The sequence below is a fragment of the Oncorhynchus kisutch genome, linkage group LG21, assembly GCF_002021735.2.
Source record: "Oncorhynchus kisutch isolate 150728-3 linkage group LG21, Okis_V2, whole genome shotgun sequence".
Lineage (NCBI taxonomy): Eukaryota > Metazoa > Chordata > Actinopteri > Salmoniformes > Salmonidae > Oncorhynchus > Oncorhynchus kisutch.
In genome coordinates, this window is record NC_034194.2 from 22,952,319 (window position 1) to 23,006,294 (window position 53,976).

A 53,976-nucleotide genomic window follows, 5' to 3' on the forward strand; every position below is an offset into this window, starting at 1 on the left:
ATCTGGAGACTTGCTAGGCCACTCCAGGACCTTAATGTTTCTTACGAAGCCACTCCTTCTTTGCCCGGGCGGTGTGTTTGGGATCATTGTCATGCTGAAAGACCCAGCCACGTTTCATCTTCAATGCCCTTGCTGATGGAAGGAGGTTTTCACTCAAAATCTCACGATACATGGCCCCATTCATTCTTTCCTTTACACGGATCAGTTGTCCTGGTCCCTTTGCAGAAAAACAGCCCCAAATGCATGATGTTTCCACCCCCATGCTTCACAGTAGGTATGGTGTTCTTTGGATGCAACTCAGCATTCTTTGTCCTCCAAACATGACGAGTTGAGTTTTTACCAAAAAGTTATATTTTGGTTTCATCTGACCATATGACATTCTCCCAATCTTCTTCTGGATCATCCAAATGCTCTCTAGCAAACTTCAGATGGGCGTGGACATGTACTGGCTTAAGCAGGGGGACACGTCTGGCACTGCAGGATTTGAGTCCCTGGTGGCGTAGTGTGTTACTGATGGTAGGCTTTGTTACTTTGGTCCCAGCTCTCTGCAGGTCATTCACTAGGTCCCCCCGTGTGGTTCTGGGATTTTTGCTCACCGTTCTTGTGATCATTTTGACCCCACGGGGTGAGATCTCGCGTGGAGCCCCAGATCGAGGGAGATTATCAGTGGTCTTGTATGTCTTCCATTTCCTAATAATTGCTCCCACAGTTGATTTCTTCAAACCAAGCTGCTTACCTATTGCAGATTCAGTCTTCCCAGCCTGGTGCAGGTCTACAATTTTGTTTCTGGTGTCCTTTGACAGCTCTTTGGTCTTGGCCATAGTTGAGTTTGGAGTGTGACTGTTTGATGTTGTGGACAGGTGTCTTTTATACTGATAACAAGTTCAAACAGGTGCCATTAATACAGGTAACGAGTGGAGGACAGAGGAGCCTCTTAAAGAAGAAGTTACAGGTCTGTGAGAGCCAGAAATCTTGCTTGTTTGTAGGTGACCAAATACTTATTATCCACCATAATTTGCAAATAAATTCATTAAAAATCCTACAATGTGATTTTCTGGATTTTTTCCCTCATTTTGTCTGTCATAGTTGAAGTGTACCTATGATGAAAATTACAGGCCTCTCATCTTTTTAAGTGGGAGAACTTGCACAATTGGTGACTGACTAAATACTTTTTTGCCCCACTGTATGTATGCATGCATGTATGTATACCTTGTGTCGATCGGGGGCGTGCCCGTTGATGACAGCCAGTGCGTCATCAACGGGAGGGTCAGGCCAGTCGTCTCACCGTCCCCCAGAGCCAACACATCCCACAGGGTCAGAGCTGTGGGCTTCTCCCCTTTCTCTGACCGGATGTCATAGCATTTGAGCTGCATGAAGGGGAGCAGGAAGGGTCAAATCAGATGTACAGTAGATCACAACATCTACAATATAAATGGATTGGTCTTGTATAAAAGGTAGATTTTCCTTATCAATAAAAGCTTGAAATGGTTTGTAGGCTACTCAAGCTGTCATTAGGTGGAAAATAGGTCGTCATAACATGATAACAAAACTAGATGAAGAAATGGGACTTGGATGACAGATATACTAATAGGCCTACCCTCTTGGTAAAGCACTCGGCAGAAATGCCAATATTGGGCAGCAGAACAGTTTGCCAATACATCACAGATCTGATAGAGCTAATAATGTTGGATTTTCCTGACCCAGCAACAGAACCCTGACCCACTTCAGAGACTGGCAGGCTGGTTTGAAGGAGACCAGATTCTCCTTCAGAGCATCCCTGCCCCTAGTGATATGAGTTTGAGAGAAGTGATAAATATCATGAAATATTATTTAGTCATCAGATGCGTTTACCTTGTTATAGCAGGAAGGCTACAACCAATTTCTTGATTTTGGTGGGGTAAATATTTGGTCATTGAAAATGTGACCTTGCTAATAAGTTGACTGTATAAATGACCATATCAACCTTGTTCTCTAAAATATTAGAAATAATGATATGCATAGCCTACTTCTCAGTCCACGCCAGGATCCTCCAAGGGCCGGTAAGCAGCACACTCCCAGCATCTTAGGACAGTGAACAGTAGGCTACATCTTAGTCCATGTATGGTACAGTAGTTACTGGCTATAATTAAGCCATCGGTTACCTTCAAAATTCCCTTTATAAACTCATTAAATTAAAAACAGTAGGGTAGGGGGATTGAAGTAGTGTTGGCTGAAAACAAAATAACAGTGATCACCGATGTACCTAGCCCTTGATCATGACTTAGTTCCATTACATTACACATATGGGTAATTGGAGGATGGCATCTTCAGTAGGGGGTGGTTTTTAAGATCCCCGACGCTCAATCTGAACACGGAACTCAAACCGGCTGCGCGCGTGCGCCATCGTGCATATATTTATTTTGTCCCCCTTCCCCAAACGCGATCACCACACGCAGGTTAAAATATCAAAACAAACTCTGAACCAATTACATTAATTTGGGCACAGGTCGAAAATCATTAAATATGTATGGCAATTTAGCTAGTTAGCTTGCACTTGCTAGCTAATTTGTCCTATTTAGCTAGCTTATTGTTGCCTGCAAATTTGTCCTGAGATATAAACATTAGGTTGTTATTTTACATGAAATGCACAAGGACCTCTACTCCGACAATTAATCCACACATAAAACGACCAACCGAATCGTTTCTAGTCATCTCTCCTCCTTCCAGGCTTTTTCATCGTTTAATTTGTATTCTGGCTTCACAAATGTTGCCTTTATGGCTCAAAGTAGACTGGAGCGCAAGGTAGTTGTGGAAAATGTATGTCCCACAGCACTGACTATGAAACGAAACTTCTTCTTCTTTGATGAGGTTTAACGGCAGTTGGCATCCAATAAATGTTGCATTACCGCCACCTACTAGACTGGAGTATACTTATTCTTTGCATTAAAAAAATATTTTAAAAAATACAACAAATATACCATACTCACACACAAAAAAAATCTACATAAATACCATACTCCAATATTTAAATATATTTAGTCCTACTTCAGGCCAACAGCCTGAAAGGATGGGACACAACCACTTAACACACGTTGTAACTCTTCTGATGTAGTCTCACACACACAAATACCTCTCTGCAGCTGCCCCCACAACCTGTATTTTCTGCGACTTAAGATTCGTCCCTACAGTACCGTTGATAAGAATTTCTATAAATAAAATCTTGCTTAAACATATATCACTTGTTGCCCTATCCCTCTGTACTGGCACAGATCTTCTATTCACACCACTCTTCTCAGGAACCCCCCCCCCCCCTTGACCCATCTTACTCTATTTTCTTCACTGCCTCAGCACATGACAACTTCTGCACTACTCTAACTCTGAAAACCTAAACCTGCCTTTCTTGCACGGGACATTTCGGATTCCCAGCCCCATGGGCACCCCTACAATTAACAAATACCACTACTTTCCCCAATGCTACACATTCCTTTGTCTCATGCCCTTCTGCACACTTCTCACATCTAGGAACTTCCCTCCTACACACTGGTGCCACACGCCCATAAGCTTGACACATGTAATAAAAGCTTGTACAGGATAACTTATATATCCTAACATCAATTTGTTGGGCAAAGACTCAACATCAAAACTCATAAGAACAGACAATGACTCTTCTGTTTCTCCACTCACGCCACCCTGCCTGCGTCACACCAAACGACGAGCATCAAACACCGGGAATCTTCTCCTTCAGTTTGTCAGCTTTCACATTTACCTCTACCCCAGCAATCACTCCTTTCAATGGTGCCCTTCACATCTCTTACCCCATTTGTTTAACATGGAGCGCCTGCTCCCTCTGACCAGCAGAAACACAAACAATTATCACAAGACCACTTCTGGTTCCCCTCACTGATTCCACAGCACCCAACTCTGTTTTCACTCACCCTGAAACATCAAATGGATCAGCCAAAATGCAAGGGCCCACTTTTTCCCAAAACTTCACTCCTACTGTCACAGATTCATCTTTATCCTGACCCTCGGTGCAAGCCTCGGGCTCCGAGAACTTCACCACACCTACACTTCCAATACGTTTCCCTCATTCACTTCCATTTCTCTTCCTGTCTTCAACTCACTCTTCTTACATTTTTCTTTAACAATCTCCCCTTTTCCCTCCATTTTTAACAGACTCAAGCTCAACCTGTTCCTCCCTCTCTCTCTTAGACCTCCTCTGCCTCTCTTTTCCCCCCCATTCCTCCTCCATTTTCCAGGTATAACTCTCCGTACTTCTCCTTACATACATCTTGTTCTTGCCTTGTCAAGGGACGCCATTTAACCGGCTGTCACAATCTCCGTACAATCAGCACAAACCCCTCGGGATGTAGCGCTCATCAGTGCATCCCACTTGTTCACCTGGGAAACTAAACGTATTTATTTCACTGATTATAAGGGTGGACTTAAATGTGGTCAGGGCCAAAGGTTAGTATCGCCAGTGAGATTTGGTCAATTAGCCTATAACCTGCTTTAGAGAAATGTAATCATCAAATATTGTAAGAGCTTTCATTGTCTGATTAGATGCCCCATTTATTTATCCTACGGTTCTAACTTGGTGTACAGGGAGAACACTATAAGATTGGCCCATGTTCTGAATTCTGTCGCTGTACATTTCAAAAGTGCTAAACAAATGGTTATATTGACTAACGTTACGTCCGTCCTAGGTCATTCATTGTCTTAATCTATATTACGGATTGCCTCTTATCCACTTGTCGTCCCTTTATGTCGTAGTTAGTACATCTCAATTGTCATTAGAAACCACATTTGTTTAATCAAGTCATCCATATCAGCTATGTTTTGTTATAAAGCAGTAAATGAGACTGAATTAACTGTTTCGCTGCCAGACAAGGCTCCGCTGATAGCCAGGTGTAGCAGTGGTAATAAGTTAGGGCCCACAAAAAGCTGTCCTAACAGTTTGTGGGCACCGTTTGTCACCTTTATAGTGCAAGGAATGTATTGTTTAGTGTTGTGGCTTTGCTGGCATGTATTCCACTTGTTTATTTTTTGCCCCACCAAGATTTACATGCTAAAATCACCACTGTTAAGGGCTAATAGTACACACCACTGTTAAGGGCTAATAGTACACACCACTGTTAAGGGCTAATAGTACACACCACTGTTAAGGGCTAATGGTACACACCACTGTTAAGGGCTAATAGTACACACCACTGTTAAGGGCTAATAGTACACACCACTGTGGTCCATCATTGGAAACCTAAATGTCAAAGTGGCCACTTATTGAAGGGTCATACTGTTAAATGGTATTGCTCCATTTATAGTACCAACAACTGTGTTACTACGCAGCCTACAAGGAAACATTGTATGTCCTGTAAAAAAAACTTGTCAACCCACTTGCTCTTACTGAACTGTGTTCTCTTTTGAAGGTTTCTTCAAGATCCTGCAGGGAAAGGACGAGTGTGGCATCGAATCAGAGATAGTGGCTGGGATCCCACGACTTAAGAGGAGTCCAGGCTTATCCCCAGGACTGGGGTCGACTCAGAACGGTGGTCCATTTAAAATAAAACTGTCTTCAGTTTATGAAGTGGAAATAATAAAACACTCAGTATGTTTTACTCTTGTGTGTAAAACCTAGGAATATCTTTGGAACAAGTAGACATTTTATTGAAATACATATTTCTTTACTTTTTCATATTTCCAATGATCAGAAGCATGTTGATGGCTAGCTGTTAAGTACAAAACAATAGTTTGTTCTACATTTTTATATTGCAATGACTATTATGTTGACTGTACTCCAATGGCGAGTTGTTTAAAATAACCTAAGAGGCATTAGGAGGTTTCAACAAAAACTGAGTTAATGACATTTGAAACAGAGCAGAAAAAAATAACAATGGTGAAAGACAGTATCTTGAAAAATAACCAACCTATGAACCCCATTTAAATCCATGAGAAAGCTCACAGTACCATTTAAAGACATACATAGACATTACAAACATCTTGTTGTGCAACAACATCCATTTCATTGGATGACATAAATAGTCAATTCCAATTCCGACTCTCTTAAAATGATCTCCCTGTTCCAAATGATCCATCTTCATGAAATGATTCAGCAAATAGCATGGTCTGCTCGTAGTTCTGTATGTATGTCTATTACCTATGCATATAGACTATAAATTACCATTGCGCATTGTTTAGACAGACTTTCAATTTTATGATCAGTGCGCTGGAATATAGCTGCAGTTTGTGGATTATCAATTTGTACAATTAGTTTTATATCAAGCCAAAGGAGGACACATGGAATGATTGATTTAGATGGTTGAATTTACAGAAAAGTAGGGCGATATTTTCTTGATTTTAAAATGGATGAAAACAACAATGCTTAGCCTACATCTCACCAGTGGAGGCTGCGGAGGGGAGGACTCTTCCTTATAATGGCTGGAACCGAACGAATGAAATGGCATGAAATGCATGGAACCATGTGTTTGATGTATTTGATGCCATTGCACTTACTCCGCTCCAGCCATTACCACAAGCCCGTCCTCCCCAATTAAGGTGCCAACAACCTCCTGTGCATCTCACAGTGCATAAAAAGGTTGTCTTGTGTGAGAGGCTACCTATACTTTGGTATAAATCTTCAATGCAAACATAAATACATCAGTGAATAGATCAGACTACACCACTTAGGAAATAGTTGTGACAAAGATGTTCCTGATTGGGTTGAAGGAGAAAAAAAAAGAATTAGATTAACTTATCTTTTGTAGAGTGTGCGTGGCTTACCTCCCTCCCTCTGAGGCTCAGAAAGTTTTATTTTTGAGATTTATTTTCATAAAAGCAACACAAAGTAATATAACAAGTACATTCATGTAATATTACTTTTTCAAGTAACTACTCCCAACACTGCTAATGACACATGCTTTGCAGCACAACACCTTTCTACCCAGTTACTTATCAAACATTAAACCGTCTCTGGACTGGCATCTGCAGGGGTTGAAGGGCAGTAATCCTCAAATGTGTCGTCCACAGCTTGGAGAATGTGATGAACTGCACTCAGCAGCAGGATGTCAGTGTTGCAGCTCACAGACAACTCACTGGAATAGTTCTTCACTGGAAGCACATAGGACACTGGCAAACCCACAACCTCTGCTGCCTTCTGCATCTGTGGCACAGCAAAACATAAGATCGAAGATGGATTGCAGATATAATGGTTTTACAACACATTATGCTACACCTAATCTTCAACTTTTGAAGTAGGCCTACCTTCTCCTGTAGGATCCGGCTGGAGTAGACAAACTTCACATCCTCTTGGACGGCATGACACACCTGGTCCACATGGGTCAACAGAACCACCTGGGGGATGTCTGGAGAGGACGGTGTCATGTGTGCGTATCGATGGTTTGAGCTGAGTAATAGGATAGTCCTACTTCAATTCACTTTGGAAGAGGACAGCTGCACGTTTTTCTGTTCTGATGTGTTTTTTCTTAACCCATCATTTATATAGTTTGCTCAAAAGGGGCGGTTCTGGCAAGCTGGCACGCTCCCTGACCTCACTCCGGGCGGTAACTACTCAGTATGTAAATATTATGGAAAACAATGATCTTATAGCTTGTCAAAATTACATCCCTCTCTTAACAAAAACACTTTCATCATTTTTCATATTACATGCACAACGCATAGTATGGAAACTTTGTATATGTAGTTAGTATACTTTCCAAGTTACAGTATTTCCTTTATAACATTTTTAATATGACATTTTAAGGCAGAAAAATGGGAAGACTGCAAGTGGTGTAGACTCACTAGCATCTTTAAGATACTGTAGATAGTGCCTTGACTGAGATAGAAACCCAATGAGTATAATTTGTAGCAGCCAGAGACATGCTTGATGTTTGGGAACATCTGGACTTCCATATCAATGTGTTCATGAGTGTGAGGACTCGCCCTGTGGTTGGGAGGAATGAGGAAATGTGTGTTAGGTATGTCTGTCTCTTTAGCAGTCGTCGGAGTTTGTCTAAAAAAACGTGCTCTCAAAACACTGTCCGCTCTCCTTATCTACCCAGAGAGAGGGGGGAAGCCCACAGCTCTGACCCTTTGTGATGTGTTGGCTCTGGGGAACGGCGAGAGGACTGGCCTGACTCTCACAGACGCACTGGCTGTTATCAAGGGATATGCCCCCGAGAGACATGATGTATGGTATTACCTATCTAAATGTAACAATACAATCAAGATTTTAAAAACCCTTAGTCTTACTGAGGATAAATATCAGAAAAGATGGGCCTATATTGCTTGCTATGGTTTGTCCACATTTGACACATGTAAACTTGGAAGGCCTACTTTTTAAATGTTTTATTGTTGATGCTGTTATAACCAACTTCGATAAATATACTAAATGTACAGTATCTGTTTTGTTTGCTTCTCATCAATAAAAATATTCTCCCACACAATAGTTTCAAGGTGAAGCGCCCATCAAAGCTGAGACTCCAGGTTACAGACCTGTTCCATCGATAAATGACCAAATCCATTATGCGGTGTTCGTTCTGAATGCCTGTCCAAATCATGTACACAAGTGAAGACCTTACAGAGACACTGAGGACACTTCAAGCTGAGATTGCAGATCTGGGTGAGCTCATCCCAAAACTTCAGAGGGCAATTTTGATATCAGTTGATGTTATGTTTAACTGCATATCATAGCTATAACTGATTCCTCTCTCTCACTCTCTCCCTCACACACATGACACCGTCCTCTCCAGACATCCCCCAGGTGGTTCTGTTGACCCATGTGGACCAGGTGTGTCATGCCGTCCAAGAGGATGTGAAGTTTGTCTACTCCAGCCGCATCCTACAGGAGACGGTAGTTTAAGTAATTCGTTTAAAAAAAAAACGTTTTAATCCATTTAGATTCACTCAATAATATGATGGAACAGTATTTTTTAAGTTGTATTTGCAATCTATCATATGTTTTGCTGTGCCACAGATGCAGAAGGCAGCATAGGTGGTGGGTTTGCCAGTGTCCTATGTGCTTCCAGTTAAGAACTACTCCAGTGAGTTGTCTGTGAGCTGCAACACTGACATCCTGCTGCTGAGTGCAGTTCATCACATTCTCCAAGCTGTGGACGACACATATGAGGAAAACCACCCTCCCACCGCTGCAGACGCATCTGCAGAACCTCCATCTGCAGAATTTCACAACAAGCCCAGTAACCTTTTAATATTTGACTAGTAACCATTGGTGAGAAATCATGTGCAGTTGTTTATTGTGATTGGATAATGTTTTCTTTGTTTTCTTTTGGGTGTAATTTTTTTCTCTCTAGATGTTGGAACCTACCTATGTTTATTAGGTTTAAAAATAACAAGTTAATTCAAGTGAGACAAAGTATGTTGTTGTACAATAAACCAATGAGAAGATGACAATGTCTGTTAGATTTTATGTTGGCCTATTGTATACTTTGAAACAGTGTTGTGGATGCCAGTGGATGGATGCCAGTGGTTCCCTACAAAATGTACAAATAACATACACTATTTTTTTCCTTCAATTTGCAAGAGTCTGCGTCTATCTCACTGGAGAAAGCATCCGAGCGAGTTAAACAGCGCCCCTCTGTCTCTGTAGGCCATCTAGCTGATGCTGTCTGGTCAAAAAGATTGATATTGTTGCCACCCGTAGCATTGAATGCAAGGGAATCCAGTGAGAATTTGGCCTCCCTTGATATTTTTTGTTGTTGACAATAACAGCCAAGTGTTGAGCTAAACTGAGTGATCTCAACTGTGAATGGTTCTGGCACACCAAAGAAAAGTGTCAAGGGAAGCCAGTTTGGATTTGGCTTCACACCCATCACATCAAGCCAAATGTCATTGACAGAATTGAATTGTTGCAACTTGTGTTGTCCTCCGGTCAGATACAATTGGCCCTTTCCTAAATTAGCCATGGACAGAGATAAGAATTTGGACTTGTGGTTTTACTTAATTCTAAGTACTGGCCAATGATTATAACAGTGATTCTGATCCAAACATAAATTCATACATTGTGCCTCTGGCCTGAGAGGATATAAGTTCAATATGTAGGTAGATTTAGTAGGCTAAAGTTAGGAAAAGGATTAGGGTGAGTACATTATTTTTTATTTTTTTGCTAAGTACATTTTACAAAAGCTGTATGTGTGGACCGTGATAATTCCTTATTGATGTGGATAGCGAGGAATTTGAAGCTCTCGGGCTGCTTTGGAGCGCAGAGGGGCCTGAGCCCCTGATCCTGCCAGGATACAGATGGATGATGTAGATAGCCCACATAGGGGATTCACATTTGGTGTTTCAATAGAGCTTCAGTTGAGTAACATTACTCAAAATGTCAGTTGTAATTGCACCTGCATGAAAAATCTTCATAATTGTTTTCTTAGTGCTGCCTGAGTTAGAATATCCCACGATAAGCTGCAGACCATACTATTTACCAAGAGAGATTTCATCTATATTTTTCGTAGCTGTCTATTTTACGCTACAAACCGATGCTGGCACTGACTGCACTCGAACTGTGTTGGGCCATAAGCAAACAAGAAAATGCACATCCATAGTCAGCGCTCCTAGTGGTCAGTGATTTTAATGCAGGGAAACTGAACTCCTTACCTCATTTTTACGAGCATGTCACCTGTGGATCTAGAGGCGAAGAAAAACTCAAAATCACCCTTATTACAGACACAGAAATACAAAGCCATGTATTTGCCAAATCTGACCATAACTCTATCCTCCGGACTCCTGCTAACAAGCAAAAACTGAAACAGGAAGTATCAGTGACTCTCTCCCTACATTTAAAGTGCATGCTGCCACCTACAGTGATGGAATGTATGATCAATCATGATCTTCTCAATTCTGTACTACCATGAAAATAAAATTCTAAACCAAATTAATTGCTAATTTCACCCAGAAGCACCAGCCCCGACAGTAGGTCTACTTACTACAGGTACATCCATGTAAGCTCCATCAGTCCACACTGTATTTCTAACAATCTGTTTTACGGCATCTGCATATGATACATCATGACTGATCCTATATCGCTGAACCTCTAGCCTCTCTCTGTACCTGGCATCCACCAAATGCTGCAGTGTTCTCCCCCACAATTCAGCATTTAACCTTCACATTGCTCCCACATTCACTGTAATCATGCGCTCCTTCACACATCTTTTCTTTCCTTTACACTGAGCAGCTACATGTCCCATTCTTTGGCATTTAAAACACTGCAGTGCATATGGGACAAATTATATAACATTGCAACTAAGGAATCCTATCTGACTTTCTCAGACCTCAGCATCACTAATAAGCTTTCAATTATTTTACCCTCTTTCCTACTGATCAATCTTTTGGCCTCAATCACTCTGCCTCCCTTCACATTTTCTTCAATATCATCTGTGGACATAGATATTGAGACCCCAGTGATGATTCTGCTCAATCTAGCATATGCACCAGGGACATGGCTTTTAATCACCTGCCCATTTTCCATTTTCAGAATCTTCTCTTGCTGAGCCTGGCTACCACACAATATTAACACTACCATTTCCAATGAACCAAGCTAATTTCACTTCACCCACTTTTCTCTACAACATTAGTTAGTCAGATAGGGTGTAAGTGAGGCCCTGTTGTCTCATCAAACACTATCACCACTTTCCACCAACACATCATTACTCTTGCTTCCTACCTTGACCCTTATGCTTTCTTTACTAGACCGCCAATGCTTTCTGTATCATGATCTCTCTTCTTCCTGTTTTTCAACTACCGACCATTCACGTCCTTGAACCTCATCCTACCGCTCCATACCATCAACACTGACACCCATATTGTTCTCAATCCAGCACAGCTGTTGCTTCACCAACTTTTCCTCCATTCCGTCCTCACTACTCGCTGCCATTTCCAACCTCTCGTCCCAATCGCATCCTCTCTTCAATTATCTTGGACCCTTTTCAAAAGGAGGCGAGAGAGGACTGAGGAGAGAAAGCGCAGAAGTTGAGTAGTCTAATTGAGAAAAGGTCTGTCTCTCAATCCCCTTCCCACCCCAGCCCAACAGTTGGAGATATTGCATTATCTAGCTAACTGCTGAGCTGCAACATAATTCCAAAGAAGAAGAACGGATGAGTCGACAAGGGCAGAGAAATACAATAACGGTGCCGACCCGGAACTGAGTTCTTGCTTTTTATTCGATTGATTCAATTTCAATTAAAACGAATTCGTTGCAGAATTACCAAGTTTGACACGAATAGAGGAGAAGATAACACCCGAAAGGCGCATCTTTAGATGTTTCTTGTCAAGGCAGGTTTACGGACAGCTGTATTACTTGGAGGGTGCCCTAGTGACATTAGCTAGCTAGGCTATGTAACTGTTTCTGCGACGCCGACTGACTTATATGTTATTGTTATCGTTTAATGTTTTTTTGTGTGTATTCGTCCACGATTTGCGTTTACTTGGAGTAGTGAGCGAGTTTCTCTGGATGTAGGCTATACCGACGAGGTTTTCTCCCAGGATCATCTTGCCAAAGCAGGCCAGAGTTGCTACTTTGTTTCAACATTTTTTTGCCGTCAGTAGGCTATCAGTGTTTGAGAATCTCCACCTAACTTCCCCACTTTTGATTGACGCTTGAAACATTGTTGACCTTCTGTCACAAGCTGCTAAAACGCGGACCCGGTTACGTTGTAACCTGAAGGGCATCTCATTGATAAGAAACAGTACGTATCTGTTCTGTAACTGCTGTGACAACGTTTCGCTTTGATATATATTTTTTTTTACTAGGCTTAACTCTTTATTAATAGGCACTCTGTAGCTAGTAAGAGTCTAAACGCCCTCGGACCTCTGTACGTTGACATTCTGCCTCCGCAAATACCCCCTGACGAGTGTGTTTGCATTCGTGTGTCATCACAGCACTGTCATGCTGCTGTCTCACTCCGACCTATGGAAAGTGTGTTTGGAGAACATCTACAGACCCTACACGGTGGTCCTCGCCACCATCACCGCTGCCCTGTACTACCTCTGGGGCCGTGAGGGCCAGGTCAGTCGCTCGGCCAGAGACTAGCTGCCTTCGGGGTACTGTCTTCTGGCTTTGAGAGCATGTGCATTTGAGCTCCGTCTCATTTAACCTCTAGTATTTTACTCTTGAGTGCTTCATACCTCTATCTGCAGGCACTTGCATTATGTCCATCCCTCACCTTAGTTTTTAGACCAGGTTGTAAGAACCAAATAAGTTAGCACCCAATATTGTATAGATATTGGACTTGATACCCCTATCGGATATAAATTAGGCCTGCACCCTGTAAGATATGCTTTCATCCACTGTTCCTCAGCACCTTTTACTCATATGCAGATGTTGTTCCATTGCCCAACCACTACATCTCGCAGAATATATGTCCCACAGTGTGTGATTGTCTGTTTGGTTGTCTCTGCTTATTCCACACTGTTTTCACCCATTTCCATCTTCTCTTTCATTCTCCCTCTGTCTCTCTCACACTTACTCCTGTACACATCTTTGATTAGTCCCTTTTGCTTAAACATACACATGCTCACATACCCATGTCCTCTCTCTCTCTCTCACCCTCAGACACCAGTCCTGGTGTGTAGCGATGCATTCCGTGTGTTCCTACAGAGGCACTGTCCCGTGGTGGCTGAGCCCTTCAGCCCTACTCCCTGGTGCTGGGGAGGCCGGCTGCAGACACTGGTCAGAGTGCTCATCAAGTCCAGCCCCCAGGTCGACTACAGGAAGTAAAACAACCCAGAACCCACAACTTCCTTCCTTCCTCTCTACCCATAACCTCTCTAGTCATCTGCATATTGGGCCAACCTACTGTATACCATTTGAAACGGTATTCAGTTAAAAGACTAACCCCCCTGTCTCCTCCACTATCCTCAGTGAGTTGATCAGGACGGCTGACGGAGGTCAGATCTCTCTGGACTGGGTAGATAACGGGGACAGCGCTGCCTACCCAGAATGCTACTCTCGTCCCACAGTGCTCATCCTGCCGGGCCTCACAGGGAACAGTCGTCAGACCTACGTCCTCCACGCCGTCAGCCAAGCCACCCGCCGCGGATACAGGTCAGCCTGAGAGGCCATGACCTTTCACTTTACCTGTCATGCTATATGGAATCCTTGGTTTAATCTCGAATACGTTCTTGTTGGTTCTGGATTGGACTAGATTGGTTTTACAGTGCAGTATGGTAGCTTGACTGTCATCTGGAGTTGAGAAACACCGACATGGGGCTCTTTGTCACTGTGCTGAGGTTTGGAATCTGAGATTAGATCTTTGTCTCTCTGTTTCCCCAGATGTGTGGTCTTCAACAATAGAGGGTTTGGAGGAGAAGAACTACTGGTAAATTTAGGGAATGCCTTTTTAAGTGCACTATCATGCATATTCCACCAGGGTCTGCCACAATGCAATTTTGCAAGCAGTTTGATAAGACATTATACTTCTGTTCAAAGGTTACATTGCACACATCAATAATGTAACATAAGGTCTGTGCAGCGCTTCAGACTCGTAGTCTCATCCACATGTCAGCCCATGTCTTCTCTCCCAGTAGACTGATGATCCCAGTCCTGCCCCAGTAACCTACCCCCCCTCTCCCCCAGACCCCAATGACCTTCTGTGCGGCGGACACCTCGGACCTGGAGCGGGTGGTCCTCCATGTCAAGGAACTCTTCCCACAAGCCCCTCTGCTGGGCACCGGCGTGTCTCTGGGAGGGTAAGTGCTTAGAAAGGAAGAAAATGCATAGAGGTTATAACTGCTTAAGTCTGTTCATATAGTTTTTTTCTCCCTCTCTACACACTCTTCTGTCCCCCATCTTCTATCCTTCTCTTGTATTTCTCTACCGCTTCTCCTGTCTTCTCCCTCACCCCTCCTATCCCTGACTGTGTCACAGCATGCTCTTGTTAAACTACCTGGCTCGTAAGGGTAGTGAGGCAGGGCTTGTTGCCGGCCTCACAATGTCTGTCAGCTGGGACACCCTGGAGTCCTGTGCCTCGCTGGAACAACCAATCAACCGCCTGATCTTCAACCGACACCTCGCCAGCAACCTGTGCCAAGCCATTAACAGGTAAGACTGACTTGTCGTCTAGTTGTTGTATCCATGTACGTGTTGCTGTGAATGTTGTTGCCATGGTTATTGGCCTTTCAAAATGGAACAAGACCTGTCATTACTAGCCTTGGTGTGATTACAACCCAAATATCTGTCTGTCTCTCGCTTTCTCTCAGACACAGGAAGATGTTGGAGACTGTGGTGGATGTGGACCATGTACTAAAGGTAAGAACCAGTTTCATATGGTTTATCTATGAGGTTCCATATCATTGTGTGTAGAATGAGTGTATTAGTTGTGCGCCGGTGCCCTAACACTCCCTACGCTCCTGTGTGTTTACCCTCTCAGGCACGTACTATCCGGGAGTTTGACGAGCGCTACACGTCAGTCTTGTTTGGCTATAAGTCCTGTCTGGACTACTACCAGGAGGCCAGCCCAAACTACAAGCTTCCCAGGACGACAGTGCCCATTCTCTGCCTCAATGCGGCCGACGACCCCTTCTCCCCCAAACATGGTGGGTACTGCCTGGGTCAGAGGGAGACAGGATTGGGCCTGGGGTATAGATGGTTCTTAATTAGATTTTGGAAGCAGCCCTCAAAGTTTATCATATATACAAAAGTATGTGGACACCCCTTCAAATGAGTGGATTTGGCTATTTCAGCCACACCCGTTACTGACAGGTGTATAAAATCGAGAACACAACCGTGCAATCTCCATAGACAAACATTGGCAGTAGAATGGCCTTACTGAAGAGCTCAGTGACTTTCAACGTGGTACCGCCATAGGATGCCACCTTTCCAATAAGTCCGTTTGTAAAATTTCTGCCCTGCTAGAGCTGCCCCGGTCAACTGTAAGTGCTGTTATTGTGTAGTGGAAACGACTAGGAGCAACAACGGCTCAGCCGCGAAGTGGTAGGCCACACAAGCTCACAGAACGGGACCGCCAAGTGCTGAAGCGCGTAGTGTGTAAAAAATCATCTGTCCTCGGTTACAACACTCACTGCCTCTGGAAGCAATGTCAGCATGAGCTGTTTGTTAGGAGCTTCATGAAATGAGTTTTCCCGTGCACAAAGCGAGTTCCATACAGAAATTATTTGTCAAGATCAGTGTGAAAGAACTTGACTGGCCTGCACAGAGCCCTGACCTCAACCCCATCGAACACCTTTGGGATGAATTGGAATTCCGACTGCGAGCCAGGCCTAATCACCCAACATCAGTGCCCGACCTCACTAATGCTTTTGTGACTGAATGAGCAAGTGTCCGCATACTTTTGGTCATGTAGTGTATATACTCAACAAATATATAATCACAACATTCAACAATTTATTCGATTTTACTGAGCTACAGTTCATATGGGGAAATCAGTCAATTGATGTAAAGTCATTAGGCCTTAATTGATGGATTTCACAGGACTGAGAATACAGAATGCACCTGTTAGTCACAGATACCTTAAAAGAAATCTCATCACGGTATTTCTGTGCATTCAAATTGCCATTGATAAAATGCAATTGTGTTCGTTGTCCGTACCTTTATGTCTGCCCATACCATAACCCCCCGCCACCATGGGGCACTCTTTTCACAACGTTGATATCAGCAAACCGCTCGCCCACACGCCATACACGTGGTCTGCGGTTGTGAGGCCGATTGGATGTACGGCGGCTTATGGTATAGAAATTATGTCAAGAACAGCTCAAAAAAGCAAAGAGAAACGACTGTCCATCATTACTTTTAAGATATGAAGGCCAGTCAATCTGGAACATTTCAAGAACTTTGAAAATGTCTTCAAGTGCAGTCGTAAAAACCATCAAGTGCTATGATGAAACGGCTCTCATGAGGACCACCACAGGAAAGGAAGACCAGATTACCTCTGCTGCTGCGGAGGATAAATTCATTAGAGTTAACTGCACCTCAGATTGCAGCCCAAATAAATGCTTCACAGTGTTCAAGTAACAGACACATCTCAACATCAACTGTTCAGAGGGGGCTGCGTGAATCAAGCTTCATGGTCGAATTGCTGCAAAGAAGCCACTACTAAAAGACACCAATAAGAACAAACTTGATTGGGCCAAGAAACACGAGCAATGGTGGAAGGTGGAATTCTGTCCTTTGGTCTGGAGTCCATATTTGAGATATTTGATTTCAACCACCGTGTCTTTGTGAGATGCAGAGTAGGTAAACGGACGATCTCCGCATGTATGGTTCCCACCGTGAAGCATGGAGGAGGAGGTGTAGGGGTGCTTTGCTGGTGACACTGTTTGTGATTTATTTAGAATTCAAGGCACACTTAACCAGCATGGTTACCACAGCCATATGTGGCAACTCCTTCAAGACTGTTGGAAAAGCATTCCAGTTGAAGCTGGTTGAGAGAATGCCAAGATTGCAAAGCTGTCATCAATGCAAATGGTGGCTACTTTGAAGAATCTCAAATATATATTTTTGTGGTTACTGGCCAAACACATGTTTATTTAATAGTTTTGATGTCTTCACTATTATTCTACAAAGTAGAAAGTAGTACAAATGTAAGAAAAACCCTTGAATATGAGTAGGCTGTGTCCAAATTTTTGACTGGTGTGTGTGTGATCAATTGTTGGTCTTCATCTAAATGCTTCAAACTGAAATTCTCCTCCTTCTGTCTCACTCCCTTTCTCTTCTATCTCTTCAGCTCTCCCGGTGGCCCTAGCCAAGCGCCTGCCTAACGTAGCGCTGTTGGTGACGTCCCACGGCGGACATATAGGCTACCTGGAGGGCCTTTACCCGCGTGGGGAGGGCTACATGGACCGCCTGTTTGGCCAGTTCATTCAGGCAGCCTTCGATCACCCAGGGGACCTCAAAGGGGCCTGCAGCATCAAGGAAGAGCTTCTGGATTGACCTCAGACACCCTGGTCATGTGATTCGGTCCTGATTGTTCTGGGACTGACCGATTAACCTCACCGGCATTACCACCCTCTCTTCTTTTTCATCTCAGGTGCTTATCCGTCGACCAATCAGACAGAGCTTAATGCAATAGACACTCTGACATCATGTAGGTAGGGACTTACAGACGGATGCCTTATATTACTACACATAGAATGAGAATATCTGGTCTTAAACCCAGTAACTCTTCATAAGTTTAGTGTTTCAAATGACTTACTGTTGAAATGAATCTGGCACACAAGCCGTCACCCTACTCTCCGACGGTGTCTCGGGGTGAGTGGGATATGCAAAATGACACATCCATTCACCACACACTGTACAGGTTACACACTTGTACATGTGTGAAACAAGACAAATATAAGCACCCCCCCCCCCCTATTTGACTTTTTGAATTTCACCCTTACTATTTCCTGTCATAATAAATCACATTGGCTTAGACGATGTAAACAAGGACATGAATAAATCACTCGCATTCAGTCTTCAAAAAGACAAGAAAGGGAAACGTTCATTTAAAATATTTCCCCTTAAACTGATGTTTAATTATGACTAAAGCAACTGATTATGTTAGAAGAATATACTTAGCTTATCACACAACACACAAATACTGGAAAAACTTGAATGAAAAGTTTATTTTAATCTTGTTTTTAAGCTACTTGGGTTTTATTCTCATATATATATATATATATATATATATATAGTTATGTGATTGTAATAGTGGTTAGCATACACAATCAAATACATGGAAATGTCTATGTATAACGTACTGCAGTTAATACTTCTTTATCATGTTGGTCAAGTAAATTTAAATGTAGGAGATCATTGAAATTTCAGTTAAGTGGAAATGCAATTTATTTTCAATTAGGATTTTTTTCATTGAATTGGAATTTTGATTCACATCCAGATTTGACTGAACTGAAATAGAATTTTGACCTCATCTGATTCCACCACAAAGAGGACAGATAAAATATTTTGAACATGAAGGAATGTTGTTATAAAATATACACGGTATGTATTACGTATCTGTGTAAAGGCTATATCGGAGAATGTATCAAATGCAAGCTGTCTAAGACTTGCCTTACCGTTGGTCGTATCTCAGCCCGAACAGTGTGTTTGACAAAGTAGTATTTTTATCATCAAAAGTGTTGGAGATTGTTTTTTACTTTCTTGCAACATCCAAACCCAAGTTGGGAGGTCTATGATGAAGTTTTTCACAATTCCATTTCAAAACAATCTGGGATTTCCCACACATTCCACAACATAGCTTAGTCCTGTATACGTTCATGCGCATGATATGACACAGAATCATAAAATCTATATCTTTATTTGCCTATAAAGTACCGTACACACTAGGCTAGACATGCTAAAGTAAAGGAGAGCAAATTGCTATTAGAAATGTCTGCTGGCTGTCCTCTCTTGGTTTACAAATACAAGTGTAAAATCCCTGATTGTTTCATTTAGACCAGTACCACTATACTAGCTATGCTATTTTAAATACAGTCTATGTTTGATAATTATTCTTGTGATTTTTGGTTGTTTATTTGATTTGCAGTATTTTTTTAAACTGAGGATGCACACATAAAGCTCTGAGATTGTCTAAATTATAATCAAATTTAAGATGCCGTGTTAGCTCTGACCTTTCCCAAGGACTAAACTATTTAATTCAGTGTGGGTACAAGGGTGAGTGACAACTCAGTGGTTTAAACCTAGGGAAAGCTCACATTTGACTTTATTTCTTAGTTCTGGATGATTGTCTCACGCTTTGACTTGTTTGAAATTTGCACACAATTGTAAAAGTTTAAGTAAAGCTGTTTTATGATTATGGACTAGACTATACAGAATGTCTTGTGGTTATGTAACAGTTATCGGTAATATTGCACAATGTGTGTCATGACAATGGATCAACTATGTCTGTCTGTTGGTCTATCTTGCACTGAGTCACTGACTAAAGTAGTTACGGTAAAACGATGGTGTAATGTTGTTTTTATGACGCTGCCATGACGATCACCAGCAGTACCCTCCTCTCCCATCACCACCCTATTAACTCTTATACATGTGTTATTACTCAGTAATAACAGCCGCTGGGACAAGACTGCCTGGACCTTGGGGGGAAGGCCCAACATACACCACTATACCTGCTGCACTGCAATGATAATGTGATTGCAATAATAATCTATTGTAACTTTTTTGTGACTTTCTGTTGTTACCATGTCACTAATTTAAATATTTGATCTGTATTCCTTAATAAAAACACAAACAGTTGTTATTTCTGTCGATATTCAGTTATAAGGGGCTTTCCCAGGTAAAGAGGATGTTAATTATTCATTTCCTAGACATATCTGACTTTATCTTAATCACTGCTGTAATTATCTCAATGAGAGCAGCAATTCACCTTAGTTTGTTTGGTTGTCTTTATTATACCACTGTGTCGGTCTCAGTGGTAAAACTAATAACAGTTATTGTTGGTGTTCCAGGTCTAAACCTCTCATCTTGGCGCCATACTCAGGTCATTAATGTAGTTACACGTAGAAATTGATTAACAGGATGGGTATCAATAATTAACTTAAGACAATAAAAATCCCCTGTCACAATGTGAACCCTTCAGCCTCATTTAGATTACTTTAATGATGCTGGGCTGGAAAAGATCCAATGGCTGCCCGGTGGCTTTGTGTGGAAACAGCACCTGATAAAGTAGGGGGAGGTTTTCCCACTTCTTGTTTTCCTCTCGGCATAAATCTAATCTGTTTATTGTACGATAAACGCACATTTCTGCTGGTTGAAACTGCTGGTTGAAAGTCACTTGTGGTGTTTTTCGTAATGTGCTGTTATGGTTTTCCCTAACTTTGACTCCCATCTTTAAAACCTGCTCTGGCACATTTTAGTGCTAATACAATGTGGGTATTAATCTCTGTTTTAGCACATGTGAAAAAGCAATTTACTCTAGAACAGTACAGTGCTTACTATAGAATTGTATAGTAAACTGTACAGTGGTATACTGTAGAATAATATACTACACACCATAGGTTTCCACGGGGGATGGGGGACATTTATTAATTAAATAAAACGTCCCGGGAGGTCAGGGATCTCCCAGATAGGATTAGAACAGGTCATAGGTATTGGCAAAATGTGTAGAATTGCAAGAAATTAGCTTTAAAGAATGAATTTGGAAACAAACATCTTTCCATATCTTTTGATATTTGTTTCATTAGTCCATTGTTGATATAGTCCTTAAATGTTTTGCCTGTCAGCAATCAAGTTTTCAAGATGTATAACTTTCAAAATACAGAAATACAGCTGGTATGATGATGCATTTTGCATCACATAAGGGTGCGTTTTGCATCATACCGGCTCTATTTCTTTACTGTGAAAGTTATATATCTTGAAAACTTGATTGCTGACATGCAAAAAGATGCAAAAATTTATTAAATTTTACTTGAGTCATTTTCAGTTAAGATATCTTTACTTTTACTCAAATATGACAATTGGGTACTTTTTTCACCACTGGTTGGAGGTCATTCCACTTATCCCACCACTTACATTGTGTTTTCAATATATCCCTCCATATACAGTAGAAGTCGGAAGTTTCCATACACCTTAGCCAAATACATTTAAACTCCGTTTTTCACAGTTCCTGACATTAAATCCTGGTAAAAACTCCCTGTCTTAGGTCAGTTAGGATCACCACTTTATTTTAAGAATGTGAAATGTCAGAATAATAGTAAAGAGAATGATTTATTCCAGCTTTTATTTCATTCATCAAATTCCCAGTGGGTCAGAAGTGTATATACTGTACACTCAATTAGTATTTGTTAGCATTGCCTTTAAATGGTTTAATTTGGGTCAAACATTTTGGGAAGCCTTCCACAAGCTTCCCACAATATGATGGGTGAATTTTTCCCCATTCCTCCTGACAGAGCTGGTGTAACTGAGTCAGGTTTTTAGGCCTCCTTGCTCACACACACTTTTTCAGTCCTGCCCACATATTTTCTATAGGATTGAGGTCAGGGCTTTGTGATGGCCACCATAATACCTTGACTTTGTTGTCCTTAAGCCATTTTGCCACAACTTTGTAAGCATGCTTGGGGTCATTGTCCATTTGGAAGACCCATTTGCGACCAAGCTTTAACCTAGCTTTAGTTTTAACTGATGAGATGAGATGTTGCTTCAATATATCCACATAATTTTCCACCCTCATGATGCCATCTATTTTGTAAAGTGCACCAGTCCCTCTTGCAGCAAAGCACCCCCACAACATGATGCTGCCAGCCCCATGCTTCACGGTTGGGATGGTGTTCTTCGGCTTGCAAGCCTCCCCCTTTTTCCTCCAAACATAATGATGGTCACTATGGCCAAACAGTTCTAATTTTGTTTCATCAGACCAGAGGACTTTTCTCCAAAAAGTACGATCTTTGTCCCCATGTGCAGTTGCAAACCATAGACTTTTTATGGCGGTTTTGGAGCAGTGGCTTCTTCCTTGCTGAGTGGCCTTTCAAATTATGTCGATATAGGACTCGTTTTACTGTGTTTATAGATACTTTTGTACCAGTTTCCTCCAGCATCTTCAAAAGGTCCGGGATTGATTTTCACTTTTTGCACCAAAGAACGTTCATCTCTAGGAGACAGAACATGTCTCCTTTCTGAGCGATATGATGGCTGCATGGTCCCCATGGTGTTTATACCTGTGTACTATTGTTTGTTCAGATGAACATGGTACCTTCAGGTATTTGGAAATTGCTCCCAAGGATGAAACAGACTTGTGGAGGTCTACAATTTTACAGTATTTATACTATAGTTACCTGTAAATACTACAGTATTCTACAGTAATGTCCACAAAACCACTACAGTAATTACTATAGTATTTATACCATAGTATACCAGAGTATTTTCTTCATGTGGGAACCGCTCTCCCTCCCCAGCCTGTGTATTTATGGGTGTTTTGAAGGAGTATGAGGAGTATCCCTTTCTCTTATCACTCCTTCATCCCCCTGTTCCACACTCTTCTGCCCTCCCTAATTTCCCCCCTTTCGCCTCCATCTCTTCTTTTTCCCTGGCCCTCTTTACATTCACCTCCCTGAGTCTCTGCCCTCTCAAACACCCCCCTCCCCACCCATCCCTACTCGCCCCCCTCCTCCACCCGTCACTCCTCCTCTTCCTCCTCCTCCTCGGTTCCCCCGTCTTCCTCTACCTGGTGTAATAGGAGGAGCATCGGGGGTCTGGTTAATGATCCAACACTCTGGAGCTGTTGAGCAGACGGATAAGGAGAGAGAGGGAGAGGAGGAAAAGGAGAGAGAGAGGGAGAGAGAAAGGGAAAGAGAGAGAGAGAGCAGTACGAGTAGAGGCATAGAGGGACCTAGGTGAGGTCAGAAAGAGGGGAGTGAGGGAGAGGAAAGATACAGGATTGGGTAAATGTAGTGTGTTTGTGTCTGTACAAATGAGTGGACTCTGCATGGGGCCTAGGAGCATTTGGATCAAGTTACCCCTTCAGATGGAGACAACCTGATACAGGACCTACAATACTTTACCGTATCAGTGGATTTACGGAGTGCTGGAGGAAGGTCCTGAGCCTCATATGAAGATCCATGTAGGAACTGTAGCAGCTACACAGACTCACGCTCCTTCCTACCCCACCTCTCTACACAACCTACAGGTGAGTCTGACCGAAGTCTTTTCCCTTGTAGAATCAATGTCTCTGAGCCAAAATGAGACCTGTTGGAGCTACATCAGAGCTCAGTTGCAGTAACATGCATTTCATTTTAATGGGTCGAGTTGTGATTGTTGTGACTGGCTTGGGGGCCAGTAGATTTTTATGTGAGGTAATCATTTCTCAATGGTTAACCCAGGTAATGGAGGTCATTATCCCAATCCGTCCCATTTGAGTGTTTTTGTAGAATGGCTGCACTCCTAGAAAGCTAAATTATTGACAATTGCCTTACCTTAATTGTCATGGGTAAGAAGAGCCTGAAGTGAAAATAAGCAAGTAGTTTGTTGCAACATGACTGACATGCACTTTACATTTAACCAATAACATTTAGAATTTAAATAGTTGTGTCTTTAATTACAGAGTGGAAAATGTCTCTTTATCTCCTATATTGTTGTTAGTTGTTTGCTGGGTGACTTTACAATCTGTAACACCACGCCTAATCTCTGCCCTGTCCAATGTTCAGGGTGAAGGAAAGGTAATTGGGGTCACGTGAAGTGAGGGCGCTAGGCTAACCCTGGCTCAGTTTGTATTGATGTGGATGTGTGTGCTAGGCTAATTGCTAGGCTAACCTTGTGCTTTGTTTGCTCTGTCAACAAATGTATGCTCTGTCAACAGAGACCAAAACAGTTTTTAAATGACCACGAAATTAAGATGGCGAAGCATCTCACAATCAGTGCTATTGTAAACTGGTCAATGGAAACATCAGTTGGGTTGTATTTGTTCTTCACAGGTGTGTGTGTGTTTGTCCAAGTGTGTGTGCCTGCGTGTGTGTGCGTGCCTGTATGCTCATGCACATGCAAGCAATGATCTGTGTCCCCAGGCCCAGTGAGATTATTGACATTGGAGGGGGTCGCTACATGTATATGCACAGACACACACGTTCAAGAAAACACAAACATTTTGTGCTACCATGAGAGAGTGGATGTCTTAAGATATGCACCAGTTTTAATTCATGCCTGCACACACACACTAAAGGTAGCTTCGAATCCCCAAATAATTTTCTGACCTGTGAGACTACCAGGTGTACGCATATAATAGAGTCACAAAATACTGGCAGGTGGTAGTGACCATCAATAAATGACCAACAAGGCTTGGGTTAGTGATACCAGGTTCTATATGAGATGTCTTCCCAGGGTGGTACAGTATTCACAGTGCCCCTAGCTGGCAGCCCATCATTAGTGTCCATTATTCATGATCACAGTGTAGACCTCTCACTGAGAACTGACTGTGTGCCAATTTAATGACAGATACTGGGCATACTGTTTGTGTGTGCATGCATGTTTCGTGCAGCTTTTATGAGTGTGAATTAATGTGCAAATGTGCTTATATTTCATGTGTATGCTTTCATGTCCATGTGTTTACCTTCCTGTGACTCCTCTCACATGCCTCCACCCCTCCCTTCAGCCATGGAGGGCCACGTAGATGAGCTGAGGCAGCAGCTGGAGAAACAGACCCTGATCAACCAGGAGCTGCAGAACCACAACAAGGACCTAGGTATGATCACGACCATGACTACCATGACTGCAAGCATAACTTAGATCAAGACCATTTGAACATGATTGACCTCAACAAAGACTGCAGCCATGAAATAAACCATGACTTAAAACACATTTATCCCAACCAATACAATGCTCTCCTGTCACCTCCAGAGAGAAGACTGCAGGAGAAGGAGAAGTTGCTGCAGGACCTTCACAGTCATTATCATGACCTGGGTAAGGGGATTCATGTGACTATGGCAACCCCCTGGGTGACGAATGGCAGCCATTTTGTGTCAGATCACTAACCATAGAACATCATGTATCTTAACCCTAATTTCCTGTGTGTGGTGTCTATATATCCCAGAGTTCCCTGCTCAGAGGAGCAGTAATGAAGGGGAACCGGAGGTCAGGAAGAGCAGAGCGGCTGTCATGGCCCCTGAGCCAATCCCAGAAGAGCAGCTGGAGATCTTGAAGACCAAAGTCAAGAAGACCGTCAGGTGATTTGTTAGGGCTATGCATGATTGGCAAGGGCTATGCATGAGTTATGTGACACCAGTACTGTATGGTGGTGTGATGCCTCCTTCCGCAGCGAGACAAGTCTGATCGTCATGGCCATCCAGAAGAACGACTTCCTGAGTCGCCTTGACGATGAGCAGATCACCATGATGGTGGAGCTCCTGGTGGCCATCGACTTCAAACCAGGAAATGATGTCATCAAGGAGGGTAGTGAGGGAGACAGTATGTACATCGTTGCAGGTATGTGTGAATTTCTCTAAAACATTGCTCGGTGTTGCTTCTGTACGTCTGATTATTATTCCCAATTAAACAATAACCCTCACCCCTCAAACCCCTCACCCCTCCTTCTCCACATTCAGAGGGTGAGCTCTATGTCAGTCAAGCAGGTCGTAACCTTCGAACCCTGACCTGTGGGGATGTCTTTGGAGAGTTGGCTATTCTGTATAACTGCAAACGCACTGCCACAGTCAAAGGTGAGATGCATTAGAACTTGACTATTGAGTGGGACACAATAACTAACTACGTGTAACTTCCTACTGTCTGTACTGTGCGTGTGCAATGAAATGACTCACTCCTCATCGTAGCTAAAACAGTGGTGAGTCTGTGGTGTATGGAGAGACAGACGTACAGAACCATCATGACCAATAAGTCCAAGAAGAAACGTGAACAGATAATGGGCTTCTTGAAGACGTGAGTTTACACACTTAACCTCATGACTTACATACTTGGTCATAGTCTCTTGGTCACACACACAAGCACACTGCTAATTCTGCTCTTATATGCTTACCTATCAGGTCTCGGACTCTGAACACCCTGAATGACGTTCAGCTCTCTAAGATCATTGACTCCATGGAGGAAGTTTGTGCTCAGCCATTTTACACACCTCTCCCATGCTAGATCGTTTTTTTTTCAGATCATTAACATATAAATCCCATATAAAATGTGTTGTTTCTTTTAGGTGAAGTACCAGAACAATGACGTCATTGTGCGTGAGGGGGCAGAGGGCAACACATTCTACATCATCCTTAAAGGAGAGGTACAGTAACGGGGTCATGTTTGGTGGCTCTGTGATCCAAAACACTCTGTTTCTGTACATCCTTTGTTTGATGATCACAGGGAACAACAACTAACTACGCTAGTGGAGGATTGGCGTCTACAATACTCTTACCTGTGCTTACCAACCGATTTGTTTATTGCCAAACTCAACCTTTTGACCCGTCTGTGTCAATTTAACTTTATTTGCACTGCTCTCTTTTCAATGTCATAATGGTGCTGAATTGCCTATCAAATAAATCTGGCCTCGAGAACAAAAACGAGTGTGTGTGCATGTGTCTGCCCTCAGGTCCAGGTGACTAAAAAGGTGAACAGGCAGCAGAAACAGATTCGCAGGATGGGCAAAGGGGAGCATTTCGGGGAATTGGCCCTCATACGGTAACCATGGATACATTAGTACCTACAGTAAAGCTATAAAGAAACTTGCTGTTGTACAATAAAGGGACCTTGGTGTGCAGTATTAGCCAGTGTGGCTGCTCATTATGTGTGGATCTGTATATAACCTACAGTGAGATCCTGAGGACTGCAACCTGCACTGCTCTGGGCCCTGTTACCTGCTTCTCCATCGATAAGGAGTGAGTCTGAACAATTCAAATTGGATTTCTTGATCGGTTAGTTTCTTGGAATGATTGATGGTCTGTTATGTTCCCCCTCCAGGGTGTTTGAGGAGACGATCCCCATTGAACACCTGGAGCTCCATGATGAGTGAGTACAAAGACACTCTTAGTCCGTTTAGTTCTATATTTACCACTCTAGTCAGGCAGTCTAACTGAAGTCTGTGGTCCACTATCAGCTCTAAGTTCCTGGAGGAGCCAGATGCTCCAGAGAAGACCAGTCCTAGTTCCTCTCTGAGGCTGAAGGACCTGATCCCTGTGCTGTACCAGGAGGGGCGCTACCAGGGAGAACCTGTCACCCTCGGAGTGGGAGGATTTGGTCGCGTTGAACTGGTACAAGTGTTTGGTGTTGTTGTAGTGTTTGGCTATTTATAGGTATAGTTAGTGGCTGAAACTAACTAATGAAAGTTTACTGCCCCCTTTAAGGTGCTTGAAAGCCAAATACAAAGTGAAACGGCTCTTTTTAGATCAAAAGTTTATAACTGTTTTTGTTGTTTTTGTTGTTTACCCCAGGTGACCACGCTGCACCATGGGAAGTACTTTGCCATGAAGCGGGTCAGTAAGAAGCACATTGTTGCTAAGCAACAGGAGGAGCACGTCCTGTTTGAGAAGAGGATCCTCAAAGCCATCCAGAGTGACTTCATCGTCAGGTAACTGTGGGGCTAGGTGGCAGGTACTGTAGCCTAGTGGTTAATATTGCTCTTTCAAATCCCTGAGCCGGCAACGTGAACAAATCTGCCGTTCTGCCGTTGAGCAAGGCAGTTAACCCCAAAAAACAACTGCACCGATAATGTCGATTAAAACAGCCCACTGCACCTCTTTAATTCAGAGGGGTTGGGTTAAATGTGGAAGACACATTTCGGTTGAATGCATTCACTTGTGCAACTGACTAGGTATCCCCTTAACCTTCAACCATCATCATCTACAATAACACTTTTAACCCTCTTTGTCCCCTTGTCAATTGATGGTATTCATTAAGACTGTGGGGGTAGGCGACCCCTGACCTCTAACCTTTAATGTCCAACCATCATCATCTAAGTTAACATGTTAACCCTCTTTGTCCCCTTATCAATCGATGGTATTCATTAATCACTAAAAGTACTAAGGGAGAAGGGAAAACCATCAGACACTGCTGTGGCCCTCAAGGTCCAGGAGGACTGAGGAAACTGTGCCATATTTAACCCTGTGTTATCTCTTGCTCACTGTTCAGGCTCCATTTTGCCTTCAAAGACACTCGCTACATCTACATGATTATGGAGTTCTGTGCAGGAGGGGAGATCTGGACCAAGCTCAAAGAAGTGTGAGGAAACATTGAGGACACTGACTAAGTCTACTTTTAAGTGATCATGCACGAAAAGCTGGAGTTTTGGAGGATTTGTCGGCATGGGTGTTGTTAGGCCCGAGATGAAATCGAGCCAATATATTCTCCAAACACTGGCTTCAAGGGCATCCCTTTTATACAAAGGGTTACCAACATATTCAAATAATGATTGACATACTTTCATTAAAACTTTATTTTGCTTAATTTATTCATACTATTTCATCCTTCCACAAGATATAGTCCCGACACAAAACTATGGTTGCTACACAAACCGGCTCGTCGTTTGTTCTATCGGTTCGGTTGACAGAGACGCAACCCAGTAGTTCAGTCTTTTTTATCTATATCTATGGATGCGACCCAGTCATTCGTTCTAAATGTTCCATTGCCATACTGGCTGGCAACGTTATTATCCCTTGCTTGCTAGCTAGCCAGCCAACAACGTCAAACAGTGTAGCCAGAATAACAACAGTAGCTGCCTTTGCATTTGTTTAAGCAGTTTTCTAGTGACATTTATTTGAATACATCCATAACAAGAAGTTAATGAGGCTAAATTTGGCCTGGCATAGAAAATGTGCTCTCTCATCAGGAGACTGTTGTTCAGAGGAGCTAGCCAACAACACCTCTAACACAATCACTTCAAACTGAAGCTAGAAAGACTGCAAACTAGCTGCGTTTCATTTAGTTTGACCTTTTTCAATTGACATTTCTTTGTATATATCCATAAATATGATGCCAGCTTATTCATGATTTCGACTGGCTGAGAAACGTTGTCTCGTTCCTTCTCCCGACACGTTCATTACTATGGGACAGCTGGAGATTGAATTTGAATGTGGAAACAATGTTGCAAATGTCGGAGAGACAAACAGCAAGGTTTATACAAAACTAAAACTAAATGTTAGTCGAAAAGAAATGTGAGATAATGTCTAGACACTTTTTTATAGTGGAAATCAAGTTTATAAATTGCCTGGCTGGGCTGATGAGACAGTGGATTGCGCAGTCAGATGGAAGATTAAATAGGAATTTTAAAGTCATAGATTTAGCCGGTGGTAACTTGTGGAATAGACACTGTCTGGAATGCGGTTTTAACCAATCAGCATTCAGTATTAGATCCCCCCTTTGTATAAATTCAGATATACACAACTGAGGTTGAAGATTTATCTGCTTTGTCTCTATGTTTGGCAGTGGTCGCTTCGATGAGCCCATTGCTGTGTTCTGCACTGCCTGTGTAGTAGAGGCCTATGCCTACCTCCATAAGAAGGGCATCATGTACAGAGACCTCAAGCCTGAGAATCTGATGCTGGATGCCAAGGGCTACGTCAAACTGGTGGGTGATATGTTAATGATAACATCAGGCTCTCCCTCTTTCATTGCTTCAACTCTTCAATCGCTTGCGATGCTAAAGAGTTCATGCATTCAGATAACTCTCTGTGTGTGTATTTGTGCATGTTTGAATGTGTGTGTTTTTACATGTAGGTGGACTTTGGTTTTGCTAAGGAGTTAGTTCACGGTGATAAGACCTACTCATTCTGTGGTACTCCTGAGTACATGGCCCCAGAGATCATCCAGAACCAGGGACACGACTTCGCTGCTGACTTCTGGTCCCTGGGCATCCTGGTCTATGAGCTGCTGGTGGGGAGGTACTGTACAGATCAGCACGGAAAGGTTTAAAGCAGCTTGATATTTCAGTAAACAAGAAAGGTGACTGACAGAATGATTTACTGTATAGTGTATAGTACAACATTTACAACAGCTCCAATACCAACATACACACACCGGATTATCTAAAATACTGTTTTACCAATGGACTGTTTTGCCTTTCAGCCCCCCATTTTCCAGTTCCGAGCCCGCAAAGATCTACCCTAAAATTTTGGATGGGTTGCTCAAGTTCCCCCCTTACATGGGCGAGGGGGCCAAGTCCCTCATCAGTAAACTGTGCAGGTTAGAGATGATGTGTTAGGTGCAGGATATAGTGTGATGTTATAACTCTTTTTCATACTTTGATTGGTTATTGATGGTTTGTGTTGTGTTGTGGCCCACAGACCTCGGCCGGGTCAGAGGCTGGGAAACACCAAGAATGGGATCAAAGATGTCCGCCATCACAGGTAACCATGAGGATCCCAACCGTCTGGTGTGGGTTTGTTGGTGTTGGAACTGTTATAAATGTTGTACTATACACGGTACAGTACATTTTTCTGTCAGTCACCTTTCTTTTATGAGGATTCCTCCCCCTCTCCTGTATTCCCCTCCAGGTGGTTCAGTAGTATGAACTGGCACAAGCTTCGTGTGGGCCAGGTGGAGGCTCCTACAATCAGACTCATACACAAGGTCAATCTAGCCTCAGCACACATCTTTAAAAAAAAAAAATCTATGTGAAGCTCAATAGGTAACTCTTTACATTTAAGGTATACTTCTAAGAATTTATAAAGGATTTGATAAGTAGTTTACAAATGGTAAATTGTTAGTTTACAGTATATGTGGTCTATAACGAAGTTCCCCACCATTGCGAGAAAACCTACTGCGAGAGGTTCTGATGCATCGACATAATACCACAGCGCAACGAATCAAACCACATTTCTCTGCAACAGCTGTTAGTGAACACAATTTCCTTTATAAAGCTTTTCACACTTTATAAAGATCAAATACAAGTTCAAGGTACGGATTGAGTGGTAAGTAGTTGTCATTTAGTCACTGTGTCATATCCAGTGTCAACGTCATTCCCAGACAGCCACTGATCTGAGCTCTTCCCCTCCCCTTTTCCTCCAGGGTCCATGCTACATCAACTTTGACCGCTTCCCCTTCGACCAGGCCAAGGCCGACGAGGAGTTCTCCGGCTGGGACAAACACTTCTGACTCCAACCAGAACCAGAACCTGAACCAGAAACAGTCCAAGAGGTTCAGAGTTCAGAGGTCACACCGGGGCTCACTGATAGGTGGATCCAGACCAGATTACTTCTTGGTGACCTCAATGGTCCCGTTACCTTTTAGACTCTGAAAGACCAATGCACCGTAGGGGCAGGAATAGGACTATGCCCAGAGCCATAGATACACATGGATAGGTTCTGACTACTTTGTAATAAGGCTCTAATTTCACCATGCTGGCTTCACAGAACCCTCTGGTAAAAGATACAGTACAACACTGAGAGGTATGAAGTCAAATGTGTGAATAAGAACAGCCACTCATGCATACATACCTTCTAATCTTTGTGGATGCCATCTTAACTTGACATGTGCTCACTGAAAGCTGTATGTGTGTGTTGTGCTCAAAAGAAAGATGAGTAAATATAAATGGCTGGATGTAATGTCTCATGTTGGACAAAATGTATTAATTTACCCTTGACACTCATTGTACTGTGTAACTCTGGATGGCATTGTAATTGTATTTACTGTGTTAGTGTCTATGCCTTGTAGCATATACTGTCTGTAAAGAATACTAAATGTATGTGTTTCACTTTCAAATAAACATAATGATCCCTTAATAAACATAGAGAACAGGTGTTGTAGTACAACATGTCAACACTAGGAACACCATCTGCTCTCAGTACAGAATAGTGTGTTCTCAATGTCTGTTCTCTGAGTCCTGTAATGTAATTTAGTACAGACAGCAGGTTTTGTATGGAGTGATGTACTATGTATTATTCAAACATCATTACAGTGTCTGTTAGATTGACTAAAGCTCTTTTAAGTCATCAGTCCACTCACGACAAACATCTTATCAGGAAGGAAATACAAAACAACAAATCAATCTCCTGGGGCTATGCCTAATCTGTGATGGTGGGCTGAAGTACATCGGTTTCCTATTGGATTAAAAAGGCGCTGATTGATTGATCAATATGATTGGTCCAAGGGCAGTACACATTGTCATTGACAATAATACTATTATGATAAATCATATTTTTGATAAGCTGCCAACAACAACTTTCAGTGTTTGTTACTATTGTTTTTCCTTTGTGTGTATCTGCCAGGCTTTCATTGTAAATAAGAATTTGTTCTTAACTGGCTCGCCTGGTTCAATAAAGGTTAAAGAAATAATAAGCTAGATAAAATACATCTGTATGGATCCTGACTTTTTGTGAAGAGCATTATAATCACTGTTCCACATCCTGATTAAGGTATCCCGTGTATATGTCTTACTGACAGTCTGTTTCACCCCAGGGAAACCTGTTCTCCTCACTCACTGTGCTATGGATTTCAACGCACTTTATGAATGTGATCCGATTTAGACGTTTTCTACCACTACTGATTTTGAATTGAAGTCGCAGAGAGGTAGAGCTCTGTCATGGCAGGCTTTTGAGGAGGAGGAAGAAGAAAACAACATTGTTTCCTTCTGTAAGGCATGGTTTGAAATGTACATCAATGGGACCTGGAGGAAAATTGGGGAGGGTCATGTTTTTTGCATTTCTGTCAGGGTGACGGTTTAGATTTTTTTTAAAATCTAGTCCAGGGGAGGTTAATGTAATTTGTAATTGATGAAATGTCAATATTTCTCAGTGTTTTAGAATTAGTTGCTTATTAGGCTAAACACTGAGTGTAGAAAAAAACATTAACACCTGTTCTTTCCATGACATAGACTGACCAGGTGAATCCAGGTGAAAGCTACGATCCCTTATTGATGTCTCTTGTTAAATCCACTTAAAATCAGTGTAGATAAGGGGTTGGGGACAGGTTAAAGAATGATTCTCAAGCCTTGAAACAATTGAGACATGGATTGTGTATGTGTGCCATTCAAAGAGTGAATGGGCAAGACAAAAGATTTAAGTGCCTTTGAATGGAGTATGGTAGTAGGTGCCAGGTGCACCGGTATTGTGTCAAGAACTGCAACGCTGCTGGATTTTTCACGCTCAACAGTTTCCAAAATGTATCAAGAATGGTCCATCACTCAAAGGACATCCAACCAACTTGACACAACTGTGAGAAGCATTAGAGTCAACATGGGCCATCATTCCAGTGGAACGCTTTCGACTCCCTATGGAGTCCATGTCCTGACCATTTGAGGGTGTGCTGAGGGCAAAAGGGTAGGGGGACGCAACACAATATTAGGAAGGTGTTCTTTTTTTTCTTTAAGGGGTGGATCAGCTTAATATTGTGGAAAGATTGTTGCTTCCATCAATGTAATTGTCTGCATCATTTCCATTCCCCCATATATTTTTTGGGAGAATATATATATCCATATGCATACAAGTATACAAGTATACATACATATATTAATATACTGTATATATACACACACATACCTATATAGATATACATACATACTTTTACAGAAAAAAACCGTTTTTTTTAAGAGGAAGGTGTTGTTGTGTGTGTGTGTGTATCGATGTGTGCCTGATGCCACCCCTCATCTCATTAGCCACTGAGCGCACAATATTGTAACGGGGTTCTTCCGTCGAATGAGAGGCGGACCAATACGCAGCGTGGTTGAAGTTCATGTTTTTTTTTATAAGAAAAACTATACATGAACAAACTACAAAACAATAAATGTGAAAACCCAAAACCAGTCCTGTGTGGTACAAACACTGACACAGGAGACAATCACCCACAAAACCCAACACCAAACAGGCTACCTAAATGTGGTTCCCAATCAGAGACAATGACTAACACCTGCCTCTGATTGAGAACCATATCAGGCCAAACACAGAAACAGACAAACTAGACACACAACATAGAATGCCCACTCAGATCACACCCTGACCAAACAAAACATAGAAACATACAAAGCAAACTATGGTCAGGGTGTGACAAATATCAAGTGCGCCTATAGTCTATTTAGCGTGGTCTCAATCAAATGATCCATAGCCTATTTGAAGTGCATGCTCGAGAGCAAAGTTATATTTCCAAGAAAATGTACATCCTTCCTGAGTCTTTTGCACTGCTGGGATGGTGGAAATAAATACTTTCTGATTAGGCCTAGTCTCAAAAATGCAATTTTGCACTCGCGGACGAGCCTATATGTTCTGTTCAGTTCAAAAAGGAGAGCGTGAAAATGAGAAGAAGGACCGGAGGTCAACTTTGATAGCTTGCTACCACTATTATTGATAAAACAATATGTTTCTTGCCATGATGTATTTATCAGAGGTATTGACGTCACAATAAGCCAGATTCAAGTAACTTGGTGCTGAAACTTGAAGCGGCACGATCAATCGGAGCAATCATGGTGCTGGCTCCTAACCAATTCTGCTATTTTGTCAGTTTTTTCGCAATATTTGTAAATTATTTTGTATATAATGTTTCTGCTACCGTCTCTTATAACTAAAACTAGTTTCTGGATATCAGAACAGTGATTACTCACCTCGAACTGGATGAAGATTTTTTCTTTAATGAGTCTGACGCAAAGGATATACTGTTTCTCCCAGACCAGGCCCAAATCCCCGTCATTCACATGAAGAAAAGACGGAAATACAGGGGGCGCAGATCTGGGTGCCTTGTGAGAATTCATCTAGGCCTTCCTCTGACACTAGGCGGTGTCAGAGGAAGGCCCAAAGAATTGTCAAAGATTCTAGTCACCCAAGTCATAGACTGTTCTCTCTACTACCGTACGGCAAGCACTGCTTCTACTCGCTGTTTATTATCTATGTATAATCACTTTACCCCTACATACATGTACAAATTACCTCAATTACCTCGACTAACCTGTATCTCAAGACATTGATTTGGTACCAGTACCCCCTGTATATAGCCTCGTTATTGTTATTTCATTACTTTTTAAAAAACTTTAGTTTATTTAGTAAATCTTTTCTTAACTATATTTTCTGAAAACTACATTGTTGGTTAAGGGCTTGTAAGTAAGCATTTCACGGTAATGCTGTTGTATTTGGCTCATGTGACAAATAACATTTGTTTTGATTTTAAATGTAGGCCTAACTTTTGAAAGTAACATGCTTAGATTCATCATGACGTCTCAGATTTAATTATTTGCAAACAGGGACAGTTTTGTTGTAAACAAGACACACTGATTTGGCATTGGAGAAATATGATAAGATGAATGCATAGGCCTTTCTCTCTGTCAATTCTTATCCTGTAATTTTTGTGATATTAAAAAAGATTGTAAAATTAAGTAGAATTTGTCTTTTTTCCTGGATCTTCAAATATGATGATCGATTCATGCAAAGCTTTTACTATTAAGGCGATCTCTCCACACCTACTCTTGTCCACCGTGGTATGCTAACACATAACCTTCTGGCTCGCAGGCCTGTGCACAGGCCTGCAGCACAGTGTCATCAAGGTGTATCAGAGTCCTGATGAAGTTTGAGCTGCAGTTCATGGACTCCCCAGTTGGTGTAGCTAGATACAGTAGATACTACTGCTTCACTTCTACCAAAATGAAGAACCCACTTGGGCACAGATCAAATTCAAATAAAATGTTATTGGTCACGTGCGCTGAATACAACAGGTGTAGATTAACAGTGAAATGCTTACGTACGAGCCCATTCCCAACAATGCAGAGTTTAAAAAAGTAAGACAAATATTTGCTAAGTAAAAAGGAAATAGTAACACAATAAAAGCAATAAGGGGTATACCACTACCGAGTCAATGTGCAGGGGTACGAGGTAGTTGAGGTATTGAGGTAATACAGTACGTACATGTGGGTATTGGTAAAAGTGACTAGGCAATCAGGATATATAATAAAGAGAGTAGCAGCAGCGTATGTGTGAGTGTGAAAGTATATCTGTGTGAGTGTGTGTGGCGTCAATTTGCATGTGTGTGCGTTTTTGTGTGTGAGTGTATGTAGTGTCTGTGTGTGTATGTGTGTGTCACGACTTCTGCCAAAGTCGGCTCCCCTCCTTGTTCGGGCGGGGTTTTTCCCTTGGTTTACATTCCCTAATCAACTGCATATACTGTACATATTCCTCTGCCCCCATGTCTTCGTGTGGGATTTCTTTGTTACGTGTTTTGTCTTGACGCGCCTAGCTTGTTTTTCCCCCGGGTACTATGTTTGTTGGACACTGTTGCGTCCGTCGGTTGTTTGCTTCTGCCGAATAAAGAGTGCGCCTGATCACAACTCTCTGCTCTCCTGCACCTGACTTCTACACCAGTAGCGCATACGCTGACAGTGTGTGTGCGTGCTGGAGTGTCAGTGTAGTATCTAGTGAGTGTGCGTAGAGCCAGTGCAAAACCACTAACATAAATACATTAATAAATAATAAAGGAGGCCAATGTAAATAGTCTGAGTAGCCATTTGATTAACTGTCCAGCAGTCGTATGGCTTGGTAGAAGCTGTTCAAGTGTCTTTTGGCCCCCTACTTGGTCCCAGAGTAGCCTTGTAACTTAGTCCTCCCTATGATCTTCATCACTGCACACCTCAGCTGCCTTGCTTTCGAGCTTCTCTCCATCCTCAACCTCCAGACACTGGCTGGCATTCGAATCAAAACAATTGCCAGCCAGCTAACATTAGCTAGCTAGCCAAACAAACGACTTGCCAGCTTCAGTCTTGAAACTCTGTGGTAGATTTTTATTATATTAATTAGCTATATTAATTGTTCATTCTTTTTTTAAAAGTTTGTAGGGAAAATGCCATAAAAATGTATGAATTTTTACAAATATTTACAAAATGTACAGGATAGGTACAGTGGGGCAAAAAGTATTTAGTCAGCCACCAATTGTGCAAGTTCTCCCACTTAAAAAAATGAGAGAGGCCTGTAATTTTCATCATAGGTACACTTCAACTATGACAGACAAAATGAGAGAAAAAAATCTAGAAAATCCTATTGTAGGATTTTTAATGAATTTATTTGCAAATTATGGTGGAAAACAAGTATTTGGTCACCTAAAAAACAAGCAAGATTTCTGGCTCTCACAGACCTGTAACTTCTTCTTTAAGAGGCTCCTTTGTCCTCCACTCGTTAGGAGATGGAAGACATACAAGACCACTGATAATCTCCCTCGATCTGGGGCTCCACGCGAGATCCCACCCCGTGGGGTCAAAAATCCCAGAACCACACGGTGGGACCTAGTGAATGACCTGCAGAGAGCTGGGACCAAAGTAACAAAGCCTACCATCAGTAACACACTACGCTGCCAGGGACTCAAATCCTGCAGTGCCAGACGTGTCCCCCTGCTTAAGCCAGTACATGTCCAGGCCAGTCTGAAGTTTGCTAGAGAGCATTTGGATGATTCAGAAGAAGATTGGGAGAATGTCATATGGTCAGATGAAACCAAAATATAACTTTTTGGTAAAAACTCAACTCGTTGTGTTTGGAGGACAAAGAATGCTGAGTTGCATCCAAAGAACACCATACCTACTGTGAAGCATGGGGGTGGAAACATCATGCTTTGGGGCTGTTTTTCTGCAAAGGGACCAGGACGACTGTAAAGGAAAGAATGAATGGGGCCATATATCGTGAGATTTTGAGTGAAAACCTCCTTCCATCAGCAAGGGCATTGAAGATGAAACGTGGCTGGGTCTTTCAGCATGACAATGATCCCAAACACACCGCCCGGGCAACGAAGCAGTGGCTTCGTAAGAATAATTTCAAGGTCCTGGAGTGGCCTAGCAAGTCTCCAGATCTCAACCCCATAAAAAATCTTTGGAGGGAGTTGAAAGTCAATGGTGCCCAGCAACAGCTCCAAAATATCACTGCTCTAGAGGAGATCTGCATGGAGGAATGGGCCAAAATACCAGCAACAGTGTGTGAAAACCTTGTGAAGACTTACAGAAAACGTTTGGCCTCTGCCATTGCCAACAAAGGGTATATAACAAAGTATTGAGATAAACTTTTGTTATTGACCAAATACTTATTTTCCACCATAATTTGCAAATAAATTCATAAAAAATCCTACAATGTGATTTTCTGGATTTTTCCCCCTCATTTTGTCTGTCATGGTTGAAGTGTATCTATGTTGAAAATTACAGGCCTCTCTCATCTTTTTAAGTGGGAGAACTTGCACAATTGGTGGCTGACTAAATACTTTTTTGCCCCACTGTATGCTGCTGTTACCCTCTTTCCATAAAGGCTAAGTCTGATTTACTCAGCTGTGAAATGAATACTGATTCAGCTCTGTCCTCTGGCAGCTGCTATGCAAATCAGAACCAGAGGAAGGTTCAGTCAAATAAGTAAAAAAAGAAAAAAGGTCTATTTGAGTGTAAATCAGCACATAGAGTTGTCCCTAGCGAATCATTTGAGGTAGGATAATGGTGTGTGGAGACATAGATTTCTTTGGAATTCTGGTTGGAACCCTTAGGGAAGCCGTGTAAACGTTTTGTGAGCACCCACACTCTGTAAGGCAGTGCCATAAAAGCACTCACATAGTTCTACAAACCCCTAGATACATTTGTTTACAGATGAGTATGAAACATATACCCAGTGGTACTCCCACACAACATCTGTACAAAACCTCAGCAAATGCTTTCCGCCAATTGGGGTTCTTTCACAGTTACCAAAACACTCACTATTCACTAAAACAGTTTAACTTCTGAGACAGACACAATTCCATTTCATGGGCCCATAGCCACGGGAAATAGGGGTGCTGGGGGTGCTGCATGAAATATTTTGGCCAAAATTAGGCTACAGTATATTTTATTACTCTTGTCTGAACTTTAGAGAACATAATGTATAGCATAAAATACTACACCAGAGAGCCTAATTTAGCTACAGAGGATCAATAGCTTCTAAATAAATTGCTGTGGATTATGTTTACTAATTTTAATTTTAAAAATGACTCTCCAGAAATAAGTCTCTCACTGTTGCCGCCTGCTTACCGACCCCCCTCAGCTCCCAGCTGTGCCCTGGACACCATTTGTGAATTGATCGCCCCCCATCTAGCCTCAGAGTTTGTTCTGTTAGGTGACCTAAACTGGGATATGCTTAACACCCCAGCAGTCCTACAATCTAAGCTAGATGCCCTCAATCTCACACAAATCATCAAGGAACCCACCAGGTACAACCCTAAATCTGTAAACAATGGCACCCTCATAGACGTTATCCTGACCAACTGGCTCTCCAAATACATCTCCGCTGTCTTCAACCAGGATCTCAGCGATCACTGCCTCATTGCCTGCATCCGCTACGGGTCCGCAGTCAAAGACCACCCCTCATCACTGTCAAACGCTCCCTAAAACACTTCTGCGAGCAGGCCTTTCTAATCGACCTGGCCTGGGTATGCTGGAAGGATATTGACCTCATCCCGTCAGTTGATGATGCCTGGTCATTCTTTAAAAGTAACTTCCTCACCATCTTAGATGAGCATGCTCGGTTCAAAAAATGCAGAACTAAGAACAGATATAGCCCTTGGTTCACTCCAGACCTGACTGCACTCGACCAGCATAAAAACATCCTGTGGCGGACTGCAATAGCGTCGAATAGTCCCCGCGATATGCAACTGTTCAGGGAAGTCAGGAACCAATACACGCAGTCAGTCAGGAAAGCAAAGGTCAGCTTTTTCAAGCAGAAATTTGCATCCTGTAGCTCTAACTCAAAAAAGTTCTGGGACACTGTAAAGTCCATGGAGAACAAGAGCACCTCCTCCCAGCTGTCCACTGCACTGAGGCTAGGTAACACGGTCACGACTGATAAATCCATGATAATCGATAACTTCAACAAGCATTTCTCAACGGCTGGTCATGCCTTCCTCCTGGCTACTACAACCTCGGCCAACAGCTCCGCCCCCCCCCCCCCCCGCAGCTACTCGCCCAAGCCTCCCCAGCTTCTCCTTTACCCAAATCCAGATAGCAGATGTTCTGAACGAGCTGGAAAACCTGGTCCGTACAAATCAGCAGGTCTTGACAATCTGGACCCTCTATTTATGAAACTATCCGCCGCCATTGTCGCAACCCCTATTACCAGCCTGTTCAACCTCTCTTTCATATCGTCTGAGATCCCCAAGGATTGGAAAGCTGCCGCAGTCATCCCCCTCTTCAAAGGGGGAGACACCCTGGACCCAAACTGCTACAGACCTATATCCATCCTGCCCTGCCTATCTAAGGTCTTCGAAAGCCTAGTCAACAAACAGATCACTGACCATCTCGAAATCCCACCGTACCTTCTCCGCTGTGCAATCTGGTTTCCGAGCCGGTCACGGATGCACCTCAGCCACGCTTAAGGTACTAAACGATATCATAACCGCCATCGATAAAAGACAGTACTGTGCAGCCGTCTTCATCGACCTGGCCAAGGCTTTCGACTCTGTCAATCACCATATTCTTATCGGCAGACTCAGTAGCCTCGGTTTTTCTAACGACTTCCTTGCCTGGTTCACCAACTACTTTGCAGACAGAGTTCAGTGTGTAAAATCGGAGGGCATGTTGTCCGGTCCTCTGGCAGTCTCTATGGGGGTGCCACAGGGTTCAATTCTCGGGCCGACTCTTTTCTCTGTATATATCAATGATGTTGCACTTGCTGCGGGCGATTCCCTGATCCACCTCTACGCAGATGACACCATTCTGTATACTTCTGGCCCTTCCTTGGACACTGTGCTATCTAACCTCCAAACGAGCTTCAATGGCATACAACACTCCTTCCGTGGCCTCCAACTGCTCTTAAATGCTAGTAAAACCAAATGCATGCTTTTCAACCGTTCGCTGCCTGCACCCGCACGCCCAACTAGCATCACCACCCTGGATGGTTCCGAACTAGAATATGTGGACATCTATAAGTACCTAGGTGTCTGGCTAGACTGTAAACTCTCCTTCCAGACTCATATCAAACATCTCCAATCTAAAATCAAATCTAGGATCGGCTTTCTATTCCGCAACAAAGCCTCCTTCACTCACGCCGCCAAACATAATGGCAACCGTCACCGCCTTGAGGCGCACCGTTCCTGCCGCCGTTCCCGGCATCACCTTCCTGTCTGGAGGTCAGAGTGAATAGGAGGCCACCCAAAACCTCAACGCCATGAACCAGTTGTCTCTCCACTGGCCTTGGAAGCTCTCCTTCTCCTACGGCCGTGCGCTCCAGGCCTCTGCCCTCGCCGCCTGGAAAGGCAAGGCCGCCAATAAGCAGGAAATGGAAAGAATTTCTTGGATTATTTTTCCACTTGAGGGGAAAAGGCAAATATGTTATGAAAAAACACTGGAACATGCGGATATAATTATGCTCTTTTTGGGATGATTTGCCAGAGAAAATAAAATCCAATCCCTAGTAAAACTGACTATCCTACCGATCCTCGACTTCGGCGATGTCATCTACAAAATAGCTTCCAATACTCTACTCAGCAAACTGGATGCAGTTTATCACAGTGCCATCCGTTTTGTTACTAAAGCACCTTATACCACCCACCACTGCGACCTGTATGCTCTAGTCGGCTGGTCCTCGCTACATATTCGTCGCCAGACCTACTGGCTCCAGGTCATCTACAAGTCCATGCTAGGTAAAGCTCTGCCTTATCTCAGTTCACTGGTCACGATGGCAACATCCACCCGTAGCATGCGCTCCAGCAGGTGTATCTCACTGACCATCCCTAAAGCCAACACCTCATTTGGCCGCCTTTCCTTCCAGATCTCTGCTGACTGTGACTGGAACAAATTGCAAAAATCCCTGAAGTTAGAGACTTTTACCTACTTCATCTCCTTCACCAACTTTAAACATCTGCTATCTGAGCAGCTAACCGATCGCTGCAGCTGTACATAGTCCATCGGTAAATAGCCCACCCAATTTACCTACCTCATCCCCATACTGTTTTTATTTATTTACTTTTCTGCTCTTTTGCACACCAGTATCTCTACCTGCACATGACCATTTGATCATTTCTCACTCCAGTGTTAATCTGCCAAATTGTAATTATTCGCCTACCTCCTCATGCCTTTTTTCACACAATGTATATAGACTCTTTTTTTTTCTACTGTGTTATTGACTTGTTTATTGTTTACTCCATGTGTAACTTTGTGTTGTTGTCTGTTCACACTGCTATGCTTTATCTTGGCCAGGTCACAGTTGTAAATGAGAACTTGTTCTCAACTAGCCTACCTGGTTAAATAAAGGTTAAATAAATAAAATAAAAAATAAAACATGTTTATCAAATCAAATCAAATCAAATTTATTTATATAGCCCTTCGTACATCAGCCGATATCTCAAAGTGCTGTACAGAAACCCAGCCTAAAACCCCAAACAGCAAGCAATGCAGGTGTAGAAGCACGGTGGCTAGGAAAAACTCCCTAGAAAGGCCAATACCTAGGAAGAAACCTAGAGAGGAACCAGGCTATGTGGGGTGGCCAGTCCTCTTCTGGCTGTGCCGGGTGGAGATTATAACAGAACATGGCCAAGATGTTCAAATGTTCATAAATGACCAGCAGGGTCGAATAATAATGAGGCAGAACAGTTGAAACTGGAGCAGCAGCACAGTCAGGTGGAAGTTGAAACTGGAGCAGCAGCATGGCCAGATGGACTGGGGACAGCAAGGAGTCATCATGTCAGGTAGTCCTGGGGCATGGTCCTAGGGCTCAGGTCAGTTGAAACTGGAACAGCAGCATGGCCAGGTGGACTGGGGACAGCAAGGAGTCATCATGTCAGGTAGTCCTGGGGCATGGTCCTATCACAAGCACTTACAGTTGGGAAGGCTGCAATTTGTGCAGCACGTGCACCAAATATAGAACAGCTTGTTGTGTTGTGGCCAGAGATATAATCCATTGAATTTTGGAACCTCTAACCCTTGCACTTTGACTGTTAAACTAATGGGTTCACTAGCAATGGGTACACTAGTGATGGATGCCAATCCTGACTTGAATGGGAAATGGCATCTATGGATTGATTATATTTCTATGGTTGGTTCAAATCAAATCAAATCAAATGTATTTATATAGCCCTTCGTACATCAGCTGATATCTAAAAGTGCTGTACAAAAACCCAGCCTAAAACCCCAAACAGCAAGCAATGCAGGTGTAGAAGCACGGTGGCTAGGAAAAACTCCCTAGAAAGGCCAAAACCTAGGAAGAAACCTAGAGAGGAACCAGGCTATGTGGGGTGGCCAGTCCTCTTCTGGCTGTGCCGGGTGGAGATTATAACAGAACATGGCCAAGATGTTAAAATGTTCATAAATGACCAGCATGGTCGAATAATAATAAGGCAGAACAGTTGAAACTGGAGCAGCAGCACGGTCAGGTGGACTGGGGACAGCAAGGAGTCATCATGTCAGGTAGTCCTGGGGCATGGTCCTAGGGCTCAGGTCCTCCGAGAGAGAGAAAGAAAGAGAGAAGGAGAGAATTAGAGAACACACACTTAGATTCACACAGGACACCGAATAGGACAGGAGAAGTACTCCAGATATAACAAACTGACCCTAGCCCCCCGACACATAACCTACTGCAGCATAAATACTGGAGGCTGAGACAGGAGGGGTCAGGAGACACTGTGGCCCCATCCGAGGACACCCCCGGACAGGGCCAAACAGGAAGGATATAACCCCACCCACTTTGCCAAAGCACAGCCCCCACACCACTAGAGGGATATCTTCAACCACCAACTTACCATCCTGAGACAAGGCTGAGTATAGCCCACAAAGATCTCCACCATGGCACAACCCAAGGGGGGGGGCACCAACCCAGACAGGAAGATCACATCAGTGACTCAACCCACTCAAGTGACGCACCCCTCCTAGGGACGGCATGAAAGAGAACCAGTAAGCAAGTGACTCAGCCCCTGTAATAGGGTTAGAGGCAGAGAGTCCCAGTGGAAAGTGGGGAACAGGCAGCAAGGGTGGTTCATTTCTCCAGAGCCTTTCCGTTCACCTTCACACTCCTGGGCCAGACTACACTCAATCATATGACCCACTGAAGAGATGAGTCTTCAGTAAAGACTTAAAGGTTGAGACCGAGTATGCGTCTCTTACATGGGTAGGCAGACCATTCCATAAAAATGGAGCTCTATAGGAGAAAGCCCTGCCTACAGCTGTTTGCTTAGAAATTCTAGGGACAATTAGGAGGCCTGCGTCTTGTGACCGTAGCGTACGTGTAGGTATTTATGGCAGGACCAAATCAGAGAGATAGGTAGGAGCAAGCCCATGTAATGCTTTGTAGGTTAGCAGTAAAACCTTGAAATCAGCCCTTGCCTTGACAGGAAGCCAGTGTAGGTAGGCTAGCACTGGAGTAATATGATAATTTTTTGGGGTTCTAGTCAGGATTCTAGCAGCCGTATTTAGCACTAACTGAAGTTTATTTAATGCATTATCCGGGTAGCCGGAAAGTAGAGCATTGCAGTAGTCTAACCTAGAAGTAACAAAAGCATGGATTAATTTTTCTGCATCATTTTTGGACAGAAAGTTTCTGATTTTTGCAATGTTACGTAGATGGAAAAAAGCTGTACTTGAAACAGTCTTGATATGTTAGTCAAAAGAGAGATCAGGATCCAGAGTAACGCCGAGGTCCTTCACAGTTTTATTTGAGACAACTGTACAACCATTAAGATTAATTGTCAGATTCAACAAAATATCTCTTTGTTTCTTGGGACCTAGAACAAGCATCTCTGTTTTGTCCGAGTTTAAAAGTAGAACGTTTGCAGCCATCCACTTCCTTATGTCTGAAACACAGGCTTCTAGCGAGGGCAATTTTGGGGCTTCACCATGTTTCATTGAAATGTACAGCTGCATAGCAGTGAAAGTTAACATTATGTTTTGGAATGATATCCCCAAGAGGTAAAATATATAGTGAAAACAATAGTGGTCCTAAAACGGAACCTTGAGGAACACCGAGATTTACAGTTGATTTGTCAGAGGAAAAACCATTCACAGAGACAAACTGATATCTTTCCGACAGATTAGATCTAAACCAGGCCAGAACTTGTCCGTGTAGACCAATTTGGGTAACTCTCCAAAAGAATGTGGTGATCGATGGTTTCAAAAGCAGTACTAAGGTCTACAAGGACAGATGCAGAGCCTTGGTCTGATGCCATTAAAAGGTCATTTACCACCTTCACAAGTGCAGTCTCGGTGCTATAATGGGATCTAAAACCAGACTGAAGCATTTCGTATACATTGTTTGTCTTCAGGAAGGCAGTGAGTTTCTGCGCAACAGCCTTTTCAAAAATTTTGGAGAGGAATGGAAGATTCGATATAGGCCGATAGTTTTTTGCCCAGGGTCCCTGCTCATCTGCGTGAACGTGCCTTAGGCATGCTGCAAGGAGGCATGAGGACTGCAGATGTGGCCAGGGCACTAAATGGCAATGTCCATACTGTGAGACTCCTAAGACAGCGCTACTGGGAGACAGGACGAACAGATGATCGTCCTCACAGTGGCAGACCACGTCTAATAACACCTGCACAGGATCGGTACATCCGAACATCACAACTGTTGGACAGGTACAGAATGGCAACAACAACTGCCCGAGTTACACCAGGAACGCACAATCCCTCCATCAGTGCTCAGACTGCAAAAGGCTGAGAGAGGCTGGACTGAGGGCTTGTAGGCCTGTTGTAAGGTAGGTCCTCACCAGACATCACCGGCAACAACGTCGCCTATGGGCACAAACTCACCATCGCTGGACCAGACAGGACTGCCAAAAAGTGTTCTTCACTGGCTAGTCACGGTTTTGTCTCACCAGGGGTGATGGTCGGATTCGTGTTTATCATCGAAGGAATGAGCGTTACACCGAGGCCTGTACTCTGGAGCGGGATCGATTTGGAGGTGGATGGTCCGTCATGGTCTGGGGCGGTGTGTCACAGCATCATTGGATGAGCATGTTGTCATTGCAGGCAATCTCAACGCTGTGCGTTACAGGGAAGACATCCTCCTCCCTCATTTGGTTCCCTTCCTGTAGGTTCATCCTGACATGACCCTCCAGCATGACAATGCCATCAGCCATACTGCTTGTTCTGTGCATGATTTTCTGCAAGTCAGGAATGTCATTGTTCTGCCATGGTCAGCGAAGAGCCCGGATCTCAATCCCATTGAGCACGTCTGGGACCTGTTGGATCGGAGGGTGAGGGCTAGGGCCATTCCCCCCAGAATTGTCTGGGAACTTACCGGTGTCTTAGTGGAGGAGTGGGGTTACATCTCACAGCAAGAACGGGCAAATCTGGTGCAGTCCATGAGGAGGAGATGCACTGTACTTAATGCAGCTGGTGGCCACACCATATACTGACTTTTACTTTTGATTTTGATCCTCCCTTTGTTCAGGGACACATTATTCAATTTATTTTAGTCACATGTCTGTGGAACTTGGTGAGGTTATGTCTCAGTTGTTGGATCTTGTTATGTTCATAAAAATATTTACACATGTTAAGTTTGCTGAAAATAAACGCAGTTGACAGTGAGAGGACGTTTCTTTTTTTGCTGAGGTTATATATAATACATATCAGGGTTTCCGTGAGCAAAATTTGGTGCCGAACAAGTGACAGTGAAGATTTAAATTTATTGGGTGTTTGAGAAATGTACTGGTCATCCGTATGCATTGGATGCTTAACCCATTAGCGTGTACACCCACGCAGCCAGCGCCATCAAAAAACAAGGGATATTGGCCAAATTAGCCACATTTACATGTCCTTATAAACAGCCTTTAACAAATGACAAAACACTATTCCTTGTTTTTCGATGTGTAGCATTTGCAGAACTTTATAGCCTATTGTTTTATTGGTTTTACTTGCTAAAACAATAATTGTCCACCTCACGGTTCAGCTGTCAGAGATTTGAACAGTAAATGAATCAGGGCAGTGCAGGCACAGGTGGCAGGTAACCTAGCGGTTAAGAGCATTGGGCCAGTAACTGAAAGATCACTGGTTCAAGTTCCTGAGTCAGCAAGGTGGAACAATCTGCTGTTCTGCTCTTGAGTGAGGCAATTAACCGCCAACAACAACTGCTCACCAGGCGATGATGATGTGGATGTCGATTAAGGCAGCCTTCCCGCACCTCTCAGAGGTGGGTTTGGATTAAATGTGAAAGACACATTTTGGTTGAAAGCATTCAGTTGTGCACTGGTTAGGTATCCCCTTTTCCGAATGTTTAGGAATCTTAGGAATAGGAATCCATTCTTGATACACACGGGAAACTGTTGAGCATGAAAAACCCAGCAGCATTGCAGTTCTTAACACAAACCGGTGCGCCTGGCACCTACTACCATACCCAGGTCAAAGGCACTTACATATTTTGTCTTGCTCATTCACCCTCTGAATGGCACACATACACAATCAATGTCTCAACTGTCTCAAGGCTTAAAACTCCTTCTTCAACCTGTCTCCTCTCCTTCATCTACACTGATTGAAGTGGATTTAACAAGGGACATCAATAAGGGATCTTAGCTTTCACCTGGATTCACCTGGTCAGTCACCTGCTCAATAGAAAGAGCAACTGTTCTTAATGTTTTTATACTCAGTGTAGATGCATTATTTATTATAAAGGACCTCCCCCCCCTGCTCCAGCACTCCCAACTCAAACATCATCCCGAGGCTATGCATAGGCCTAGTCTGTCTGTCTGTCTGTCTGTCTGTCTGTCTGTCTGTCTGTCTGTCTGTCTGTCTGTCTGTCTGTCTGTCTGTCTGTCTGTCTGTCTGTCTGTCTGTCTGTCTGTCTGTCTGTCTGTCTGTCTGTCTGTCTGTCTGTCTGTCTGTCTGTCTGTCTGTCTGTCTGTCAGGGGAATATAGCTTCCCCTCGCACGCCTGGTGCTGCAGATATAAAACATTACCCAAGCTCTCAGCCCTAATGAACTGTTTCTATAGCAACCACCATGCTGTCTCCTGCATCTCTCAGACACAGAGAATTGCTAAAAGGGTCGTTCCACCTCAAAAAAATCCACCATCCTCCCCCCCGAGTATTATTTCTTCATCCTATGTAATGCATACTCAGAGAATTGGTGATTCCCCCCGTTCAGATAAATTAGTCACTGAAGTTGTCCCATCCTATATCCTGGCTGCCAGTTCCTGATCTTTGATAACATCATGTGAAGAGTTGCTTGAAGCGTGACGAGAATGATGGATGGAGGAATACAACAGTGCTGAGGCAGAGGGCTCGTAGAGAAGTTGACTGGTTACTATTTTTATCTTAGTGTGGTGAGCTTTCTGGCTCCCAGTTGCTGTGGCTCACCCAAGTGGGTGATTCACAGAGTGGAAGAGGAACAGTCCAGTGGCTATATGACTCAGGCTGATTCCCAGACTTGCCCTCTACAAGGTCACCAGCAGACTCCATCGCCATCATTTACCATCCTCTGACCAGCTCCATCCGCTCAAGTCATGAACTGACCCTCTCCATCTGCAGAGGATGTAGCTTTCAAAGACTTGGCCTCTATTGGTTGACCTTCTGTCATGATATTCTGCTTGTTTGTTGTTTTGTTGTTGCAAGTTGGATGTTAAATACTATATTTGTTGAATATCATATAAATGCTATAAATTACAATGGCCAATTTGGCTGTGATCAATTAGCTTAATTTCTCAGAGATCTAATTATATTTCAATAAAATGCAGGAATGCTAATCGTAACTGTTTTTAACAACAGAAATGATTTCAGAAACAATCTGAGATGGTGTGTGTCATGGCTTGCTGAAATGACATGGAACGACCCAAAAATTAAAAGTCACTTGTGGAAATTTTGGAGGAACAGAGCAGTTAATAAAGATGACATCAAAACACAAACAAGATACTGAATGAACCACATTAATTAACCATGTGGATATGCCCGGAAGACAGGGTTAATTAAACAATGGCTCCAGTATAGTGCTGTAATGTAGGGGCCACAATGCGGTATAACATCTCAACATGTATCTGATTCCCAAAATAACACCCTGACACCAGCCCATGTTTTATCTAGCCACCCATTAGGTGGGCTTGGGCAGAGAGAAGGTCAGAGGACTATTCATCCTCTCAGCATGGGAGGGGACCCCACAGCCCCATGGACACCCTGTCACAGGCAACATAAAGGTCAAACAGTCAAACACACCACGTGTCCCCTGCAGCAGAAGAGTAGCCATGCTCAATGTTACAGAGCCTTCAGAAAGTATTCACACCCCTTGAATGTTTCCACATTTTGTTGTGTTACAGCTTGAATTTAAAATGTTACCGGCCTGTACACAATACCCCATAATGTCAAAGTAAAATTATGTTGAAGTATTTTTTAAATATTTTAAATTAAAAATTCAAAGCTGAAATGTCTTGAGTGATAACAATTCAACCCGTTGGTTATGGCAAGCCTAAATAAGTTCAGAGGTAAACATTTTCTTAACAAGTCACATAATAAGCTGCGTGGACTCACTCTGTTTGCAATAATAGCGTTGAACATGATTTTTGAATGACTACCTTATTTCGATACCCCACACATACAATTCACTGTAACGGTCCCTCCGTCGAGCAGTCATTTTCAAAAACAGGATCAACCACAAAGACCAGGGAGGTTTTCCAGTGCCTCATAAATATTTAGAAAAGCAGACATTGAATATCCCCTTGAGCATGGTGAAGTTATTAATTACACTTTGGATGGTGTATCAATACACCAAGTCACTACAAAGATACAGGCATCCTTCCTAACTCAGTTTCCGGAGAAGAAGGAAACCACTCAGGGATTTCACCATGAAGCCAATGGTGACTTTAAAACAGTTACAGAGTTTAATGGCTGTGATAGGAGAAAACTGAGGATGGATCAACAACATTGTAGTTATTCCACAATACTAACCTAATTTAGAGAGTGAAAATATGGAAGGCTGTACAGAATAAAAATATTGCAAAACATTCATCTTGTTTGCAACAAGGCACTAAAGTAATACTGCAAAAAATGTAGCAAGGCAATAACGGTTTTGTCTTGAATATAACGTGCTATATTTGGGGCATATCCAATAAAGCACATTACTGAGTACCACTCTTTCAAGCATAGTGGGGGCTGCATTATGTTATGGGTATGCTTGTAATCGTTAAGGACTGGGGAATTTTTTAGGATATGAAAGAAACGGAATGGAGCTAAGCACAAGCAAAATCCTGGACAAAAACCTGGTTCAGTCTGCTTTCCACCAGACACTACTTTCCATAATTCACCTTTCAGCAGGACAATAACCTAAAACACAAGGCCATATACACTGGAGTTGCTTACCAAGAAGACAGTGAATGTTCCTGAGTGGCCGAGTTACAGTTTTGACTTCAATCTACTTGAAAATCTATGTCAAGACCTGAAAATGGTTGTCTAGCAGTGATTAACAACCAATTTGACAGAACTTGAAGAATTCTGAAAATAATAATGGACAAATGTTGCACAATCTAGGTGTGGAAAGCTCTTAGAGATTTACCCAGAAAGACTCACAGCTCCAATTGCTGCCAAAGGTGCTTCTGCAAAGAATTGACTCAGGGTTGTGAATACTTACTTAAATTACATATTTCTGTATTTCATTTTCAATACATTTGCAAAAACTTCTAAAAACCTGTTTTCACTTTGTCATTATGGGGTATTATGTGTAGATGGGTGAAAAAAAAGATTGAATCCATTTTGAATTCAGGCTGTAAAAGCAGTATGTCAAGCAGTATGAATACTTTCTGAAGGTGTACAAACAATTATGGACACCTTTCTAATATTGAGTTGCACCCCCCCCCCCCCTGTTTTGCCCTCAGAACAGCATCAATTCATTGGGGCATGAAGTCTACAAGGTGTGGAAAGCGTTCCACAGGGATGCTGTCCCATGTTGACTCCAATGCTTCCCACAGTTGTGTCAAGTTGGCTGGATGTCCTTTGGGTGTGAAAACCCCAGCAGCGTTGCAGTTCTTGACACAAACCGGTGCACCTGGCACCTACTACCATACCCCGCTCAAAGGACCTTAAATCTTGTCTTGCCCCACCTTGCCCCGTCCTCTGAATGGTACACACACAATCCATGTCTCCGTTGTCGCAAGGCTTAAAAATCCTTCTTTAACCCGTCTCCCCCCCTTCATCTACACTGATTGAAGTGGTTTTAACAAGTGACATCAATAACGGATCATAGCTTTCACCTGGATTCACCTGGTCAGTCTACTTCATGGAAAGAGCAGGTGTCCTTAATGTTTTGTACACACATTGTACATGTCTGAGAAAAATGTTGTTAACAAGTCCAAATGTGCCTTTTTGAAGAATTATGTGTTTTGTCCTGTTTCCAGAAAGCTGGTATCACAGTGGTTGGTTGAATAGGGCTCTTTAAGAACACAGTAAATCGTTTTATAACCACACCACAAGTCTAATAACACATTTCCAAACCACTCGTTTTTATTGATCTTTAAAAAGTGTGATGTACCTTGCTGCATTAGTTTCACTGTTCCTTTATTGATGTGTTACTGTTGTTCTCAGCAGTTATTTATTAGATTAGCAGTTTCAAACTCTGGTCTGTGAGATAAAAAATTAATCAAGCCGTGTTTTTCCCCTCCATTTGAGCTGCTGTGACCATTAACTGAATCTTGAGGCTATTGTCTGTAGAGGATGAAAGCAGGGTGACAGTGACAGTCAGAGGTTTTCTCAGAATCAAAAATGTCTCTTCCTCTCATTTCTTAGAACTTGGAATTTGGTGAAGAACCCTATTGTCTGAGCATCAATGAAGTCCCCCTGAAACAGTTTGAGTGGCCTAAAGCTACCTCACAAAGACCATTGATGAGAACATAAAACCTATACTCTCCATTTCACGAGATGCTCTGTTGCTTGTGCTATACATGCATTTTCCTAACGAGGCAGTTTGGCAATAGCAAGTGTCACAGTGCTAGCATTTCTCGTACATTGCCTCCTCTGGGTTTGGAAGCAGTGGCTGGGAAATGCTTTAAATTAATGAACAGCATCTAGCTTAGCAGGGGCTTGTCTCATGACTAAAGGAGGTAAAAGTTAAAGAACAAAATCCAAGTGTACAATAATGAACAGAATAATAATGTTTTAAAAGACTCTCAGTGATGTAGAAATCAAATCAAACCTTCATCCTCTATGCCCCCCCCCCCCACACACGCACACACACAACCACACACACACACACACAACCACACACACACACACACAACCACACACACAGCTCTAGCATCTCTCAATCTAACACCAGCTTGTCTTGACTCGTCCTCAGATGATCCCTGTCTGACTGAGCCTGACACATCCTTTTCAGTCAGAGTACAAACGCATTAAGAACTCAGTCAATCACTCAATCCTTCAATCAGTCATTCAATCAAGTCTAGACAGGAAATAAAGGCTTGGTTCGTGTGTGCGTGCGTGTGTGGATTGTCATGTAGTGAGGTATGTCAAGTATGTAGGTCATTGTAAAATACAGGTAACTGCCAAAAAGAATGGAAACACTTGAGTAATTGAGGGTTCTGGCAGCTCTGTTGTGGTGTGGGTGTATTTTCCTGGCATGGTTTAGGTCTACTCAACCCCTTAGAGGGCAAGGTAAACGACAGTAAATACACAGCCATTCTGACTGATCACCTTATCTTGATAGTGGATGACAATGCCCACATCCACGGTGCACAAGTGGTCACTGAATGGTTTTTATGAGCATGAAAACGATGTAAACCATATGCCACGGCTGTCTCAGTGACCAGATCTCAACCCAATTGATCACTTATGGGAGATTCTGGAGTGGCGCCTGAGACAGCGTTTTTCACCACCATCAGCAAAATACCAGATGATAGAATTTCTCTTGGAGGAATGTGTTATCCCTCCAAAAGAGTTTGAGACACTTGTAGAATCTATGCATAGGAGCATTGAAGCTGTTCTGGCGGCTTGTTGGTGTTTCTATTATTCTGGCAGTTGCATATACACTACCATTCAAAAGTTTGGGGTCACTTAGAAATGTCATTGTTTTTGAAAAAAAAAGGATCCATTAAAATAACATCAAATTCACCACAAATACAGTGTAGACATTGTTCATGTTGTAAATGACTATTGTTGCTGGAAACGGCTGACTTTTTAAGGAATATCTAGCCTTCATTTTTCAGAACAAGAATAGACTGACGAGTTTCAGAAGAAAGTTCTTTGTTTCTGGCCATTTTGAGCCTGTAAACGAACCCACAAAAGCTGATGTCCAGACACACAACTAGTCTCATGAAGGCCAGTTTTATTGCTTCTTTAATCAGAACAACAGTTTTCAGCTGTGCTAACATAATTGCAAAATGGTTTTCTAATTATCAATTAGCCTTTTAAAATGATAAACTTGGATTAGCTAACACAACGTGCCATTGGAACACAGTGATGGTTGCTGATAATGGGCCTCTGTACGCCTATATAGGTATTCCAGCAGTTTCCAGCTACAATAGTAATTTACAACATTAACAATGTCTACTCTGTATTTCTGATCAATTTTATATTATTTTAATGGACCAAAAATGTGCTTTTCTTTAAAAAACAAGGACATTTAAAATTGACTTTTAAAAGGTAGTGTACATACAGTACATTCGGAAAGTATTCAGACCCCTTGACTTTTTCCACATTTTGTTACGTTACAGCCTTATTCTAAAATAGATTAAATTGATTTTGTCCCCCACGTCAATCTACACATAATACCCCATAATGACAAAGCAAAAACAGTTTTCTATAAAACTGAAATATCACATTTAC

At 42.7% G+C, this 53,976-nt stretch overlaps 2 protein-coding genes across 3 annotated transcripts; both read left to right on the forward strand.

Moving 5' to 3' along the window:
* Nucleotides 1–12,054: 12,054 nt before the first annotated feature.
* On the forward strand, nt 12,055–20,180 carry LOC109866455 (protein ABHD1). 2 transcript variants are annotated; one of them, XM_020455135.2, is made up of 10 exons: nt 12,055–12,671; nt 12,865–12,991; nt 13,538–13,698; nt 13,847–14,029; nt 14,258–14,303; nt 14,561–14,673; nt 14,852–15,025; nt 15,184–15,232; nt 15,354–15,519; nt 17,667–20,180. In XM_020455135.2, exons 2-10 carry the CDS (start codon nt 12,872–12,874, stop codon nt 17,870–17,872), a joined length of 1,218 nt encoding a protein of 405 aa, XP_020310724.1. In that variant the 5' UTR covers nt 12,055–12,671; nt 12,865–12,871; the 3' UTR covers nt 17,873–20,180. The 2 variants fall into 2 exon arrangements, with proteins under 2 accessions (XP_020310724.1, XP_020310723.1); XM_020455134.2 differs by having other exon boundaries at nt 12,056–12,991.
* Nucleotides 20,181–23,162: 2,982 nt separating this feature from the next.
* LOC109866123 (cGMP-dependent protein kinase 1) lies at nt 23,163–32,642 on the forward strand. The gene is made up of 21 exons (XM_020454666.2): nt 23,163–23,561; nt 25,020–25,109; nt 25,265–25,327; nt 25,458–25,590; nt 25,683–25,849; nt 25,969–26,082; nt 26,194–26,299; nt 26,404–26,467; nt 26,568–26,645; nt 26,952–27,040; nt 27,172–27,237; nt 27,320–27,367; nt 27,456–27,609; nt 27,790–27,926; nt 28,487–28,576; nt 29,780–29,921; nt 30,071–30,234; nt 30,419–30,535; nt 30,637–30,699; nt 30,847–30,922; nt 31,361–32,642. The coding sequence occupies exons 2-21, from the start codon at nt 25,022–25,024 to the stop codon at nt 31,445–31,447; spliced, it is 2,046 nt and encodes a 681-aa protein (XP_020310255.1). The 5' UTR covers nt 23,163–23,561; nt 25,020–25,021; the 3' UTR covers nt 31,448–32,642.
* The last annotated feature ends 21,334 nt before the right edge of the window (nt 32,643–53,976 follow it).

What these genes read in the sequence shown, in the direction of transcription:
- LOC109866455 (XM_020455135.2), top strand. Translation starts at nt 12,872, where the DNA reads ATGCTGCTGTCTCACTCCGACCTATGGAAAGTGTGTTTGGAGAACATC. An exon ending in TCTGGGGCCGTGAGGGCCAG is followed by an intron (nt 12,992 to 13,537) that starts GTCAGTCGCTCG and finishes TCTCACCCTCAG; the next exon opens with ACACCAGTCCTGGTGTGTAG. An exon ending in TTGGAGGAGAAGAACTACTG is followed by an intron (nt 14,304 to 14,560) that starts GTAAATTTAGGG and finishes CCTCTCCCCCAG; the next exon opens with ACCCCAATGACCTTCTGTGC.
- LOC109866123 (XM_020454666.2), top strand. Translation starts at nt 25,022, where the DNA reads ATGGAGGGCCACGTAGATGAGCTGAGGCAGCAGCTGGAGAAACAGACC. An exon ending in TCATTGACTCCATGGAGGAA is followed by an intron (nt 26,468 to 26,567) that starts GTTTGTGCTCAG and finishes TGTTTCTTTTAG; the next exon opens with GTGAAGTACCAGAACAATGA. An exon ending in GATTTGGTCGCGTTGAACTG is followed by an intron (nt 27,610 to 27,789) that starts GTACAAGTGTTT and finishes TGTTTACCCCAG; the next exon opens with GTGACCACGCTGCACCATGG.